Source organism: Benincasa hispida, chromosome 10 (assembly GCF_009727055.1).
Source record: "Benincasa hispida cultivar B227 chromosome 10, ASM972705v1, whole genome shotgun sequence".
NCBI lineage: Eukaryota > Viridiplantae > Streptophyta > Magnoliopsida > Cucurbitales > Cucurbitaceae > Benincasa > Benincasa hispida.
Genome location: NC_052358.1, coordinates 12934739 through 13006827, shown reverse-complemented (window position 1 = coordinate 13006827; position 72089 = coordinate 12934739). Strand labels below are relative to the sequence as shown.

Here is a 72089-nt window from a genome sequence, read left to right as displayed (position 1 = left end):
CTGTTGGGATTTCCTTGGCAATTCAACAATAATGGAGATGGAAATTACGTGGGTGAGCTTGATGCTGGAAGAGAGAGCTGGAATTTTAATGGAAATGGAATAGCTTCATCTTGGCATGGACTTGTCAACAGCCCTCTAATGTAAGGACTTGGAGTGGATTTATGGTTTTTGACAGAGAACTAAACAAAGTACTTGAATTTCCCTGTAATATTTTGATCATACCAAAACTATGATCTAGTTATCAGTGTTCTGGTTAGAGAAAGCAAAGTCAAACTTAGATAAGCTCTTTTTTCACTTGTTTATCTGTTCATTCTAATGTGAATTTTTGGAGATCTTGATTACCTGATAAGTCAAGAACATTTCAAACTTTTCTAATGCGTTTCCAACTAATACAGTTTCACACCGCCCATGGGTTTAGTTACATTGTTTATAAGAAACGCATTTTATTCAAAAAAAAAAAAAAAAACGTTTTACTAGAATTTAGTGACCCTTACAAACAAACAAAAAACCTTCCGTGAGTGTTAGGTACAGATAAACGGATATGAGATTAATTTTAAAATCTCACTTTTATATAATTCTAATATATAAACAGAGTCATTTCCAATTTACTCCAATACAATTCGTTTCCACGACATTCTCTTCTGTTTATAACAATCTCATTTTTAAATAAATCTAAAAATTTAGGATCATGAGTTAAAATAAATTTAATATTATATTATTAAATTAAATATAAATTTAATGTTAATCTAAGAGAAATTTAAGTTAAACAGGAAAAAAAAAAAAGCAATAATTAAAATGTCTTGAAACTATGTCCAAACTGAAGATGACATTTCATAGTCTGGGTAGTAGTCTGAACACTGGGTAAGTACTAAAAGGGTGGCTGCTACAGAACTTTGCATTTTTAATAAGTGATGTTTTCAAGATATTCCGCCATGATTGCTTCTATAGTTTATCTCTATATTCCCTCAAATCAAACCCCAATATTAAAACCAGCCTAGGAGCACTATTATTTTATAATAATTCACGAGGGAGATCAAGGGAGGAGTTGGGGTCTATTTTCGATCCAAATGGGTTAGAATTTCAGTAAGAATAAGCGCCGATTTCGGGGTAGATATTTTCTCCAAGATTGCAGACAAATCCAAGGGAGAAGATTTGAGGTTTAGAGAATAGTCAACAGTTGGGGATTTGAAAATTAAATACGCGTGCATGAAAATGTTATGTATTCTCGATGGGGGCATTTTGTCAAACAGATTGTGTGCAATATTAAAAACAATGACTTACAGAGATGTTCGGCGGACAGTGACATAGCCATTGGAGAAGGGCTGCTGCTATTGCTGTACAAAGACAAATTACGGAATCTTCCAAGTTCCAAGTGAGGCTGAGGCTGAGGCTTTTTTAGCCTATTCAGATTGAACCGAGAAAGGATCTGCTGAGTCTATACAGCCCTATTTTAACGCTAATAAAATGACAAAGTTTTCGAGAATTGTATTCACATGAAAGCAAGCTGATTCCGTTCAATGCCCCGTTCTGATATCGGGTTTCGCATTTTTTATTTTTACCAGTTAAATTAGTAAGAAATTTTGTAACCATTTATGAATGTTCTAATGGATAACATTTCGTTTTTTTTTAAAAAAAAAAAATTAAGCGTATTTTTTCTCTTATTTTTTATGATTTGAATCTTTCTTAAGTTTAATGGTGAAATTTTTAGTCGAATTCCAAAAACAAAAATTAAATTTTAGGAAATTTGTATCAAATAATATAAATGGGAAAAAAATCTGATCATATATACCACATTTTAAATATTTGCTAATATAGCAAATATTGACCGGTGAAACTATTATTTTTTCCAGAATTCCAAATTTACTCTCTCTTTTCCTTTATTAACTTTCCTTTTTCACATTGCCATTCGTGAATGCTTTCCTTTTTCTTTGTGAAACATCGATGAATCAGTCTCCATGAAATCCCATTCGTGAAACTCTTTGATACATCGATCAATTCCAATTCGTGAAGCTCCGTGATACTTTGATCAATTTCAATTTGTGGGTTCGTTTTTCTTTTTTCGATTTCATCTTTGATTGGGAGTTTTTTTTTTTCTTTTAGCGTTCTTGTTTTTTTTATTCTGTTTTTCAAATTTTTCCTCGATTTCTTCAGGTCCTTTTCTTTCTCTCTTTCTCGAGAACCTAATGATATTTTGAGTTTTGATTGATTAATTAAGTTAGAGCTTGCATTCTTTACTGTTTCATTTGATACTTTATATTCTTTCTATAAACATATCAGTGTATTTTGATGTTTGATATTTTTAGGTTTGATATTACAGTTACCTTGAATTTTTGTTTGTCATTTATGATTTTTTGCTATAATGTATTAACTTAGGGTTTAGAAGCTACTGTCATCAATTGGAAGATATCGGTGGCTATCATTGATAATGTCTATCACTGATAGAATATATGTGATTGCTATCATTTTTTATTTGTTCATTATTTTTTATTGATATCCATTGAAAGACATGCCTAGTTTTAGATTGGTATCAATGATATTGATAGATTTATATTTGCTTTTGATAGCTATTAGAACCTATTGATATTGTTATTCAAGAGTTTTTGTTTTTTACAAATCTACTAGAGATTTATTAGATTTTGTTATGAATGAGGTTCAAAATATAGTTCAAATTCGTGAAGGTAAGGATATAGCTTGGTTTTTGGCTTTAGTTAAGGAACACAATACACAACATCCTTTGGTTGCTCATGCCAGTAGTTCATGTTTGGAAGTGTCTTCTAATGTTGTTTCTAGTGGAGTTGAGAATTATTTGTCTACTGTTCCTTCTTCTAAATCTATGATTGATGATGGTGATTTCCAAGTGATTATGGATACACATATTGCTCGTGATTTGAAAGAAAAAGATGTGTTTACTAGTAAAGAGATTTTATCAAATTGTTTTTACTTGATAGTGGTTAAGAAGAATTTTGAATTTAAGACTATAACGTCAAATTCAAGAGCAATTGTGTCTCGATGTGTTCAACATGGTTGTCAGTGGTATGTGAGGGCATCCTGTTACAAGCGGAGTGTTTTGTGGATGCTTAGGAAGTTTATTGATATTCATGTTTGTTCTATAAAAAATATTCAAACTTGTCATAGGCAAGCTTCTTCGTCCTTAATAGCTGAATGTTTGAGAAATGATTTTAGATTTAGTTCTTCTCATACTTCAACTCCTAGTGATATTGTGAATAAAGTCCGTAAGGAATTTGGAGTAACGATTAGCTATTATAAAGCACGGAGGGCAAAAGAGCAAATAATGAAGTCTTTGAAAGGCGATGCACGCGAATCATATGCTTTGATTCCAAAGTTTTTGATGAAGTTAGAAGAAAAGAATCCAGGTTTCTTGTTTCTGACTTATTATATGATCTATCAATGATAGCTCCTATTACTGATTGGAGTCTATCACTGATATCTTCTATCATTGATAACATGAAAATAATGGAAGCTATTAGTAATGGACTGCAACTAATGATTGAAGCTATTGGTGGTAGGCATCAATTAATTATATACCTTAATTTGTAATCTGGCTTAATTGTTTATTTTCTTCTTTTAGGTACATACACTGCCTATGAAGCTCACATAAATGGGCATTTTAAGTATTTTTATATAGCTATTTGAGCATCAATTGAGGGTTGGAAGCATTGTAGGCCTAATATATCAGTTGATGGGACGTTCTTGAAATGTAAATACACTGGGATTCTTTTGACGGCTTCAACAATTGACAGTAACAATCAAATTTTTCCTCTTGCTTTTAATATTGTTGACTCTGAAAATGATAGCATCATGGAGATGATTTTTTGAGAATTTAAAGAAAAATTTGGTGAACGAGAAGGATTAGTCATTATTTCTTATCAGCATTTTAGCATTCCGAAAGGTGTTATGAATGTTTTTCCAAATGTTGAGTATTGTATTTGTCTACGACATCTTTTGCAAAATATGAAGTTGATTTATAAGGATTCTTTAATTGACGGGATATATTATAGTTGTGCAAAAGCTTATACAATTGATAAGTTCAAGTTTTATATGTAATGGATTGGATCAATATATCCTACAATTCGAGAATATCTCAGTAAAGTTGGTTTTGAGAAGTGGTCACGTGCACATTCTAGGAGAAGAAGGTATAATATGATGACTACTAATATTTCAGAGTGCTTGAATAATATTTTGAAAGAGCTTAGGGAGTTCCCCGTTGCATCATTACTTGATTATATTAGAGAAATACTTCAAAATTGGTTTTGTGAAAAAGGTCAATCAACATTATCTATGAAGACTGTTTTGACTAGCTGGGCGGAGTCTGAGTTGCGAGAGCAACACAGCCAATCAAGAAGCTTCAAGGTACAACTACCTTAACTATTAGAAAATATCATTAATAACATGTTATTAGTGATAGAAACTGATAGTTTTTGTTTTCACTCATATTTTTTGTTTTCAATAATAGCTTGAAAATATTTAATCAGGTAGGGTAGTATCACTTACATTTTCGTTTATTTTTTAGTTTTCATTGACATTCCATTAGTTCACCTAGTTGATTATATTTCATTGACTGTTTTATTTTTCAGGTTGATCCTATTAACAATGAAGAATATAAAGTAGTTGATGGAGACAATCACTTTTTGGTAAATTTGGCCAATAAATCGTGCAGTTGTCGTGTTTGGGATTTGGTGGAGATTCCATGTGCTCATGCTTGTGCTGTTATTCGTGGGCTAAATTTAGATATATATACTTTTGTGTCAGACTACTATTTTTCTAATACATTGTTATGAACCTATAAAGGATCAGTTTATCCTATAGGAAATCATTCTGATTGGAGATCTGTTGATGTTGGTGTGAATGTATTACCTCCAATAGTTAAACTTCCAGCTGAACGACCATGTAAACAAAGAATATTATCAATTGGTGAAAAGAAAAGGAGCTCGAAGTATAGTCGATGTCATCACCGTGGCCATAATTGTAGGACATGCAAATTACCACCAGTTGTTTAATGAAGAAGCTTGATTTGTAATTGATGTTTGTAATGAAGAAGCTTGTTTTGTAATTGATGTTTGTCATCAATTTATCAATGATAGTGAGACAGCCGATGTTTTTTTTTACCAATTTATCAATTAGATTGTAGTTTTTGCTTGTTGTCATCAATTTAACCATTAGATAGTAAAACAATTTGTTATTGATGTTTGTCATAAATATATTAGAGACCTTGTTACTAATGTTTTGTTAGTGGAAAAGACTTTGTTTGTTGATATATCCATTCTTTAGTCAATATGATACTTTTATTTATGAAGCTTTCGTTTTTCTTTAGCCATAACAATTGAAAGAAATAATATCAAGCTATCTGTAATAGCTTCTGTCAGCAATTAATGCAATGAATTCAAAAGCATCAAAACTTCTTTTGTTAAATAACTATACTGAAAGATAAACATTTTTGCAGATAATCCATCAATGATAAATTATATCACTGATAGCATGTCTATTACTGATATCATACTATCAGTGATAGAAGTTGTGCAGCTTGTGTTTAAAGTTTGATCAACCCAACATCCTGTTGTTAAATAGCTCCAAAATAGCTTCTGTCAGCAATTAATGCAATGAATTCAAAAGCATCAAAACTTTTTTTGTTAAATAACTATACTAAAAGATAAACATTTTTGCAGAAAATCCATTAATGATAGATTCTACCACTGATAGCATGTCTATTATTGATACAATACTATTAGTGATAGAAGCTATGCAGCTTGTGTTTAAAGTTTGATCAGCACAATAACCTGTTGAAGAACACTAAGGGACCGTTTGGATTATGGTTTTCTCAATGCCTGAAAATTATATATCTGGGAATAAAATTACTGGGAATCAAGGATGACTATATTTGGTTGTGCATGGAAAAACATTGCATGGGAATAGTATGTGTGGGAATTAAAGATAATTATATTTGGTTGTATAAGAAATGTGTTTGGTGTTGCATGGGAATTAGGGGTGTTCAAAAAAATCGAAATCCCGAAAAAATCGAGCAACCCAACCTAACCCAACTGGTTTGGGTTGGTTAAAAAAAATTGGTTTAGGTTGGGTTTTTTTTTTTTCCTTAAATGAACCCAAAGTAGGTCGGTTCGGTTCTCGGGTTCGTAGGAAAAACCGTTCAGTTCGAACCGAACCGACCCAGAGACTAAACGATCGCTTAACAAGTCCAAACGATTGTTCACAAAACTATACGATCGCTTAAATTATCTACACGATTGCTGAATAACAAAATGCTATACGATCGCCTACCCAATACTAGACGATCGCATACAAAATGTTACACGATCGCTGAGCTCGACTATATGATCGCTTAGCTCTGCTATACGAACGCTGAGTAACAAAATACTATACGATCGCCTACCAAATACTATACTATCGTCTACCAAATGCTACACGATCATTGAGCTCGGCTACATGATCACTTAGCTCTACTATACGATTGTTGAGTAACAAAATGCTATACGATCGCCTACCCAATGCTATACGATTGTCTATCAAATGCTACACGATCGCTGAGTAACTAGGAATTGGGCGGCACTCAAAGTAGAGAGATGAGTTTTCACGGTTGGAAGGAAGGAAAATGGTGGTAAGAAGGGAATAAGAAATGAAAACCCGCACTTCTCAATAGGTATACAATTCCTTCATTTGTGTGGGTAAAAGATACCTAGGAATTGCCTTTTCCAAGATAAATAAACAAAGCCCACCAACCAAACATGGGCTTTGTAAGCTCATTCCCATTCCCACCCTCTTTTCCCTCCAACAAAACAACCCCTAAAATAAATTGAAAGTTGCAACTATATCAATCACATTTATGAAGGATTCATATTGATTTAATCTAACTATCATTGATCTTGTAAAATAACAATGTAATTTCCAAAATCATAACAATCACTGTCTATTATCCAAAATAATTTCCAATCTAATTTCGAATCTAACTATCACTGATCTTGTAAAATAACATTCTAATTTTCAAAAGCATAACAATTAGTCTCTAACTATCACAGAAGCCTATCTATTGTAAAAAAACAACAATCATCATCATCAAACAGAAGTCTATCTATTTTCAATAAACAAGTCTATCTATTGTCAATCATAGTTGTGATATTTTTAAATCAAAGCTTGGAGCGTCGTCATTCCATCTTGAAGAATGCCTTGTAACTTTGCTTGGAGACACCTTGGTAGATACATTTAGAGAGACCTTCTTTTTGTCTTTCTTTTGTTTTTTTGTGTTCTCTAAAATTTTCTTGGTTGGTTCTGCTTGCCTTTTTGGTCTCTTGTTGTCCTCCATATTTTCGACGACAACCTTTGGTTTATATTATTTTGGACTATTTTTAAGAGTCTTTTCAATAACCTGAAATCATAGAATCAAGTATAACATGACATCTATCAATGTGCTATTAGTATCAGTCAAGTAAATAAAGTTTCCTATTATTTATACTATCATTGATAGCTTGTCATCACTCATAGTTGGTTATTAGTGATTTCAGATATCACCGATAGCATGCTAATCTTATAATTAAGATAATCAATCACTCAATAGTTACATTTTTTTTTTCGTCATATCTTCTTTATCTACATTCTCTTCCTCTTCTTTATCTTTATCCCCTTTTTCTTCTTGATCTTCCTCTTCATCTTCAGGATCATCTTGCAATTGTTCTTACTGGTCATTCTCTTGAACACCCTTTTCTTGAGCCTCCTTGTCCTTAGCAGTTTCAACTTTAGTCTACATGCATATATCATTTATGTTATTGTACTTCTTTACAGAAAAAGAAAATCACAAGTTTTACCTCTAGAACTTCCAAACTTGCATCTAAAAGCTCCAAACTAGATGATGGCGCTTTGTTCTTCTCAAGAGATTCTTGAGATTGCTTTTCACCATCTTCTTCTTTTTGTGGAAGTTTATCACTGATAGCTTCTTTTATGTAATCCAATATATCAAGAATCTCCTTGTGCTTTTCATTGATGCCCTTCTTAATATCTTCTTGTCCTTTTTTTAATTCTTCAATTCCTTCTTGTAATGATGCAATTCTTCTTCCGGTTGACATTTGTTTTCCTTCTTTTTCTTTTTCAATATCCATTTCCCTAGTTTCCAGCTCTGCAAAAAGGGCATAATAGTTTGATTGCAATTCTTGTTCAGTTGGAACCAATGAAGCAATAGTAAACTATAAAAGTTAATAAAGATGTTAATGATACAACTAATTTATAGAAATAATCACTAATTTCAAGCTATCACTGATTGCTTCTATGTACAATAACATGCTATCAATGATAGAAGATATCACAATAGTTCCAAATGACTGATAGAAACTATCACTGATAGTGGTATCTTCTATGTCATAAAAGTTGAAACATCAGTTATAGTTTCTATCATTTGATAGCATGCTAATAATATATATAAATAAAGGAAATAACAGTGATAAAAGACTTACACCAGTTGCTTTGAAAATATTGTTGTTGATATGTTGCCAATCATTAGGTTATTGAGATTCCCATTGAGTAAGTCTAGGTCCATCACTTTTTATTCTTCGTGCAAATCTAATAGTTAGTTCAAAGGAAATCCTTGGAGGAAAATGGAAGATGACTTATTGATGACAACCTTCTTAAAAAACTCTACAGTTAGTTCAAAGGAATCCTTGCCCCATGGATAAGATCTAAACTTTTCTTCATCATCCAATATTTTTAGATGCTTCCAACTTACTGTGTTATGTCCTTGTGTAGGAATTAAGAAGCTTTCTAAAAAATACAAGTGTGCAAATTTGACCTTTATATCAATGAGTATATTGGCATCAGAACCTAACAAATTAAAAGTAGGTTGGAGCTCTCTTCTTATAATTTTCGTATTTGTCTTGAAAAAGAAATTCCTAATTATGTTGTCCATTGATTCCTGTTCACTATAGATACCATCTACAGAGTAATCATCACAATTTAAACATGTTACTAAACAAAAATCCTTGAGGCCAAATTCTGAAATATGTCATTCTAAATTAAAGACCAAGATATTTTGTTTGGTAGTTGTGCATTGCCTTCTAAGGTGTGATATGAGTTGGTTGGGCACCCTTTTCATTTTCATATTTAAGAAGTGCCCAAAAGAACATTCTCTAAATAGTTGGAGTGATTGCTCATCTCATTTTTCTATGTTAGACAGGACTTCTAAACTTAGGAAGGAGCTGACTTTTAATGGGTTTGTCCATTCACTTTATGGAACAATTAATACATTTTCCTGTATATATAACAATAACCTAAATGTAAGAAAAAAGCAACCACAAATCTATATAAATTTATAAAATATCATTAGATTGTGGACCTTGATCTTCTTCTGTTTTTTTTTTTTCCCCAAATGTTGATCTTTCCAATGTTTTTCTATTTCCTTTCTCTATTTATCCTAAAAAGAACATGTGGAACCATTACATTCATATCAATGATAATACCCTATTAGAGATATCACTTAAAGATGCTATCAATTACATTCTCGTAATGTTGTACTCTAGTGAAACTATCAGTGATAGATACTATTAGTGATAGAAATAAAAGAGTATCACTGATAGCAATAATAGTGATAGATAATTTTCCTATAAATAAACAATCATCAAATCACAGTACAGGAAACTAAATTAGCATCAATGATAGCATCAGTGATAATTTGTTGATAGATAAATCCATCAACAAACTATCAATGAACTATCAACATATTCCCTGAAGCATCAGTGATAACTTCTATCACTAATAAATAACTAAATTAGCATAATATTCATTGAAACATCAACAAATCAAAATCAAATGTAGTATAATAAACTTCACATAATTAGCAATCAAACACAGCCAACAATAAACTATCAATATATTCACTGAAAAATTAGCAAATCTTAATCAGCATATCAACAAATATCAAGAAATAAACTTCCCATTCTATCAACAAACTATCAACGAATTATCAACATATTCCTTGAAGCATCAGTGGTAACTTCTATCACTAATAAATAATTAAATTAGCATAATATTCACTGAAACATCAGCAAATTACAACGAAACACAATACAATAATCTTCACATAATTAGCAATCAAACATAGTCAACAATAAACTATCAACATATTCCTCGAAAAATCAGCAAATCACAATCTATATTACAAATAATCTTCACATAATCAACATTTTGATGACTATTAGTCTATGATGACTAAGCTGTGATGACCAAAATGCATAATAAAATACTGAATGAAACACCTAAAAAAGATGGAGAATGCATGTAGTCCTAATTTGAAATAACTATTTATCTTCTTCTATAAACTGTCAATGGAAGAAGAACGAAGCCCTACGTTTTCGAATTTTTTCTATCACTGATGAAGAGATGAAGAAAGGAAAAAGAAGAAACGAAGAAGAACAACGTACCTTTTGAAGTTTGGAGCGAAATCGATGGGGAAGAAGATGACACTGTCAGAATGGAAGAAGACGACACTGTCAAAATCGAAAGAAGACGACATTGTCGGAGCTCGAAATAAGGTTGGAAGCGTTTTCCAGAAAGAAGTGTTTTTCGCAGTTTTTCACTGAAGAAGAAGAAGGGTCGAAAAAAGATGGGTCAAACGGTTTTACATGGGTCATGTCCATTTTAGTCTTTTCCTTTTTCTGGGCCTAAATCATTAATATAAAAAATATATATTTGCAAATACTTTTATCTTCCTACATAAATTCCAATATTTATTGTAAAATAAATATTCATGCAACTCCCCCTAATTAGTTTATTGGTTTACCTGGACAAAAACTCCCATTAAATTTTAGGGACAGTTGCAAATATAGACATTAGACCGAAAGTATTAGCAGATATAATATAATGTAAAAAAATTGTAAATATGACCAAATTTAAATAGTCTATCATTGATAGACCATATTATTACTAAGAGTCTATGAGTGATAGACCATATCACTTGTAAGAGTCTATCAACGATAGAAGACTTGTCTATATTTGCAATTTTTTTAATTGATATCATACACTTGGTTATTATTCTTAAAAATGCTACCAATTACAATTACCCAATTAATTATGGACTGAATAGGATTATGAGCTACCATGTCTAAAGTGTTGATTGTTAAATAATAAAAAGTAACATTTAATTTTGATGAAAATTCTTATAATGAGAATTAAATTGTTAAAAATTTCAAAATACAAGAACTAAATTATAACATACTAAAGTTTATAGATTAAATTGTTAGTTTCATAAAAATCTGGATTAAATTGTTATATAAATCAAGGTTGAGAGGCTAAATTGTTACTTCTATAAAAATTTAGGACCAACAATATTTTTAACCTAAAATTTACAATTTAATTCATGAAATTTCATTTTAAATAATTTAAGTTCTGCATTTTAAATTTAATTTGTGAATTTTAGAATGCAATAATTTAAATTTTGTACTTCAAAATCTGAAACAATTTGGTCTTCACCCTTAAAAAGTTCATCAAAAGTAAATCTCTCTTTTTATCAAGTGTTTGTAGTTTATAAATTCTTTTTTTGTCCTTAATATATCGGTCATTTATTTATATATATGTAAGAAATTCCATTAATTTTTATTATTTTTCACGTGTTATACTAAATTATTACAAAGAGTAAAGTACACAAATAAAAGTATAACAAAATTAAGAGGTTGAAGCTAAAATTATTACAAACTAAAATTTAAAGACTAAATTGTTAGTTTCATAGAATATTTAACCTAGAAAAACTTTATACTACTTTTTAATATTGTTTTATTCTAATTTTTTTCTTGAATGAATTTTATTTTAATTTTGGTTAAAAAATACTTTTGACCCTTAACTTTCATGTAAGTAACAATTTAGTCATTGAATTTTGGTTTATATCGATTGAGTTCATATACTTTCAATTTTGTAACAATTTAGTCCCTGAACTTTAGTATGCTACAAGTTAGTCCTCGTACTTTCTAAATTATAATAATTTAGTCCCTAACCTTAAAAAACCATCAAAATTAGAAGTCAATTTTTCATACTTTATGATGTAATTTTTGTAAAATATTAAGTCTCTAATTAGTTTAACGGTTTATTTATGCATGAAATTTCATTAAACCTTAACACTAATTTTTACAATAGAAACTAAATTGTTACAAATTTTAAAGTTCGGGGACTAGATTATTATATAGTAAAGTTCAAGAACTAAATTGTTACAAAATTAAAAGTATAAGGACTAAATCGTTATGAAACAAAGTTCAGGAACTCAATTGTTACTTATATAAAAGAATATGGACTAAAAGTGATATTTAACCTTCAAATACATACGTAGTGTTTGTTGTCTAAATCAAATGAAACTACAAAACCTTGAACTTAACTGCCTAAGATACTATATCTTTAATTATAGTTCGAATTCCTATCTCAAAGAAAACCATAGTTTGAATCTCCATTGAAACATGTTGTTCAACTAAAAAAATAATATTTTTTTTATTTTAAAAAAATAATGGTGTCAATCAAAGCATAGTCTAGAACCAAAATGAACATAGTTCAACTAGCATAGTGTTGATATTATCAACCTCGAGGTCAAATATTTATTTCTCTCACCCTTTGTATTAATCAATACCTTCGGAAAGGAAAAAAAAGCAAGTATAAAAAAGAAATCAGCTAGTTCCTTACTTAAGAACAAATTATAATTAAGGATCAAACATAAATTAATCATGGTCGCCAAAAATTAAATCAATACATTATTTAAAAGAAATACTGCCGAACAGAAAAGTAAATCAAATATTTCCTAACACAAGAACAAACCCCAAAAATAAATGTTAGGATTATTAGAGCTCTTTTGTGAGACATCGTAAAATAGTCTTTTGAATCAATTTGCACAAAACTCGTGATTTCAAAGTGAAGAACTTAACTAAAAGAAATCGAGGGATAACATTTTAGGGGCCGTTTGTTTTTTTGTTTAAATATAGATAATCTAAATCTTTAGATGACGGTAAGCTGTAATTATAGATAGTGTCAAAGATCCTTAGATAATAATTGAGAATATTTGGAAATGTTCTTAAATTTACACAATGTTTCAAGAATATCATTACCTCTATTCACTAATTCATAATCAATTTAATAAAACTTGAACTTATATATCATATTTATTTTTATTAATTTGAATTTCTTGTTAAATTAATATAAATTTTTTTAGGTAAATTTAATATAGTTTATACTATTTGTATATGTTTTTTTTTTCTCAACAATATAATACGTATTGATTTAAGTTTTTTTTTAATTAAATAAACGTTAATTAAAATTTTAATTTGAATATCTTCCTAAAAAACAAAAACAACTATGTTTTAACAAAAACAGAGCAATATATAGTTAACAATATTTCTTTCAATTACAAAATGTAAATAAAGAATAGTGAAATGAAGAGGGTAAAAAAAAAAAAAAAAAACAAAACAAAACAAAAAAATCCTCAGTTATCCATAAAATATATGTTTTAAGAATGTCTTACATTAACACAAAGTGAACATGATCATATATATGACTATGTTCATTTTTAAAAATCTTGGATTCCGACGAAACAAACAACTCCAAAATTTTAACATAAATGTTAGGAATATATCGGTACATTTTATTTTTATTTAGATGCTTAAGTTTCAATACAACACTTTTTTACCCATTGAGTTTTAGTTTTTAAATATATATGTTTACCTCTTGTTAGGATCATCTGTGTTAATTTTCTATTAATTAATGTAAAATAATTATGATGCGTATTTTTCAATGTTATAACATTGACTAAATTTTTTTTTTTCAAAAAAAAAAATCAATTATAAGTAAATTGAATAATTTAAATTAATTATTTAAAAGTAAATGTAAATGACTAAAAGTTTGACATTAGTTAAAGTTCAAGGGTAAATGTAAGAATCTTGCAGCCTACGGATCAAATAAAATCTAAATTCAAAAATCAAAAGTAAAAATGTTAGGTTTCGTTGGATAACTATTTTGTTTTTTTATTTTTTTTAAATTAAGTCTATGAACACTACTTCCATCTCCAAATTTCTTTTTTTGTCATCTACTTTTTACCAATGGTTTAAAAAACGAAGCCAAATTTTCAAAATTAAAAAAGTAGCTTTCAAAATTTGTTTTTGTTTTTTAATTTTGGCAAAAAATTCAACCATTATACTTAAGAAATATGCAAATTATTTTAAGAAATGTGGATGAAATATGCTTAATTTTCAAAAAACAAAAATAAAAACCAAAAGGTTACCAAATAGAGCCTTAGTTTTTTGTTTTTTATTTTTGAAAATTAAGCCTATTTTACTACCGCCTCCAAATTTCTTTTTTTATTGTCTACTTTTTACCAAAGATTTAAAAAAACAAGCCAAATGTTGAAAACTAAAAAAAGTTAGCTTTTAAACGCTTATTTTAAAAACTTCTTTTTCTTTTTGAAATTTAGCAAAAAAAATCAACCATTATACTTAAGAAATATGCAAATGATGGTAAGAAAATTGGAGGAAATAAGCTTAATTATCAAAAATCAAATACCAAAAACAAAATGATTACTAAATGGGAGGCCTTAGTTTTTGATTTTTTGTTTTTGAAATTAAACCTATAGACATTACTTCCACCTCTAAATTTCTTCTTTTGTTATCTACTTTTTACCAATAATTTAAAAGAACCAAGCTGATTTTTAAAAACACAAAAAAAAAAAAAAAAAAAATTAAAAGCTTGTTTCTGTTTTTGAAATTTGACTAAAAATTCAATTATTGTACCTAAGAATGTAAATCCTTATAAGAAATAGAGATAAAATATGCTTAGTTTTCACAAATCAAAAACAAAAAATAAATAGTTACCAAATAGGATCATAACATTTTGAAATCTATAGACATAATCAAAACTAAACTTAAAATTCATGAACAAGTTCTAACATTTTAGAGCCTAGGATCAAAATAAAAAGAAGACCAAGAAGATGATACTTACACCTAAATATTATAAATATAGTTTTACTAAAATATTTATTCTAGAAGAATGGAAAATATAATTCAAATATGCTCTCAATTAATCCTTTTACTTTTATTCATCCTATAATTCCCAACTGCGTAGGGTTGGCAACCAAACTTCTTGTCCATTGAAGAATGGGAGAAAGAGATGGCTAATAAAGGAAAATAATAATAATAATAATAATGTTGGGATTTGAATATATACATTGGTATCCAAATAATGTTTTCTCTAAAATCCATAACCAGTTCTCTTGTGGCTACTACTTTCTTTGGATTCGGTTTTGATTCAAAACTTCGTCCCCTTGGGCCTGGCTGCGTTTCATTCAAACATGATGGTGACAGTTTACCATATTCCTAAATCCTAACAAAAAAAATGTCCTATCTCCATCATTCCTATTTGGTCATCTTCTCTTTTTTTTTCCTTTGTTTTTTTATTAGAGGTAATACAACAAACTATCACAACTTTCAAGAAATTTGATATTCTCTGTTTCTCAGTTAGATAACTAAGGAGATAAGGATCGAATCTACTATCTTTACGGAATGAGAGAAAACTATGTTAATTACTATTGAGCTAAGCTCATTTTAAACTCATTTTTCTCTAAACCTTTTTAATACAACTGTGGAGATAGGACATCGATCGAATCTACGATCTTTACGAAAAGAGAGAAAATCATATCAATTACCATTGAGTTAAACTCATTTTAAGTTTATTTTTCTCTGAACTTTTTCTCGTACAACTAAGATAAGGGATCGAACCTACGATATCTTTAGAGGAGAGAAAATCATGTTAATTATCCTTGAGCTAAATTCATTTTGGTTCTCAAAACTTTGTTTGATCCAGCTTAATACTGTTTCAAACAAATATAATTTATAATAAGATAGTAAAAACCATATCAATTACCATTGAACAAAATTCATTTCGACTCTCAAAGCTTTATTGATCCAATGATCCTACTGAATACTATGACTAGCAGAAACCCTTGATTTATAACAAGAGTTTACATGTATTAAGAATGGAAATCTTAAAAGGGATGACCATAGCTTTTTAACCAAAATAAATGCTTTTTTTTTCTCTATAACGAAATCGAACTATTACAACATACTTAACCAAAAGAAATGCTTTTTTTTTTCCCTATGAAGAAATCGAACTATTACAACATGCTTAAAATCATCATATTGGAGGAAGGAATGGTAATTGAATGAATACCTTATGAAGGGGTTGTATTCTTGAGCAAGCAACCATAATATATCTGTAGATCAGACAAGACAAGAACAATACAAGACAGCAATGATTGATTGATAATATTCTTAATGATCCATTTGATAATCTCCGCAAATCAAAGAAGAATCGATAGCATATAATAGTTCTTAAAGGTTTTCAAGAATCCTTACTGAAAATTGAACATGGTAGAGAAAAAGCTAGCCATTCACACTAAAATCAACAGAATCATTCCAAAACAAAATTTCCTGACATTTGGACGTGAAAGGGAAGGGGATGTATTACACTCAAATTGACCATAACAAAACCTGTTCTGATTACAAAGAAAATTATGCTTTATCAAGTCTCAACAAAAGGTTGCGTGCATAGGTTTCTATCAGCCGACCGAGTAATCTAAATTAACTAGTGACAAAGGGGAAGAGCGAGCCTCAATTGCTCATTAACTGCCTCACGCCAGAATTGAAGAAAATAGAGACATAATTTATCTTGGAAAACCGAGAAGCTTAAGACCTTGGCTTCTCCTTCTTTTCCTTGAAGAGAGCCAGCAGAGATACACCTGACACCTTCACCACCTTAAATCTGACTCCAGGAATATCACCAACAGCATGTCCTTTTCGACCAAATCCAGCAATGAGAACCTCGTCCTATTCATGCAAATACATACATTATGAACGAATGTCGACAAGAGTAACCAAAATCCCTGTGATAAAATCCCAAGCTTCCTTCAAATACTTACATTTTCTTCAATGTAGTTAAGACAACCATCATTTGGGACGAATGCAGCAATCTTCTTCCCGTTCTTAATAAGTTGAACTCTAGCACACTTTCTAATAGCAGAGTTAGGCTGCTTAGCCTCAATACCACTGCACAATACACCAGAAAATTATTAATTACATAAGATTTTTGCTAAGTAGGCCTTACAAAGCACACACAAATAAAATCATCTTACATCTTTTCTAGAACAATGCCTTTTGCATGGGAAGATCCAGCAAACGGTTTCTTCCACTCGTTTCCAAGATGGGATTTCTTGTATGCTTTGTCAGCCCACCTTTGTCTTCTGCGGTGGGACTTCAACTTGCGACCCGCTCCCATTCCCCTTGTCTTCCTGTAAGATATAACTACTACTTAACAAAGAGAATACTGATTGACTATAAATAAATAAATGAGATTTAGTTGCAATAATGTTAAACATTCCCCCACCCTACCAATTATAATTATAAGTTAAACCTGATTTATTAATAATACTGATTTATTTGGATGAATAATGTAACAAACTAGGTAAGGCAGATCTTTTCTGTTAGGTACTTAAGCATCTTGGAGAACCACACACCAAAAGTCAACTATTGAGGTGAGAGAGCCAAGCTACTTAAGTACCACATTGGTCATTCTAACCAATGTGAGACAAAGGTAGCCAATACTACCTTGATTCCTAACATTTTCATAACAACTAATTCTTAAAAAGTATTTACTAAATTCTCAATAATAACTTTTGAAAGACTTATTTAATTATAATAATTCTTAATAAACCTAATGAAAAGTTATCTACATTAAATCCAATGAAATGAAAAGTTATTAAGAATTCTTAATCAGTATAGAAAAGTTTCTAAGAATTATTCAAATTTAATATTTCATAAAACTCCTAATAATACTGACATTTTGAAAGACTTGAGAATTATTTATTAATAATACTTATTTATTTGGTGACATTTCTTTACATTTTTCTGTAATAAATTATACCACTCTTTAGTTGGCCTACCAATTACATTTGTAAGTTGAGCTTTGTTATGTTATAATTATAACAATACTGATTTATAAGTTAAACCTTCTCATTTTTTAAAATACTTTTTCTCTAGATTTAAAGCTATTAACTAATAAAACATTTGGCAGTAAGAGAAGTATTGATATCTAAAACATCACAATTAAACCTGTGACATCCAAAAGCAACCTAGAATCAGACCGATCGTATTTTCTCTCTGTCATAAGGATACTCATACCATCAGGGATCTTTGTACTGAGCAAACTTCCAGTGGTAAAGAAACAAAGTCAATTGTTTGAGTCAAACAACAAACAAAATCCAATTATTGTTGTAAAAAATCGTTAAATCAAACTAGAATCATAGCCACCAACTTGCTCACATCAATATTAGGTGCCCGGCCATATCTTACACCTTAATCAGCTACAACGACTGTTATTCCTATATCTAGGAACGATATTAACAAAACCATAAGGAAATTTGAGTGAAAAAAAACGATATATATCGACGATTATCTAACACAAAAATTATCAAAAGATCGCGTTGTTGAAATAATCAAAGACAATAACAGAATACAATACACTTCGGATTGAGAGTACAGCAACTAGACAGCGCATCATCCTTCTTAACCATTGCTATGGCGTTCTATATTTTTTATCATCAAGAAGAAGCTAATATAAATCATTCCCGTCTGTAAAGTAACTACTGGTTTCTCGACCTTTCAAATCCGTATGATCCAGTTAAGCCATGCGAATCTCGACTACATTGTATACTTCCTTCCCTAGAACATTCATCAATTGAGAGCAAGAAAATAGAAAAGTGGATGAAGTGCATACCCCATGGTGAGTGTGAGAAGTGGATCTCCAAGTGCGAGATTGAAGTAGCAGAGCTCCGGAACCCGGCAGAGACGAAGCTAATTCGGATAACGCCGCCGCACCTTGTGTAAATGAAACCCTAGACTCCTTGCCCCCTTTATATACTGTAGGGTTCTTTGCTAAGCCAAACTCGCTGAAATACTACTGATTTGCCACGTCGGCAACGCTCTATTTCAAAAATTACTTATTTTATTATTTTTTTTTTTTTAAATTGAGTCGGATTGCAAGTTTTTAATTTAGGTTAATTGAAAATTAGATCCTATGATTTGAAAAAAAAAATAGAAAATTTGATTTTATATTTTATAATTTTGACCTTTTAAGTTTTGTCAAATCAAGTATAATTCAATTCAAATCTTCTATTTCAATTGTATTTCAAAAAATATTTGATAGATAATTCAGTTTTATCATGTTTGACAAACAACCCAAGTTCTATTTTTAAAAACTAGTTTCAAATTTTTTATTCAAACCGTGTAAATTATGGAATAATTTTATATTTCTAATCGTATTTTAATAATTATTTAAATTAGAATTCAATTTATGAATTTGCTACAAATCATATGTCTAAAAAAATATGAAATATAACTTTATTTTCATTAAACCCCTTGTTTTTAAATTTCTGATTTGAGATTTTCTATTAAATAGATCTTTTAAGAGTCCAAAAGCAACTCACCTAGAAAGAAAAGAAAAGAAAAAACTAACAAACAACCAACCCAGGGCACATATTAGTAGCTAGTAAGTCTTTTAAAATTTTAATCAGATTTAATTATGACTTTGTAAGTTTAAGAACTAATATAGATATTAAGGTTGGTAATAGGACCGGGACTAGGCAGGAAGGGTTTCCCGTTCCCGTCTCCATTGGGAGATTTTACCCATCCCTACCACTTGAAGGCGGAGATTCCCGTCGAGGAAACGGATCCGAACCCATTTCCCTTCTCAATCCCCAATCAAATAGGGATTTCCTACTCCCGATCAGGACAAGGTCCGTGGAAAATTTTGCCAATCTTAACCGATATAGAAGTAAGCGACATATACATATCCTAGAGAAATCAAACTCTATTGGTGATGCTCAATGTTGGATCGAGGAAATCAGAAGGCTCTCCAATTGCTTTGAAAATAAGCACATTCTAATCAGCTTATTTGTGAGTGGCCGGACACGTTTCCTATTTGAATTTGTACCTCGATCTCTAAGGATCTTCAAATTTCTCCTGCCCTGTGGCGTAATAAAATTCTCTTTATTAATATATATATATATATATATAAACTAAGCAAGTATAAAATGTATCCCTCTCAAAATACAAGAGTTTCAATATGGTGATGGAACAGTATTACAGTGTTCCATTACTAGTGATGACTGTGATCTTGAAAGGAATTCGAATGGTTTCAACTATAAATCACCCAGGCTCTTCGATTGTTGAATAGAGAGTTCAATAATTTTACAACTCTAAGTCCATACTGAGTGAGGTTCTTTGTTTATCTCCTCTTATACCACAGTTGTCAACATATCCTCAGATTTCAAAATGATGTTGCTAATAGAATTGTAAGATTGGGCAAAATCAAAGCTTAGATCACAAATTTAGGTAATAAATTTTCCCTATTGGTTCCACCTGTGCTTGTTCATCAAGATAAGAAGTTTTAGTTTGCTTTTGTGAGTGAATGTTTTTCTTTTTTAAAAAAGAAATAAATGGATAGCTCAAGAAACAATCTTCCCCAAAGAGTCCCTAAGAGGCCATGTTTAAATCCTAACATTGTGATTGTCCTGTTGTACTCATCCATCAAATCCTCAATGAACGTACTCATACATAATTCTTCACATGTTTAAGAAAAAAATGGCATCTCACCTCATAAATAAACAATATAAACTGACTATGCTTCGTTCGAGTGCCCAAGAAATATTGTTGGTTAGCATTGATAATACGACAATTTTCTTCTTCTTGAGTTCACCCCAACATTTGGATTGAAAGATTCGAACCATTAGGTGGTAGAAACATTGATAATACAACAATGGAGGTGATCATCCTCCTAGCCATATTTATTCCTCACGTGGTCTTCCTTCCATGACAATATGGCATAGCGGTAATAGCCTCCACTAAAACGGACAACAACATTTCTCAGTAGTACCTGGTGTTGCAGCGTTTGATATGTTAAACTAGACCTCTGCCTCCTAATCTTGCTTCGTCTACATTCTTTTAAAAAATCTTGTCCATTTCTGCACACAATCCTTCTTCTACATAAGAGGTTACCTTGACTGCTGTATATAAAGCATTAGCAATAGTAAGAGGCCTATTTCAAAAGATTATCAACTTGCAGAGTTATCATTCTTTCAAGTACATCCACCATTCTACGCAATACTTTTCCAGTCATTCAATTAGTGTACGCTCCTAAGTAAAAGAGAATGATAATACTTGCAAGTCAAATTCTTTTGCAAGAACTTTGAGTAACGGCCTGATCATGTACAGAATATAAGTGCTTTCTGTTATCTAATATTTTCAATCTGGGTTTGTTTAGTTTAGGACATAATCAATCCGGTATAAATTGATTTTGATTAAAGACAAGTTTCAGAGTTATTTTGGATATTGCAAAGTGAATTTAAAGATTTTAAAACCACTCCTAAACATGTCCTTAATCTTTGACAGCAGATTCCGTCAAGAGAGTGGGAGATGCTAAGTCTATTTAATGAGATATTTTGAACTGGGAGTTAGCCAATCCGCCAAATGAAGCAATTTCCGGGAGAAACTCTGTTATGGCTACAAGTCTTGTATAGGTGGTCCAAGGAGGGCAGGAGGAACATGTCTCTGACAAATAACATTGTCTTAATCATTATATAGTTTGTTTATGACATTCCAATTGGAACATGAAGGAAAACCTAGAAATCAATAGAGATGAATTCTTCAAGGGGAAAGAACATAGAGAGCTGACAACCCTGCTACATAGTTATTCAAATGTTAAGAATATAAATAAAAAATTCAACACACTCCACCTAGAGTAAACTTTTGACTTTAGCAATAAGTTAACATGCAAATTTCAAACTCCTACCGTTGGTAGTCACTTCTAGAATCTAATTCTAATATTTGCTCTTTGCATTTGCCATTCTCTAACATCAACGAATCTTTTATCTGGAACATGTGATTATCAGTGTATATACTTCGAGAGGATCTTTACATTCAACATTGTTTAGTTGTGTAATTCTAGTTATTCCTGAAAGATATGTGTATTTAAGCAATTCCTTACCCCCAAAGCATTCAAGTTTGAAGTAATTGGAAGAACATGATAGTGATACCATATCATCTTCAAAACCCATCTGAAACTAGATTTGTTATGTAGCCTTAGATAATTGTTTTTCAATGTACATGAAGAACAATCAGAAATTATCCAGAGAAACCAAATAAAGAGTGTACATTATATCTTACTTCGTATATTTTACACTTTTGCAGGATTTTCACGGCATTGTTCTGGACTCCACCTTGTAACTGTGCGTTCTTCAATGGAGTAACTGTCCAAACACGAAGGAGAAACAAAACCGCTTCCATTATCATTGACAGTAAGAACTAGCAGCGTTTTTGCAACGCTTCCACAAAGCCGAATTGTGCATAGAAAATCAGACCAAACCCTCAATCGCCCATTCTCATTACTGCCTCCTCCTTCGGACAACACAAGAACAGCATATTCAGAGTGCACAAGAGCTGGATGGTGACGATAAGCCACAAAATCAACCCCGTATTGAGATCCAGGTCTCACAACCCAATTCTTCAATCGAAGATGTTGATAAGCGATGTAAAACTCGGGGAATGTAGGCTTTTGAGACTTCATATCCTGCCAAAGCTCTTGAACATTCTTTTCACAGTCTTGTCCATCGACAATTTTGAGGCAATTCAAATGATAGAGCAAGTAAAAAGCCTCTTCCATGCCGAATTGAAACCATTGCTTGTCCTTCTCGGCGGTAAGAATTGGTCGACCGAAACAAGCGCGATTAAGAAGATCGGTTTGTTCTTCATCGGCTTGATAAAGTACAGCAGAACCAGATAATAATCCTTGAGCGTTCGACTGTGTCAGAGAAGATTGAAGCTGAAGTACGATATTGGACATGGGATCTGCTAGAGCTTTGGCTTCTGAACCCTTCCCTTTCCATCTCGGCGCCATTCAAGTCGGCGGTGAAACAGTGAAGAGCAAGTTACAGGACTCCAGGGTTAAGTTAAGGTCAACACCGGTGCATACGGGAAAGAATTGCTAAAATAACCGTATCTTTTAACGAGAAAATTGCACAGAGGCCCTTTCTAGGGGCTCAAATGAAAATTAACCTCGATTTTATCAATGTCTTGTAAATTTTAATTTTTACAAAAAAAAAAAAAAAAAAAGTATATATACCCACGCCCAAAACGTTGCTCGTTCCCTCTCTTGTCTCCTTCTTGCAAGGTGAGTTAGGTGACTGGCGAGGGAAGACGGACAACATGGAGTGAATCAATGGTTTGGTGTGAATCTTTCGACGTAGAACGAGTAGATCTAATGTGGGGTGAACAGATCCACGCATCTTCTAGCGCGGGATGATTTTTCCAGTATGGGGCGAGAAGATCTGATGCGGGGTAATTTTTCCGACATGGGACAAGCAGATCCAACATGGGACAAATCAACGAGTTGGGATTCTGGATGGTCACGGTCAACGACGATATGTAGGGTGTTCTTGTTATATATATATATATATATACTGTCATATGGTGATTTTTCTTTTTCGATATATATGGGGGAATTTGTACGGATGACCCAAAAATTGGGTTGAAAATATCAAATGAATCAATTTTTTTAAAAAAAATGTCAAATGACCATTTGCTGATATCAAATTCAGGTGAAATTACCAAAATACACTCGCGCACACACAGAAAAGTATCTCGCTCTTGCTTGGTCTTGCTTTTTTTCTTTCTTTCTCTTTCTTTCTCTCTTTCTCACTATCTCTCTCTTTCTCGCTCTCTCTCGTCCCAATTCTCTCGCTCTCTCCCTTTCTCTCTTTCTCACACTCTCTCTCTCTTTCTCTCTTTCCCGCTTTCTGTCTCTTTCTCGCGCTCTCTCTCTCTTTCTTTCTCACTCTTTGTCTCTTTCTCTCTCTCGCGTTATCTCCCTTTCTCTCTCCCCCTCTATCTCCCTTTCTCTCTCTCGCTCTTGGTCTTGGTCTCGCTCTCTCTCAGTCTCAGTCTCGGTCTCGATCTCGCTCTTTTTCGGTCTCGGTCTCTCTCTCTTTCTTTAGTTTTATCAACTTTGGTTTTGCTGAAGTTGTTCAGAGAAGAAGTCGTAAACATCATAAGCAAAACAAGAATAAAGAATAAAAGATTTTCATCGAGTTCGTCTACTGGAAAAGAAGAAGAGGAAGTAAAAAGGAAAGAAAAAAAAGGTCGAAGGTCACGCTAGAGAAGAAGAAAAGAGCAAGAGAAAAATAAATCTAGATGACAAATTTGTAACTTCACTCATCTATGACATCAGCAGAAGGTCATTTGACAATTTTTTAAAATTTTTTGGGTCATTTTTTTAAAACAAATATTCTATATATACGGTGATTTTTTTATATGTACTATGATATACATATATATTTGTTTTTGTTATATTCTGTGATATATAAATTCAATTTTTTATTGAGATTTTATGTTTTATGATATATATATTGATATATGTTAAACTTTAAGTTCATTTGTGATTTATATGCTGTGGCAGATAGCTTCGTTTGTTTGGAAAGCATGAGATTTTAAATTGAATTTGAATTGGTCATATTAATTGATAATTAGCGATTTCCATTAGGGAGTTTCCATTAAATTTATGTAAATAGGATTTAATGTTCTAACGTTTATGTAAGAATAACCATGAATCTAAAATATGGTATATATGAGATAATAACGCAAAATATAAACACACTCAAAATAAACAATGAACTATAATAGACAAACTCAAATAAGTCAAACCATTATATAAAAATTGCATTATAATGGCATATGTATCAAACATTGGGAAATATATTATAGACACACAAACAATACCTAATTAGAAAGACATATATATCGGAATACTTTGGACATATATATCAGAATACTTTGGACATATGCCAAATATACAATGGAATATATTACATGGAAACAAACAGTACTCAAAACAAACAATAAAATATATCACATAATATAAAAAATCAAATGTTAAATGTATTTTCTCTCTTCAATTAAAATGGAAAAAAATATATTAAATACATTTTCTCTCCCCATTTGAAAATGAAAAAAAATTATATTAAATGCATTTTCTATCTCAATAATAAATGCAATTTCTATCTCTATCGTTAAGGAAACTTCGTAAATATGAAAATATATATAAATAAATCATAAAAATAATAATAAAAAGGTTAAATTTGTCAAAAAAAAATAATACTATTTTTTTTTTTGGAAAAAATTCAAATTTAAAGACATTTTTTTTTAAATATATGGACTATAGAGGATATTATATGTAAAAATCTATTTTTAGAAAGGGATAGTTGCATAAATAGAATTCAAGCCCAAAATAATAGAATGCATAGTACAAGGATAAAATAATTGTATATATAGATCAAAAATTGTAAAAGACTAAAAAATCCATGTATAGCCACCATTTTGTTTGCTTCTTCCCAGTTTTCTCAAATTAAAAGCTATCATTGATAGCAGCTATCAGTGATAACCACTGATGGCAGCTATCACTGGTAGCTTCTATCAATTGCTATAGATGATAGATGCTATCAGCGATAGCTTTCAATTTGAGAAAAATTAATACAATCTTGAAATATTAGCTTTCAATCTTGAAATTTTAGCTTTTAATTTGTTATCAATTATTAGTAGCTATCATTGATTCACTTTCATCAATTGGAATCAATGTTGAAATATTACTACTTAAGGCTATCAGTGGCTATCAATGATAGATTTATAAATAGTGATCAACTTTGAAAGAAGACCAACAACTTTGATTACCATAGTAGTTATCACTAATAATTTTTTATCATGGCTATCACGGATAACAACTATCAGTCATTATCACTTATAAACTTTCATCAATTAGAATCAACCTTGAAATATTAACACTTAAAGCTATCAATGATAGACTTCTATAATTGGTTATCACCTTTGAAAGAAACTCGATATATAAATATCACCTAAGTTTTATCACTGATATCACTAACATTGCTCATATTGTGGTTATCAATGATAGCTTCTTTCACTAATAACATCACTAATAAGATGCTATCAATGATCTCACTGATATCATGCTATCAATGATAGTTCTCTATCACCGATAACGTGTTATCAGTGGTAGCTTCTATCACCGATAACGTGCTATCAGGTAGCTTCTATCATCAATAACATGCTATTAGTATTAGCTTCTATCGTTGGTAACATGCTATCAGTAGTAGTTTCTATCAATCATAGCCACTGAATACCTTTTTGCCCCCTTTTTTGTCATTCTTAAACATTTATAAGTCACTTTTCTTTTCGATGATAGCTTCTATCACTGATAAACATGCTATTAGTGATAACTTATAGGCATTTCACTTACATTTTAGCTCGAGATTCAACTTTATTAATTAAATTCACTAAATTGACTATCAATGATAGATTTCTATAAGTGGCTATTAACTACGAAAATATGATCAAAGATTAAGCTATCAATGATAGAAAATATTAGTGACTATCACTGATAGACTTTCATTTTCTATTTATATTTATTATTTGTTATAATAATCAAACTTGATGATTGGCTTGTTGGTGTTAAGTCACTTATGATTGAGTACTTTCAAGTCCTGCGTATGGACTCAACTTCATAATTCTTGTGAAAAAAAAAGGGGGAAGAAGAAAAAATTCAAATAAAGGAAAGAAAAATTTTAAAAATAAGAGAAAGAGAATAAACAAAAACTGAAAAAAGGAAAGAAAATTAAATAGAAAAAAAAGGAAGTAAAAACCGGACAAATGAAAGAAAAACTAAAAAAAGAAAAAGAAAGGGAAGAAGTAAAAAGTCGGAGAAAGAAAATAAAATAAAATAATAAAAAAAAATAAGGGAAGAAGCAAAAATCGGAGAAAGGGAAAAAAATGATAATAAAAAAAGAATAAACAAGAACCAAAGAAAGAAAATAAAAATAAATAAAAGAATAAATAAAAACCGAAGAAAGAAAAGAAAAATAAAAAAGAAAGAAAGAAAGGAAACAGGAGGGAAATGAAAGGAAAGAAAAAGTAAGGGAAAAAGAAGGAAATAAAAGAAAATAAAAGAATAAAAGAAAGAAACATAAATCGGATTAAGGAAAGAATAAAATAACAAAAAAAAAAAAGAGGAAGAAGCAAAAACTGAGAAAGAAAATAAAATGAAAAAATTGAGGGAAAAAGAAAAAATCGAAGAAGAGAAAGAAAATAAAAAAAAAACTACAAAAAAAGGTGTAAAAAAATAAGACAAGGAATGACGAAATTTGAAATTTAAAAAAAAATCAAAGTTCGACTAGTCAACTCATCTATATTTACAAATATTTTAAAGATGTAATATATTTTTAGATTTTTTTTCTTATTCTACTATGTATTACAAATATCCTTTTAAAAACCAATGAAATTTGGCTCTGGCATGAAATGACCACTTTAACCCAAAATCATCTTCTTCCTTTTTTCTTCTACTGTTCTAGTTTTGTGCATTTATCTTTTTTTTTTTTTTTTCTTCTTTCTTTCTTTTTTTTTCTGCATTTTTCTTTTTCTTCTCCTTCCTCCTTTTTTTTCTCGACATTTCTATTCTTATTTTTTCCTTTTTTCTGTGACATATACCATCATATTGTAGTTTTTTTATATACAGTATCATATAGTGATTTTTCGTTTTCGATATATCTAGTGGTTTTTTTATATATTCATTTTCGATATTTATGGTGATTTTTCGATATATATTGTGATATATACCTTCAATGTTTTATTGAGACTTTCTGTTTTATGATATATACACCAATATATATATATATATATTGAACTTTAGGTTAATTTGTGATTCATATGTTGTGGTAGATAGCTTTGTTTATTTGAAAATCATGAGGTTTTAAATCGAATTTGCATATTATTTGAGAATTAGTAATGTCTGCTAAGAAACTTATGTTAAATTTACTTAAATGAGATTTAATGTTCTAACGTATATTTAAGAATAACCATGAATCTAGAATTTGGTATATATGAGATGATAACGTAAAATATAAACACGCTCGAAATAAACAATGAACTATAATAGACAAACTCAAATAAGTCAGACCATCAGATAAAAATTGCATTAGAATGACATATATATCAGACATATCAGGGAATACATTATAGACACACGAGCGATACCTCATTAGAAGAACATACATATCTGAATACCTTGGACATTTACCAAATAAACAATGGAATATATTACATACAAATAATACTCAAAACAAACAATAAAATATATCACATAATATAAAAATCAAACGTTAAATGCATTTTCTCTCTTCAATTGAAATGAACAAATATACATTAAATGCATTTTTGCTCCCCATTTGAAAATAGGAAAAAAATTATATTAAATATATTTTCTCTCCCCATAATAAATACAATTTATTTCTCTATCATTACGAAAATTTCGTAAATATGGAAAAATATATAAAAATCATAAAAATAATTTTAAAAAATGGTAAATTTGTCCAAAAATAATACTAAAAGTCTTTCCTGAAAAAATTTTCAGTTCAAATTTAAAGACATTTCTATGTAAAAATCTCTTTTTAGAAACTAGTAAAATTTGGCTCTTGCATGAAATGACCACTTTAACCTCAAACCATCTTCTTCCTCCTTCTTTCTTCTACTGTTCCAATTATGTGCATCCTTCTTTTTCATTTTTTTCCTGTGTTTTTCTTCTTTCTTTCTTTCTTTCTGCATTTTTCTTGTTCTTCTCCTTCCTCATTTTTTTCCGACGTTTCTGTTCTTACTTTTGCCTTATTTTTTATGTGTTTTTCTTCTTTTTTTTCTTCTTTTATGCGTTCTCTTCTTTTCCTTTCTTTTTTTCTGCATTTTCCTTCTTCTTTCTTCTTTCTGTGTTTTTCTGTGTTTTTTTTCTTTCTTTCCCCCATTTTTCTTCATTTTATACTTCCTTTGCATTTTTTTCTTCTTCCGCCCTCTTCTTATAAGGAGCGAGATTGAGAATCAAGAATCGAGATTCGGAGGAAAACGTTGATGACTGAACAAATTGAAGAAGCGAGAAGCAAGATCCATAAGCAAGAGACGAGATCGAGAAGTAAGAAGCTAGATCAAGAAGCGAGATTAAGTTTGCTCTCAATATGCAGGTTGAATCGGTAATTTCATAGCGCTTACATCAACAAAAGACAAATTTCATTCACGCCCTGGAAAAAGGACCATCCATCTGGCAGACCCATCTTTTAAGGAAGAATTGCACAATCGACCTATTTTAAAGGCCCAAGATGAAAAGTGCCCCATTTTTTTTTTTAATGTTAACCGATCTTTTGCTGATGTCACGGATGAGTGAAGTTAGGAATTCACTCTTTCTTTATCCTCCTAACCTTCTTCTCTGGCGTATTTTCCTTCTTCTTGTCTGGCGTAGTTTTCAACTCTGACCAACAACCAACACCTTCTACTGATGTTCAACACGACCTTGCAGCTGAAGGAACTCTTTTTCAAGAGTACCTACGCACGGAAGCAGATATTTCCAATTCATTGTGACAGAATTACTGCATATACATTCAAAACATACTAATATACATTCATCATGCTAAAAAGATCAAGAAATTATACCACATGAGGATTTCTCCTTCACAGCGAGTCTGAAGTCCAACTGTCTACCTCAAACAACCACCAATCGAACAAAAGGAAATGGAGAAGACAATACAACTCAGAGCCCTCAGTATTCTTAGAGTGAGAATCCAAAGTGTGGGCTTTGTTCGGATTTGGTAGAGAGAAGGAGGAAGAGAGACCGTACACAACGATCAAGCAAGTGGGAGAAGAGGTCGTCTATCACATAGACAAGATGCTTGATCGTTTAGGTGATGTATACGATCGTGTAGGAAAGTAAGCGATCGTCTAAACGATCGTGTAGGAAAAGGTCAGCGATCATATAAACGATCATGTAGGAAAAGGGTGAGCAATCGTCTGAACAATCGCGTAGGAAAAATTAAGCGATCGTTTATATGATCGTTTAGTAAATACTGGGAGCTAAACGATCGCTTAGGAAAAAGGTAAACGATCGTTTAGATAATAGCGCGTGACGGTGTAATCGTTATGCGATCGCTTAGCAATATCGTATATGTAAGCGATCGTGCAGTCATTATCGTATAGGTACTAATTTTAAACGATGACACTATCTTTTCACAATGTCCGCGCACGCTTGTCTCCTGTATATCATCAGCTATTTATAATGCACTCATCCGTTATTTAGAACAGAAGAAGTGCCTTCCTATTTCCTTTGTAACCGTCCAATGAATGTGATCTTATCATATTCATAACATATAATTAATATCATATATTAATCATATTTATATCCATTTTCCTTCAAATTAATGTATCTCATACATAAAGTTAATTATATCATATTTAATTAACTCATTCAATTATATCATATATAATCGAACTCCCTCTTGTCAATTTGAACATTTCAAATTGATCCAAAAACTGACTCTCAACTTGTATTCAAGCTACCAACGGGACCTTATGGACCTATGGCTCGAAGCTCCAATAGTATGTGAATAGCTAACTAAACTCTTTAGTCATAATATCCACCATTCGTTAACTGTCAGGCATTCCACTAAAGACCGGCAGTTGAACTTTTCTTACCATAGATATATTTCTGTTGGGGTTGATGCCCTAAAGTCTCGTGTCCTATAGTTTGTAAACAGTTTGTACGAATGTTTGTGTTGTATAATATATGATATTTACTTCACATATTGTATTTTGCTTAGTTGCTTGTTTTATTTGCTTTACCACAAACCAATAAACACAAAATCTCTGGTTATCTGTATGTGACTCAAGCATGTATGTGGTGACATACAAATGGATCATGTCTTGAGTGATAACCAAAATGGTCTGTAGTATATGGATACAGGAGGAAAACCTTATCCTGGTAACGCTACAGATGCGACCCGCTTTGTGGAATGGTCACAAGTGTTGTGACTTGTCACAGATGGTCTGATCCTGATCATTCGTGTTAGGGACATCCGAGCGGGGGCATCTTATACAAAGAGTTTGTATAAGACCTGACCACGAAGTGTTAACGTCTCGTTATATAACACTGTTCATGACAGAGACTTCACTTCACTAGGATAACCATAGTTAACATGACCTCAATCCTGAGTGAGTTGGGAAGTTCTGCCATTGAGGGCGGTCCTTTGATTTGTATGGGTGTGAGTGGCCAGGTCGCCGATTCAAACCTACCATTTTGGGGATTTTTCTGATTTGGGAGCTGGGAACTTAGCTACACAAGATGGAATTCACTCCTTCCCCGAGACAAGGGTAAGTAGATAAATAGTTCCCTTAAGGGCTGATTCCGGGGCTTGGACGATGTTGCGCCATATACTTTCTCTTGGCCCGAGAGGTGTTCACACATAGTTGGACTATGTTGTATTGTTCATTAGAGGAATCAGTGGTACTTAAGGAGTGAGATGTAACAACAGAGACAAAATGGTAATTTGGCCTAGCTGTACTTACGAGCATCTGTGAAGGGTCATCGTACTCATGATTGGTTATATCCGATGGACACAAAAATATATCTGTGGTAAGAAGAGTTCAGCTATTTGTCTTTAGTGGAATGCCTGACAGTTAACAGATGGTGGATCTTATGGCTAAAGAGTTTAGCCAGCTATTCACGGACCGTTGAAGCTTTGATCCACAAGTCTATTAGGTCCCCTGGGTAGCTCAGATAAAGTCAAGAACTAGTATTTGGGTTAATTTGAAATGTTCAAATTGACAAAATGAAGTTCGATTATATATAATATAATTGGACTGGTAAATTATATATGATATAATTGGCTAAATTATAAGATACATTATTTTAGAGGAAATTAGATATAAATATGATTTATATCAAGTAGAGGAGAAAATACTATAGTAGATATGTGATATCAAACTATAGGATAAAAATATAATACGATTATATTTATTAATATTTTAATTGGTTAATTATATGATAATTAAGCAAAAAAAATTCACGTTTAGATGTGGGTTAGTGGGAATGATTCGGTTATTGTAACCGATGAAATAAAAATGAAATTGTTTCATTTTGAATCGTATGTTCAAGCGTTTAATCGTTGTCCAAAAGAAAAACAGAGAGCACGCATTGGTGATATCGTAAACGATCGCTTAAGCATTTTGAGAGCCTTTATGATAGTCCTTCTTCGTCTAGATGATCGTCTACCTCGCGCCTAAACGATCGCACATTTGTTCTTACACGATCGGATAGCTTATCTAAACGATCGTATAGTGTGCCGATTTTACTAAACGATCGTATACTATTTCCTAAACGGTCGTTCAGTAAAACCTACATGATCGTGTAGTTTCTCCTAAATGATAAGCATTTTGCTATGCGATAACGTCTTTTTTCCTCTCACTTGCTTATCGCCTACACGAATCGTGTTTCTTCCTTCCTCTACCAAATCACCAAGGACCACGCTTTGGGTTCTCATTCCGAGAATACCTGGGGCTCTTTTCTGGTAATGTTGTCCCCGCGACGTTCGTGTTCGTGTTGTTGTTGTTGACGCTGCTGCTGGGCGTTGGTAGATCGTGTGGAGAGTTCCGCTGCGTTGAGTTCCAAAGTTTGAAGACTGTCTTCAACTGGTATGGCAACTCATTCCTTGTTATTTTGTTGTGCATAGCATGCCGTTAATTAAGATTGTTTTGCATAACTGTGTGTATGAATGTATAATATGTATTTCGGTCACAGTGAGATCGGAGCGATCCAAACGTGCTCATGGAACTCTTCGGTAAGAGATCCTTCAATTTCTATATCCATTGGATATAACCAATCATCAGTACAATAACCCTTCACAGATGTTTGTAATTACAGCAGACCAAATCATTTTGCCTTTGTAATTACATCTTCCTCTTTAAGTACCACTGATCCCTCTAATGAACATCACAACATAGTCCTACTATGTGTGAACAGCTCTCGGGTTATGAGAAGGTGCGTGGAGCCACATCGTTCAAGCCATGGAATCAGCCCTTAAGGGAGCTATCTATTTACTTACCCCTGCCTCGGGGAATGAGTAAATTTCATCTTATGTAGCTAAGTTTCCAGCTCCCAAATCAGACGAATCCCCAAAATGGTAGATTTGAGTCGGAGTTCTGGCACTTGCACTCATGCAAATCAAAGGACCGCCTCAATGGGAAGAGTTCCCCAACTCACTCAGGATTTGAGGTCATGTTTACTATGGTCATTCCTAGTGAAGTGAAGTCTCAGTTATGAACGGTGGTATATAACGAGATGTTAACACTCGTGGTCAGGTCTTATAAAACTTTTTGTATAGGACGCCCCCGCTCGCATGTCCTTACACGATATGATCAGGTCAAACCATTTGTGACAAGTCACACCACTTTGTTAACTAGAGATGTCTTACGGGGCGGGCCAGAGGGGGGATGCCATTCCCCATCCCCATCCCGTTCCCCATTTCATTATCCATCCCGTGAAAATTCTCCACGAGGATTGGTGGGGATCGGTTCCCCATGGGGAATTTTTCCCCATTACTATTTTTTTTTTTAAAAAGCCAATTGAATTAAATCATTAATGTGAGAAAATTTAATTAAATAATTAACTTTATCACTAAGTTATTTATTTGGGTTAGTTTTATATGACAATTGAATTTAAATATAAATACTCAATTTTGGCCAAAAAAAAACTAATTAATTTTTTTAGTAGAAAGAAATAAATATAAATCAAATTATCACATAATATAATCTAAATTTAAACATATTCATTATCTTCTCAATAAATAATCAAATTTGAAATTTAAATGTAATATTTATATAAAATAATAATAAATAACATTAAATAACTATACTAAATAAATATGTAAAAGCTAATCGAGGTGGGGGACGGGGAACGGGGTGGGGGGGCATGGGGCCGGGGACGGGGACGGGGAAGTCTGTTGAAAATTTTTCCCCCACTCCCTTCCCCATTCTCCCGCCTAATCGGGAATCCCCGAGGAGCCTCGTCCTTTTAGGGAAATTGGACATTTCTACTTGTGACCATTCCACAAAGCTAGCGTTACCAGGATAAGATTTCCCTCTTATATCCATATACTACATACCATTTTGGTTATCATTCAAGACATGATCCATTGTATGTCACCACATAATGCTTAAGTTATGTACAGATAACCAGGGATATTAAGTTTTTGGTTTGTGGTAAAATGAAATCTAAATGTGCAAAGTTCAAGTAGTGAAGTAAATATCATTTATATTTATACATCACAAGTGTTCATTACAAAGTTGTTTACAAACTACTGGACACGAGACTTTAGGGCACAAACCCCAAAGCGGCTCAGACCAATGGTGACCCTCTGCTGATGTCTGACGTGACCAACTCTGAGTGCAAGAGAACGAAAGTTGCGAGAGTGACTTTCGGTAAAACCAGAGAGCAAAAGCAACTTTTAGCGATTTCCTTCTTATTCTCCGGCAAAACCAGAGAGTAGAGATGTCCAATTTCCCCACAAGGACGAGGCCTCCGAATGAGGCGGGGATTCCCCGATTAGCCGGGGAATGGAGGAAAAAAATTTTCCGTGAGCTAAACGGAGATGAGGACGGGGTACGGGGCATTCCCCGTCCCCGCCCCCGCCCTCGTCCCCTCCCGATTAGTTTCTACATATTTATTTAGTATAGTTATCTAATGTTATGTTATTGTTATTATTATATAAATATTACACTTAAATTTCAAATTTGATTATTTATTACGAAATATAATGAATAGGTTTAAATTGAATATTTAAATTTAGATTATATATGTGAATATTGTGATTTATATTTTCTTTCTACTAAAAAAATTTAATTAGCTTTTTTAGGCCAAAATTTGAGTAATTTATCCTTAAATTCAAATTGTCATGTAAAACAAACCATAATAACCAATTTAGTGATAAAGTTAATTATTTAATTACAATTTGCTTATATTAGTGATTTAAATTAATTGATTTTTTAAAAAAAGAAAAAAAAGTAATAGGGAAAAATTTCCCGCGAGGAACCTGATCCCGCGAATTCCCCGCACGGAATCCCCACCCCGATCCCCGTGGAAAATTTCACGGGGATGTGGAATGAAATAGGGAGCGGGAATGGGGATGGGGAATGGCATCCTCGGCCCCGTCCTGTAAACATCTCTACCAAAGAGCGAGAGTGAGAGAGGAAGTAATGTGAGTGATGAAAGGAAGAGAGCAAGAGCGAAAACGAATTTATTTTGGTAATTTCACCCAAATATGACGTTGGCAAAGGGTAAAAAAACCTTGTTTTTAAAAAGTGAGACAATTTTCATTTTTCTCCCAAAACTTAGGTCATCCTTAAAAATTTCTTGTGGAAAATCTTGATGTAGTTGGAATGAGATGAAAGAAGAGAAGAATAGGTGGAGTATGAAAACAAAAGAGTAAAATAAAATTGATTTTGTTAGCTTCTATATGTATAAAATATAAAATTTTTGTTCGAACAAATATTACAAGGTAAAAGGGTAAAACGACATTTCATTTCCCGTTGGTATCTGTAGGATTGATATGACAACCGGGGTGAATAGTGCTTAATCAAACTAATTAATTTTTTTACTAATATGATTCTAATTAAACAAATTAACAAACTTTTTGCTAACAAGTAGTTTAAATAATAAATTTATACAAAAAATTTTACTTTGAATTAAACAAGAAATTAGCCATCACACTTTAAAGCGCAATTTTTAAATATAATAAAATGATTGTTAAATGGTATATAAATTTAAGAACTATCAATCAAAATAAACATATATGAGCAATTACATTTAAGAACAAAAATTGCAAATAATTTCAAGCAATAAAATTTAAGAATAAATTAATTGCAAAACTAAATAGTTGAGGGATAAAGAAATTGACACCGAGAATTTTATAGTGGTTCGACACAACCGGCCTACATCCACTTCTCAAGCTCCTTTTGGGTTTGTCACTCAAACTTGACTATTTCCACAGCTTAGAGTCGAACCGTTACAACGTTCTTTTTTCGGACGCAAGAACAAACCCGATTATTTCCACGGTTGATGATCAAACTGTTACAACTCCTTTTCCACGATCAAGAACAATCCTTACAATGGATTTGAAATGAAGCACAATATGAGGAAAACTCTCTCAAATAGTAGGTTTACAAATTAAAGTTCTTAATGAATCAATCCTCACAACTTAAAATATCCCTCTCAAGAAGAAGATGAAAAGAATAAAATTGAAACTTGAAGAGAGCAACAATGGAAGCTTTGTATCTTTGGAGAGGATTGAAAATTATGAAAATTGTTCTAAATATTTGGAGAAGAATACGAGTTTAAATAAAGAGAAAAAATTGTTGAAATCCACATTTAATTTGGATCATTGGATATTGGAAAATAAAATTGAATGATGGAGATTCAAACCCAACTAAATGCTAGACATAAACATAATATATATAAAAATCATTTTCTTTTAAAACCCAACAAATGTAAAAGTTCATTGTCCAGCTAGCCGTTAGATATAAACATAAAATAATATTAAATTCATTTTTATTTTAAAACCAATCCAAAAATCAAAAGTCCACCATTTGTCATTTCTCCCATGCTCCAAGCGGAATGTCACGTCATCAGCTCAAGATTTTTCTGTTAAGCTTGCTTCACCTATATCTTTTTCATTTGAGCTCCGATTTGGCGATTCAAATTGTGTTGGAATCGTTGTTCCGAGCTCTACACAATAGACACTTTGAAACATTCAAATTTCAATAAATAAAAGCAAGTTTGTTATCATCAAAATATTAATTAATAATTAATTAATTTGAGGTTAAGGGCCAAAAAGCCAACAGTTCCAAACAAAAAATTGGTTTCAAATGCAAATACTAATTTGAAATCATTTCTGTACAAATTCTGATGCCAAAAGAGCACTAGAATTTCAATGAAAAATCAAGACTTAAACTACATGACAATGACCTAAAATGATTTGGTGGTCTAAATTTTCATTGTAAATCAATCCACAATATTTTGTCTCATTTCCATTTCAAAGATAAAGAATTTCTATTCCAATGATATTTTTGATTCAAAGATAATATTATTGTTACTTTTAAAAGTATAGGGGCATTTTTTAAAGAAATGTCAAAATTCATAGACATTTTTTAATAATTTAACCAAGAAATAATACTTGGAATGGTTGGTTAGTAGAAGTTGGGGGCTCCTTGGGCAGAATGTCACAACTTAACAAAAATCTTTGTTTAGCTCCTTGCTCACAAATTTTATTTATTATTGAATAACTTTGCCAATACTCACAAATTTCAATAACAAAAATAGCACTACTGTCATTTCTTTTATGTTATCAAATATATACAATATATATTGAAAATAACTCCAAAGCACATGAGAAAATTTTCATACAAAAACTTATCCAAGAATAAAAATTGCAAGTTTAAGGTCAAATTGCAATATTATCTACGTAAATAAGAATGAATTTTTTCCCCTAATTTTTTAATCCAACAACATAATTACTTGATTGAAGCTTCCCTAAACAATTGAAATCAACAACGGACCAATTATGATGAATCTAAATCCAGCTTTTGGCAATCTGTTTTTGATCTCCTTTTCACTTGAAAGTCATTTCCATTGCTTTGGAATCATTTGTTAGAGAAGGGTGCCCTGAAGATTTCCTAAATGTTCATGTCAGTTCAACTAAAAACAGTTAAAAGAAAGGAAAAGCTTACAAATTGTTTAATTACATGTTCTGATGAATGCAAAGAGCAAAGAGAGTGCATCAACTGTTACCATATAAGTTATTAATAGCATTCTGAATTCTCAAATTTGGAAGAGAGCTCTCTACAAAAAGGAAGAAAATTACATCAATGGCCGTGGTGAAAACATAACAACTACAAAGCCTACAATCCCATTTCTATTTCTGCGGTTTCTTCCAAAGCACCCCTATCTTTCTTAGTACATTCACATTTTTCTTTTTCAGTAAATCATCATCTGAATCTTCTGTATACAGCGGACCAATCTTACCGGTAATGGCGTTGTAGTTGCTGTCCATTGATCCCGTTCTGCCTACGAATTCCCCGTTGCTTCCAGCGGAAATCATGGCTGCAGCTGCCTCTGCCGCTTTCCTCCATTGCTCCGACTGCACCTTCAGCGTTCTCAATTCCATCTCCATTTCTGCATTGGCTGCTTGTGCTGCTTCTAGTTCGGCCACCCCTATGGATTTCCTGCTGGTATTTCGATCTGTTTCTTCCGCTATGATCCCAAGTTTAACTTGGGTGTCTCTCTCTATTGTTGCAGATGTAGCCAGTTCGATTGTCGTTTCGTCCTTCACTTTCGTCTTGATTGTGTCCCTTTTACTGATTTCAGATATCAGCATTTCATTCTCCTCTGATACACTCTGGAATTCTGTCTCTTTGTCTAAGAGATTGGCCTTTAAATCTGCAATGCAGTTCTTCAAGTCCTCGAGTTCTTTCTCTAGTTCGTATACTCGGTGGCTCGATAGGCTCTTCTCGAGCTTACAACTCAACTCCAAGTTCTCTTCCGTGATACTCCTTAATTCTGTTTCCCTGTTGAGTAATTTCGCCTTGAACTCGTCAATTTCAACTCTTGATTTCTCTAATTCCTTCTTGAGTTCAAGCTCTCTCAGGTTTGCATCAGATTTCACATGTTTAGCATCTGTTGATGATTTCAATTCAAGGGTACTCTGACCTTGTTCCCCCTCGTATGCTGCCTTGGCAGCCACTGGAGCTGATTTCAGTTGCTCGACCTCAGACTGCAGAGAGCGAAAATCTGCTTCTAACAGTTCTGACTCCCTTGTCTCGCCTTCTGGTGTTTCCTGCTCTCGATTCTTGCCAACTGCAAACATCTCAGAAGCTTTCCAGCTAGCATTTGCAAGGGCAGGTTCCAGTTTATGAACAAGTGTTTCCAGTATGTTTACATGTTCCCGAGACTCGTCCAACTCCGAAGTAACTGAATTCCAATCTTCAAAAGCTTTAGTAGAATCAGATCCAAGCAACTCCACCATTTCTTTTGCAGTTTCCACTTGTGCTGTAGTTTCACTTATAAGTGCTTGAACCTGAGTTTCAGATACTTCACAATCTTGCAGTTGGTTTTTCATGCTTCCCATGAGGGAGAGAATTTCTGACAGTAATTTTTTCAATTTACTGTGCTTTTCACTTGCAGATCCCGCATGCTTCATCTGAAAAGCTTTGGATTCATCTACTACCTGAAGTTTGAGTTTAAGCTGCTGTGTTACATTCACCATTGCTAAGGCAACAGAGTCGACAGATTCTGATTTCTCAGTGACCTCAGATGCAGAGTGCAGAGATTGTTCATCTTCTTGTGCTCGCTTCTGAAGCTCTTTGGGATGACCTTGCTCGGAAGAAGATAGTCTATGCTCCTTGGCATTTGGTGGCGCACTGGACACCTCAGCATCTACTCGGGCTCGGTCCTTCCGCAACTTGGACGAGTGCAGTTGCTCCTTTGCCTTTTTAAGATCCTTCTGAAGGATAGAAATCTGAGATTCCAACTCGGATATTTTGTTTTGGCACTTCTTCTGAAAAAGAGAGAAAACAGATCAGACATTACATTAGTTCAACTCGTGAGTTCAGTACAATCACTAAATAAAATCTTGAAATCCTCTCCCTTTTTCTTTTTTTATAATAGATCACAAGATCCTATAGGAAAATAGGTTTTCCTAAAAAATAATAATAATAAGAGTACAAGAACACGGTCGACAAAGCACAACTAATTATTTGCTAATAAAATAACCAAGTTGATAGGATACATGTTTAATTATTCACTAGAGAGAACAGATCATACATAACATTACTGCAACTTGTGAGTTCATGGACAACCACTAAAGAAAACTTCAAGCCTTTTTTTTTTTAAGTCACATTTTTATAATAAATCACAAATCCTGTGGAAAATGAGTTATTTTAAGAGTCATAAAACTCGATCGACAAAGCATGACTAATTATTTGATAATGTAACAACCAAGTCGATCGTATTGACCTTTACTTACTCACATCAGAGTACATAATTCATGAAATATCATAATATTTGAACTGTTATTTCTGAAGAGAAGGCAAATTCGAGCACGTACGAGTTCACTTGGGAAATCTCACATACCCTGGGTTTCTACATTCACAAATCTATATTGAATGGGAGGATATATCGAGAAAAGACAGTTGAAACAATATGAATATTTTTGGAGAATAATATGTGCAAATTGTGCTCCCATGTTCTTCCTAAAAACTACATGTGGGTGGTCTCAAGAAAGTCCAAACATTAAAGTGTCAAAATAGGTACATACAGTGATGCTTTATCTCCCTCCCTTCATTGTATTCATTATTTTGTAATACAAAGCCAGCTCTTCTTCCTCTTCTTCTTTTTTCTTTTTGATTAAAAACCAGAAACATAATACAAAGCCAATTTTTGGCTATAAAGAAATTAACTTGAAGAAAATCTACTTCCAAGTTCCAAAGCTTAATTCAAACAGAAGAGTTTAGGAAGCTTTTGTATGGGTTGTTAAATTATAGTTTGATTACTTCTAACCAAAAGTATGTTTCCTTAATTTACTTGCTCCTTAAAATTTATCCATAAAATAGTGTACCTCTGATAGTGGAGTCCTGGACGACCTGCCAATAATTTTAGGGCTTCTCTCTTTAGATATCCTTCCTGTTTGATTGGAAGAAGATGATGAATCACACTTCAATGCTGCGGGCTTAACTTGACGAGCAGCTTTTAAAGAGACCTTTTTGGGTGCCTCCAATGAACTTCTGTAATCAAAATACATCAAAACAGGTTCAGGTAGGAGTAAGAAGCTTTGGGAGTACTTTTTCCTATTACATGTTGTTATGACAACCTAAGAAGCACAGATACGGATAAGAGACGCAGATACGACACAATATGACAATGACATGTTTATCAAAATATACATTTTTAAAAGAAAATTCATAGTATTTGGGTTGATACATTTATATGCTTAAAAAAACTTAGTTTGATGTATTTCACACTCAAAAGTTATTATTGTTATCATATATGTGTCTTTTTAGTCTACTCAATAAGTGTTCTATACAATAAAGTGAGCTTGGCTCAATGGTATTGGCATAACCTTCAACCTAGGTTCAATCCCCTACCCTGCAGTCATTGTTGTACTAAAAAAAAGGTGTTCTATGCATGTCTAATACATTTGTTGCACTAACAAGTGTTCAAAATATGTCCAAAAAGTGTCGGAGTGTCCGACTCGTGTTTCTTAGAAGGCAACCAATTTGTAACAGTCAACAAAGATGAGACTATAAGAAGACGGGGAACATTAGGAATACTGCAGGTGTAAATCAGAAATTAGCCGATACGTTGTTACGAAATGGTGGTTGAAAAATAATGTGGGTTAGAAGATGTTAAGGATAAGTATATATTGATATAATTAAGAATTGAGATTCTTGAATGATTCTTTCATTAGTGTGGCAATAAATTTCAGCCCCATTTTCTTGATTTCCTTTACATATCCAAATAGTTCTCCCCAAGAACTGCAAGAAGGGGTGTATCGTGGCTGTCACAATCACAAGTTACAACTGAGAAATTCGGAATCAAATCAACTAAGAAGAAAGTCTCTTTTCTAATACAAATTGAACTTCTAGTGCTGGTAGTCAACAACGATCTATAGAGTGAGGACCCATCTGGTAAAAGTCAACAGTGATAAGTTGTCAAAAAATGAAGTGGAGATCCAATTGGCAGCTTGGTGGAAGTCATAGGCACTCTTTCGAAAAGAAGAAAAGACACCAGGTCATCAAGTTAAAACCATTTCCAGCAGAGCAAAGGCAAAACTCCCATCGCTCATTGAATGCAAATTTGGTATACAAACATATCCTTGCAAAGACTAGTCGTAGGAAAGGAACCTTCTTCCACAAAGCATGAAAGGAGATGGTTCTCTCACCATATGATATGCTTGGAAGTGATTTTGAAATGGAAAAAGAAGCTCCAAAACGTACCTCTAACTATTCAAAACCATTTTACTGTTCGATTTTACACTTTTAAAGGTAATTTCCATACAATCGAAATCGGATGATTGAAGAACAAGTTTTTAAGTGATTTGATTTTTAACCATTTCAAAAATACTCCCAAACAAGATTTTAGTTCTCAAATGTTGATAAAAGTATGAAAAAAAGGCCATGTTTCATCATAAATAATCGTCTTCACTTGCTGTTCGATGGTGGAAGGTCCCGGGCCTCTTGGCTTAACTAGTGTTAGGTACAACATTAAGCATCTTCAAACATACTCAACAAACTCGAACAAAAAGAATGAAATGCTTGAAATCGTCAAAAAAAGAACAACCGAACCATTAACTGCACCACTTTAGTTCATTCCTACATCCTACCAATGGATCAAACGTACATTCAACTTCAAACAGTAACACCCATTTCCAGAAAATGACCAAGAAACATGAAAGAAAGCTTTTGGGAAGAAAAAGCAGTAAATAAAAGCACTTAAAATTACCTGGATTTTGAAGTCTGCATCACTTCCTTTCTCTGAAAACAAAGTGTCAACACAATGGATTTGATTAAAGCTACTTGACAGTTCCCTCACCCACAAAAAACAAGCAAGTCTGCAACAGATAGGGTTCATAGAGGAACCAAGAGGATCAAAGCTAGTTCATAGTGAGTCAGTGACCAATGTGAAGTAAAGTTCACAAAAATGGGGGAAACCCCTTTTGATATTACAACTAAAAAAGAAAGAAAACTCTGAAGAATATGAAAGATTGGAGAAAAGAGGGATGAACCAAACAGAAGGAGGTAAATAAGTAAATAGTTCAGTCAGCTTTCGAGAACACTTCTTTAATACTCAGGCCCTCTATAATGGTCTTAAGGGCCTACAAGAGAGTGACAGATAAAGAGAATGTAAAGTTCCAGAAATAACCCTTTTCCACAAATGAGAAAAATCGTGAACTACTTAATACTTAGTAACTCCCCACCTGTAAATTCCTTGCTATAGAGGTGCATTTTGGTAAATTTTCATTGAAGTTCCCTCCCAGTTTGGCCGTGAAAGAAGGAGAAGGATATGAATAAATAAATGTTAAGAGGGTTTGAAATTTGAAAACACCGCATGAAAAGAAGAGTTTTTTAATGAGGTGGGAAAAGAAAAGAAACAGACAAACAAAAGAAACTGCCCTAAACTTCTTGTTTTGTCCATTCTCCACTAAATACAGAACAACCCCAAAATTTCCCCACACAAAGTAACTGCAAATATTAAGAGAAAAATGAAAACCCTAAAATGTAGCTTCAAAATCAAGAGGAATATCCCATTAAACAGTTCAAAGCAATTTGCAGTAACATCAAAAGAGTAAAAGTTAGGTTTAAAGAGCAGAAGAAAAATGGGCAAACCTGGAGGAAATGGAAATTTTAAGCAGCCATTTTTGTAGATGAAGAAGAAGAAGGAGAAATGGAAGGGAATTTGGATACTTTATTAAAGTGTTGAAAAGACCAAAAGCCTGCTACTTTCAAGCTCTCGAAGTTCAAGGCAGAGCAGAGATACGGTTTATTAATATTTTAATATGAATTAGTGCATTTAAATGGATCGAAGATCGAACAAACATCGGCAAGATTTTAATTTAAGTATTAATGAAATCAAACCAGAGTCACATAGAGATTAGAGAGAGATGGGGGAGAAAGATGAAGCATTAGGCCATTTTAGCTATGGTTGTTTATAGAACCTTCTTGGAATGTTCATTGAATATGTTCTTTTCACTCTAAGTTGGGGTTCGGAATTCAAACCACAAATTTATTGGTATATCAATGATAGTCGAGCAACATTTTTTGAATTTTCGATTGGTTTTGTAGAGGGTCTAGCTTTAATTTTTTTCTTTTTTAATCTTTTTTTCATTTTCATTTTTTTCCAGTTTAGTTTGGTAATGGTTTCGTTTTCATGTTTCCCTTCTTTAAATCTATTTTTGTTTCTCTCAATTAAAAAATGGAAATTGCTATTTCTTTTAATTTTTAAAAATTAGCTTTTTAAAGAAATATTGATAAAAAGTACACGACCAACTATTTAAAATTATGGGCGAAAGTATTTATGAGCTAAATTTTAAAAATAAAAAACTAATTATTTATCAAATGGGATTGAAATTTGAGGATTACACAAATGTGTTAATTAGAATTTTTAATTTTCATTGAAAAAACTTATGATGGTTTAATGTGTCAAATATGTAAAGACTTTAATAAACACAGAAATCAAACATCAATTTCAAGTTAATGAAAAAAATGAAGCATCCATCTATCTCCAAAATAATATGATACAAGGAAAATTCTTATAAATAAAAAATTTTCAAAAAATATTTACATTTTATAGCAAAACATTTTTGTGTAAATATTTTTAAATACTTTTTATATTTAAAAATGCCCCACGATACTATCAACTTAAAAATGTAACTTATTGTCAATTAATTAATAGACTTTGTAAATTGTGACAAGGACAATGAAACGCTTTACAACAATATGATATTGTTAAGTTTGGGAATGAGATGATTTTGACTTTTGAATCTCGAAATAATTCATGCCAATAGAAATAATTGTCATCACGTATGTACTCACGATGATTGGTCAATAAAAATTTGTGTTTGTATTTATAACTCTAATAAATCATCTCATGAACAATACGACCTATGAGACTATATAATAGTTTCACTAAGAATGCATGATGGAGATCAAGTCAACCACCATTGAATTACTATTCACACATCTTATATTACCTAAATAATTTTAAATTTAAAAGTGTCTAGACTCGGGAATCTACGATTTATAAAAGCAATATTTTGATGCATTTCTTATTATTGTACATCCCACTCTATTCGGAATATTTTTTTTCTTCTACAAATGTACTAGATTACTAAAAAGAGAATTGGATAGGTCAATGTACAAACAAAACCACCTGTCCAACCGAACGGACATCAGTGACACGCGCATGTGGGAAAAGTTTATACTTCCACCACATTCACAATTTACAAGCTGACTTGCATACCTTTACATATACATCTATTCGACAATGCAAAATCTTTTAATGTTAGACAAATTTCTTCATCTCCCTCAAAATTAACTTTTATTTTTTTTACTTTGAGTTTTGGCTCAAAACCGTTTCCAACATTGGGCCCCCTCAATAATAATCTCAAGCCAATTAGAATAACGAAAGAAAATATCAAAGGATTGTCACTCATAAAATATGATTGTACAATAGAGTGAGACGGAGATGAGTCCAATATATTATGCATCTACATATTTTTTTTAATTTATAATTAGCCTCAATTGTATTTTTTTTTTTTTTTTGAAAAAAAAAACTATTTTATAAGCTTTGTTTGTTCTTAATATAAAATCGGAAAGTAAGAAAATGTATAATAATTAAACATAATTTAAAAAAAGACAGAACCCATTGATATCCAACGTTAATACAAATTTGATTTTGGTACTGGCATGGGTATGTCTATCTGTCTGAACTCTGAAACAATGCAGATTTTAAATCTGAACAACTTACAAGTGGACAGCTGTAAAATCGTATCTTATTTTAAAATTATTATTGAAATTATATTACATTGCGTTCAAACAAAACATTGGACAAATTGTTTTTGAAAATGCACAGAAAAGTCGATGGTTGTTGTTAAGTCTTTTTCGTCACTCACAAGCATCGAAATATCGGTAATGTTTGATTTTCTACAAATATTTTGTCCAAATTGTACATTGGCTTGGGCGTAAGTGTTAAGCCATTCAATCATTGCCACGGATTTTATATTTTTTTTTTTGCATTTTTCTACCCAAAAAATTGGTTTGCACGTGTATATAATGTCCTCGAACAACCAATAATTTTGAACGTTCTATTAAAGTGAGCATAACTCAATTGATAAATGAATGTGTTAGTGATTAAGATGTTTGTGATTTGAGTTCTCTTGTATTACTAAGAAAAAAAAAGCTTGAATAATCCATACAAAAGGTTAAAAAAATAAATATAGCCTATTGATATAGAAATTGTGAAGAAACAAACATAAATTTTTGGTTTTATAGTCCTATGACAGAAATGAGGTATCTAACAAAAAAAAAAAAAAAAACTATAGTTATCTAATGTAATCTATTATTGGTTTTTGTTTTTAGATTTTGACTATAAATTCAAGTGTTTCATTAAAATAGGTGAAAACCATACATTATGAGGAAACAAACATAATTTTTTTTAAAACATAGAGGTAAAAACAAATATGTTATTAGACCGGATCTTGGTTTTTAATTTTTAGCTTTTGAAAATTATACTTGTTTTCTCTTAATCACGGTTTTTATATTTCATAAGTAAACAATTGAATTTTGAGCTAAGTTATTAAAAAAAAAAAAGAATTAATTTTTAATAATATATTTTTTTTCTATTTTTAAAATTTGACTTGGAGTTTGAAAACACTCCTAATATGTAGATAACAAAACAAATAAATTAGCAAATGCAAGTAGTGTTTGACGTTATTTTCAAAAATCAAATGCCATGAATCAAACTTTTTAAAAGTATCTAATAATTTCATGAACTTTTGATTTTGAATTCAATAAGTCATTGACTTTTGAAAATGTTGCTCCAAAACTCAATGGAGATAACTTAGTTAAAGAAATTAAATCTACAACAAAAACGATTGAACACCTGTTATTTTGATTTTGTTTCAGAATTAAGTATAAAAAAGAAGAAAAAAAGCTGCATAATGCCAAGTATAAAGGTTAAGCATGAATATAGAGAAAAGAAAAGAAAAACATTACTTAAGAACACCCTTCTTCAAATTTTCTCGAGGTCTTCATCATTTTCTGCAATTAATCTTCCACGTACAGGAACATCTCCAAAATTTCTTCTTTGTTATTTTCTGGTAAGGAATCAGTTTGTGGGAACCTCCTTTTAAAAGAGAAAAAAGAATTGTTGTATGAAGATCAATCTTAGAAAGAAAATTTTTTCTCTGTGTTTTCTTGAGGGAAATCATTAAAAAAAAAAAAAAAAAAAAAAGAGAGAGAGAGAGAGAGAGAAAAATACCTTAAAAACTTTTCACCTCCTTTTAATTTGAAGGTGGGATTGATTTTTACAAACACAAAACCACCAATCTCACCCATTTATTAATTTAATTTAATTTAATTAACTTAATTATTAATTACAATAACCGATAACTAACTTAAATTAATTGATTTATAAAATTAAATATCTACTATTTAATTAAATATTTGAATATTATTCAAATATCTCTCTCATAAACTATATTTTTTTTTTATATATAAATCTCATTCATATTAACTTTTATTCTATAGTTTTAATATGAATCTAATTCCATTTTATTTTAATATACATCTAATTTATACTAATCATTATTTGAATCTTATTCGATTACAATAAATCTTCTTTTATTATATAATTTAATTTTGAATCTTATTCAAGAATAACTTTATATTACAATTCATCTATATACATTATATTAATTATGTCATATACAATTAATATTATTCCCTTAGTTAATTTGAACAATTCAAATTCTTTAAGAAAACATTGGTCTTTGTTTACCCGTTGTGAGCTAGTAGGGGACCTAATGAACCTACAGATTATAAGCTCCAATTATCTGAGGTTAATTAATTAAACTCTTTAATTAAATTAACCAACATTCATTAACTATGGATCACTCCACTAAAGACCTATTGTTGCATTATTAGCATCGTAGAACGTATTGCGTCCATGGATTTGACCATTACAAGTAAGTTGATCCTTCGCAAGTTGTTTGTAATTACAATTAAGTCAGATTATTGTATTACCTCTGTAATTACCTCTTACTTCTTAAGCACCAATGATCCATTTAATGAACAATCTGTTTATGGCCTTACCATAAACTAAGTCCCTCTCGGGCTAATAAGAGGGCAAGTACCATTTGTTCAAGACTCGAAATCAACACTTAACGGAACTACTCATCTACTTACCTTAAAGGTGGGAACAAGTGAATTTCATCTCGTGTAATTATGTTCCCAACTCCTCACACGATCTTGTCCCAAAATGTTAGGCTTATTGAGTCGGTGACTCGGATCACTCTCACCCATACAAATCAAATGATAAGCCCTTGCAAGTAAGAGTTCATAACTCACTTGGAATTATTGAGATCAAGTTACATATGGTTATCCTATGAAATATTAATCTATTCAGTCAACGTTACAATCCCCTCCCACATTACCTCTTTAACCTAGAAGGAGATGTAAAAACGGTAAATATCAATCCTTTTGTGATACTTACTATGTACACGAACTTGCTTTACTTGACAATTCCTCTTAACTATTACACAACAACATAATTTAAATTATTATTTACTCAACAACCAACTTTAATATTCATACAAGTCATTTTTCATAAGTCCCAAAACCAATGAGATACAAATTGAACCTTAAGATATTGAAACTATGTAAGAAGACCAATCATCTGGTAGATCTCAACTTCAAGTGGCAACCGAAACTCTTTCGCTACTTGGGAGGAAGGGGAAACAAGACAAAAAAGAATAAGTTGGGAAATCTAGTGAGTGGTGCTTTAATATAAACATAGGGTATTGAGACATCCAACCAAGTTTTAAAACAAGATCATCATCAGAATAAACATATCAAAACAATATAATGGCATGATCATAAGTTTCCTCGAACATATTAGAGATAAAGTCCACATAGATCACATCAAGTCCCGAAAAGCAGACCAAACTTTGTACTCACGTGCTCATTACCTCGTTGCTATCTACATACTCAGCGCAAGACAATCTATCTAATGTGCACACATGGATATATCTCGCCATACATACTCGAGGCACGCTGACAATCCCAACCAAACGTATGCGAAGTATACTTGACAATCTCAACCAGATGCACATGAGGTATGCTAACATTTCCCGAGTATATAATCCAGTGATTTGAAATCTTTTTTCGATCAACCACATAATCTTATTTTTACCAAATCCACCAACACATGATATTCCACCTAATCAAAACCAAACTCAGAGATTCAAAACAAAACAAGTTATTTTCATGGAACTCATATGGAAAGAGTAAATAAAATCCATCATAATACCCTTGTAAACCATATATAAAATGTATTTATCCAAACTAAATAGTTCAAACTTGCAGAAAACATATTTGATCATGCTCAGTTTATCACAAATCATACTTATAATACCATATATATAGAATATATGGCAAAACATTTGAAAATAAACCACTCACAGTTTAACTAACTATTCTTTAAATCACTTGCTCCTCCTTCCAATTTGACCTGAAACATAATCCATGTGCAGGAAATGATCCTAAGCTGAAGCAAATGATCGCCTTGTATCAATGATTTCATTTTGGACAGAACTCAAAATTAGAGAAAACGTACTGAAGGATAAACTTAAACATATAGCCTATAAGCATGCGATTAAAAAATTACAGAGAAGAATGAAAGGTTTTCACTTACTCTTGTTGAAAACCCTTCTTCATGTTTTCCTCTTCCATGAGTCACAAACACTGCATTCACCACATCTTCTATACATACAAATACCACCATAAGGAAACCTCGCTATTCTCCCACAAGGGATGAAGTTATGGAACTTCTTTAGAGATTTTGGTAAAAGGGAAAGGCAAATTTTTTTTTTTGGGAATTGAGAGAGATTTCTTCTTCTTGGGGAGTTCTCTGTGTAACAATCACGTATATATTATGTCTTTGTTCACATAGATAATTAGAGAGAAGGGGAAGAGATTTACAATAACTCCCTTCCATATGTATAGAAATAACTCTCATATAATAGAAGTTCACTACAAGAAAATTGATTTTCAGTAACACACAAAACGTGTTGCTAAAGGTCAAAAGGTGCCACTACAAATATTAGCAGCGTGGAGACCCACATCACTAAGAATGCTGTTGTAGTAGCATAGTTGAAGGTTTTAGTGACGTATTCATTGTGCGCCACTAAAAGCTACTTTTACTAACACACACGTGTTACTAAATGGGTACTTTTAGCAATACATTATTTGTCACTATTTCTTTTATACAATGATGTTGAAAAATGCGTCAAAGAAAGTTAACTTTTAGCAACATATAAGTGTCACTATAAATTTGAAGCTGTTTCTTTTAACTACAATTTACTGACGTTATAGAAAATGTCGATAAAAGTATTTTATTAATTAAAAAAATAATATTCGATTTAATATAAACATGTTACAAAATTTAAAATATAATAATCTTTTGAACAAATTAAGAATCAACTAATCATTTTATATTCTAAAAAAAATTACGAGTGAAGATACACATTTCTAACACTATTATTGAAACAAAATGAAATAATACCAACTTGGTCACAAGTTTACATGACAAGTTATATCAACAAACTTCAATAATTTTCTAATAAGTGAGTTTGAGTAATATCAACCTAAGATATAAATATCAAGTTACATCAAGTAAACGATGAACACAATTAGTACCAAACACTAGATAACACTAGTTTGCATAACAAAAGTTCCTACAAAAGGTCTTTAAAGCATAAAATGTCAGTTTGAAACAAAAGTATAAATACCAATCCAAGCTCTTTCCATTTCCATCCAAATTCAACATCAAAATCTTGTATTGAAGACCACCGAGACATCAAATCTGACAAATAAAGAAGTGAAATATGTAGGCTCATGAGGATAAATAATTGACAAAACCAATCAAAGTAACTCAAATATAGCAAAACAAAACTAATCAAGAAAACTCATCCAAGTAACTCAAACACAAAACCTTGAGCAACTATTTCTTAAGTCCATACTAAAGGGACCGTCAAAGACCTATCCCTTAATGATGATGTTGGGTGGGGGGGGGATGAATAGCAGAACCATCCTGTTGAACAAACACCAAAACCATGCTCGACATTTCAAATTCAAGAAAATTCATCAGCATAGTAATGACCTCAAAGAACTATCCTAAATACAATTGGAGGGGGGGGGGGGGGGGGGGGGTTCAAAAGCACAATCCACAGTAGGCCTCTCAAAACTAATAACAGAGACTAATAGAACCCAAATTCATTTGGCAAAATGGCTAAACATAAACATATAGACACATATAACTCAATGGAAACTATAAATAAAATTGTAACCTAAGCAAGTAAGCCTATCAAAACTAAGAAGAAAAACTAATAAAACTAAATTCACTTGGAAAATGCATAGACATAAAAAAAGAAAGAGAAAAAGAACTTATAACAATGAAACAAAAACAACTCAAATTATTTAAAAAAAAATAAAAACAAGATATTGAAACTCATGAACTAAGATGAACTATTCAATAAACACCTTAAACAACTCATCAGAACTAAAAGAAAAACGAATAGCAACTATTTTCATTTGGCAAGATATATAAACATAAACCGAAAAACTTATAAATGCATACAACTTAAAGGAAACCATAAACAAATTATCAACAAATTCACTTGGAAAAGACTACCATAATTGCAGGATAGTCAGAGCACTCTAACACATATTCTAATCTAACACTTTAGAAAAAACTAGAGTTTTAAGAAGAATGTCTTAAGATATTACTGTTGGATTTGGTGTCCTAAATCTCATATATCTGTTAGTTTGTAAAAAAAAATTATATATTTAATAAAATAAAAGGTATTTTATTAACATTTAAACTGCATTAATTGAATCTAATAAACTAAGATCTAAGATTATTTTATGAAACTTAAAACATATACGTGGTTGATGTACAGGTGGATCATGTTTAAGTAATAACCTAAATGATTTGTAGTAAATGGATAAGGTTGGGTACCTTATCCTAGTGACACTACGAATACGACCCGCTTTATAGTTACTACAATTGTTGTAAAGTGCTATAAATGATTTGATCATGATAATTCATGTAGAGACATGTGAGTGAGGGTATTTTATACAAAGAGTTTATATAAGACCGAACCACGAAATGAATAGTCTCTCTATATAACACCGTTACTAGAAGAGACTTACATTTCATCAAGATGATCATAAGTGACTTAACCTTAATCCTAATTGAGCTGTGAACTCCTGTTTATGAGGACAATCCTTTGATCGGTATGGGTGAGAGTGGCTATGTTAGCCGATTCAACAAGCCTACCTTTTTGGGGATTTGTCCGAGTAGGGAGCTAGGAACACAACTACACAATATGGAAATCATTCATTCCCCATTTTAGGGAAAGTAGATAAATTGCTCTTTTAATAGTTGATTCTGGGTCTTGAACAATGGATTTAAGTTGAGAATCAGTTTTTGGGTTAATTTGAAATGTTCAAATTAATAAAAGGGAATTTGATTATATATGATATAATTAAATTAATTCAATTATATATGATATAATTGATATAATGTATTTCATACATTATATGATTCAAATATATTTTTTATGAATAAGATTCATAGTTATTAAATTTAATATAAATATGATTTATATTAAATGCCATAAAATAGAGAAAAAGAACTATGGTTTATATATTGTATATGATGCAGTATTAAAACTATAGATTATCAATATAATATGATAAGTTTGTTATCATATTTATTTATATTTATTAATTATTTGATAATTAACTTCTTTTTCTCCATAACCACCCTTAGTGGGTAGTTATTTGGTTTTATGGAAAGAGTGGGATAAAAGAAAATGGTTTTCTAATTATTCCTTGAGAGACATCAGATATACTATCTAGTTACTACAAGATAGCTTGAGAGACTATATGATAGCTTCAATATCTAAACAATCGAGTAACTTGTCTATGCGATAGACTTTTTCATCTACACGACTGTGTTGTTATCTACTTGATTGTCTTCCTCCTCAATCTTTAAACCTTCCCTCTAACCAAATTAGCCAGAGTCCACCACTTTTGGATTCTCACACTAAGAATACCAAGGTATCTAAGTGGTAGTGTTCGGTTGGTTCGAGGATCTACTAGCTGCTTGATCGAGATTGTTTGAGTTTCGCAGCGTTCGTGAACAAATTTGATTGAGAAATTTATTTGAAGAAGGGTTCTTCAAAGGTATAATCTCTTATCCTTTGTTTTTATTTCAGAAACATGCTATAATTTAAGTTTTGTGCATGAATGTTTTATATGACTGTAAATGTATACGTTCAATCACAATGGGATTTGGACGATTCGTTTTCGCTCAAAGGTCCTCTATAAACGGAGTTCCTTTAGCCTACCCCTTGGAGCAGTAAGTTGTGGGTTAGCAGGTGCCTTTCCCCTTACCACCCTTCTTCTTCTTCTTCCACTTTCTGGTGTCGTAAGAAGAAGATGCAGACTGAAGGATCTCATAATGAAGAGTTCCATGAGCGCGTTCGGATCGTTCCAATTTCACAGTGACCGAAATACATAATATACATTCAAACACACAATTATGCAAACAAACAGTAATTAACGTCATGCTTTGAACAAAAAATAATAAGGGAGAGAGTTCTCATACCAGTTGAAGACGCTCTTCAAACTATAGAACTCAACGCAGCGGAAGACCTCTACCCGATCAACCAACGCCCAACAGATGCATCGACTACAGCAACACGAAAAACCACAAACCAACAAATGCAGTGGGGACAACACCACCAGAAAGGAGCCTTAGGTATTATCGGAGTGAGAACCCAAAGCATGGTCTTCGGTGAATTTGGTAGAGGTAGGAGAAGAACTGATCGTGTAGGCGATAAGCAAGTGGGAGAGAATATGAAGCTATCGCATAGCAAGCTATTTATCGCTTAGAAGAAACTACATAATCGTGTAGATTTTACTAAACGATTGTTTAGAAAACAATAGACGATCATTTAGCAAACACGAAACACTATACGATCGTTTAGAACTTATTGTGTGATCGTTTAGGTGCTAGGTAGACGATCATGTAGGCGCGAGGTATGCAATCGTTTAGGCGCTGAACGACTATCATATAGGCTATCGAATTTAAGCGATCGATTACGTTTTCACACCAACGCCAATCTTTCGATCTTTTTCCGAACTCTTCAAAATGAAACGAATTTCATTTTTATTCATCGGTTACAATAACCGACGCTGTTTCCCACTAACGCACGTCCGAGAGAGATTTTAGGTTAATTATCATATAATTAACCAATTAAATAATTAATAAAGATAATCATATTGTATTTTTACCTTATAGTTTAATATCACATATCTACTATAGTAATTTCTCCTTTACTTGATATAAATCATATTTATATCTAATTTCCTCCAAAATAATGTATCTCATACATTTAGCCAATTATATCATATATGATTAACCACTCCAATTACATCATATATAATTGAACTTCCTCTTGTCTATTTGAACATTTCAAATTAACCCAAACACTGATTTTCGACTTTATCTAAGCTACCCAGAGAACTGATGCGTTGGAAATATGATTTGATTATGGTGTATATTTGCGGTGATGAGTTATGCGTTGCACATAAAAGTTTTCCTAGTAAAACCCAAGTATAAATCTCACTAGGTTTCCTGGTAAGTCCAAGGTCGAACACAGGGACTACTGAGTTACTATGCGACAGTAAATCTGATTCCTTTACGGTGGCAAAAACAAATAAGTTGGATGGTGTTTTGTTTAAGTATATTTCCTATGTGACGGATTCGAGTAAAGAGTTAATGAAATCGAGAATCATAATGAGTATGCGATGAACGGGTTGAGAAGGGATTTAGCTAACACTTCCTAAGATTGCGTTCAAGTTATGCGATCGTGCTACATACACACAACAGCATGTCATCTCTCAATGCAAATGCCATAGTTCCTATTTCTAAGACGCATGCGATGTATATGATAATGTCGATAGGACTTATGTCTAAGCCTCTATTCTTGTCTATGCGATGATGAATGATACACACATACACAAGGTGACCACATACTATCATATCCTATTTCTAGGGTGCATGCGATGCATAATAGCAAACAGAACTTATGTCTAAGTTTCTATCTCTTGCTTATGCGGTTCTAATCTGACTTTCTCAAGCCTAGATTCTAACTTGACTATCTCATGTCTAGATTATTTCTTTATACTACTCTCTCAAGTATATCTAAAGGGTGACTGGCGTATACATAAGACAAGATGATCGCATAAAGTGTAAATTTTAGGTCATGCTAGCTAAGTACTTCTCGACCCATTAGGAAATTTAGCTACTCATGCAAAGTATGGAGAGATTGAACATAAGTTGAAATGAGATTTCCATTGTCTATAGATTAAATGCAGAATACAGAATAACAATAGAATGTAGAGATAAGAAGCCCGGTAGTAATGTCTTGCTTCTCATGGCCTTTTATACTTTCTTTTCACTCCAACTCTGCCCAGAAGAATATCCTTGCTTTCGCAAGTGTTGGCCCTCTCTCCGTTTGTAGCACTTCCCGGTAGTCTTTCGAGCTGTCTGGGAATGATTTCTCGACTTCTTCTTTTTTTCGCTCGTTTCCGTCTTCTAAGTATGACTATGAATAGACTAACGGCTAACTATCTTGTATATGATATCTATTCTATATGACAAACTCCTTTAACAATGATGGCCTTCGGTATTTATAGAGCTCAAGGGGAAGAAGCTTTTCTCTCTAATGATTGCAATGATGGACGGTCATTAAATCTCCTACTCTGATGCGCCGATTATTGGTCACCAAAAATTGAGTGTACTTGCTACAGTGTGTCGTTAATGGCTTGTCAACTAAATTCGGATTTGACCGTCATTAGCTTTCCGTCCCATCGTGATTTATTATGCTATCACCTTGATACGCAGTCTTTATGTGGCCACTTTCTTGAGCAACTTCTCGCTAGCGCATACGATCACATGAATTTGCGATCACAATCTTTCAATGCGCGCGGATGCCTAATTCCTTGGATCGCAATTTAACTTGCATCAATGCATTTTTCCTGCACAAAATAAGTAAACTAGCTACTTTTATGCGATGGGCGCATGCGATCACAATTTTCTCAGTTTAACGCTTTTGGACATGATTTTGTATATTTTTACCGTCACATTCCCTTATTTTTTTTACTTATTTGCGCTGTAATAACGTGTATTTCTACCCGTTATTAGGGACCTAATGGACATGTGGCTCGAAGCTCCAACAGTCCGTGAATAGCTGACTAAACTCTTTAGCCACGAGATCCATCATCCGTTAACTGTCAAGCATTCCACTAAAGACCAACAGCTGAACTCTTCTTACCACAGATATATTTCTGTGTCCATCAGATATAACCAATTATGAGTACAATGACCATTTACAGATGCTCATAAGTACAGCTGGGCCAAAGTACCGTTTTTCCCCTATAGTTATATCTCACTCCTTAAGTACCACTGATTNCCCTATAGTTATATCTCACTCCTTAAGTACCACTGATTCCTCTAATGAACAATACAACATAGTCCAACTATGTGTGAACACCACTCGGGCCAAGAGAAGGTGTGTAGCGCCACATCGTTCAAGCCCTGGAATCAGCCCTTAAGAAAGCTATCTATCTACTTACCCTTGCTTTGGGGAAGGACTGAATTCCATCTTGTGTAGCTGAGTTCCCAAATCCTAAATCACACGAATCTCCAAAATAGTAGGTTTGAATCGGGGACCTGGCCACTCACACCCATACAAATCAAAGAACCGCCCTCAATGACAAGAGTTCCCAACTCACTTAGAATTGAGGTCATGTTACCTATGGTCATCCTAGTGAAGTGAAGTCTCTATCATGAACGGTGTTATATAACGAGACGTTAACACTTCGTGGTCAGGTCTTATATAAACTCTTTGTATAGGACGCTCCCGTTTGTATGTCCTCAACACGAATGATCAGGATCAGACCATCTATGACAAGTCACAACACTTGTGACCATTCCACAAAGCGGGCCACATCCGTAGCATTACCAGGATAAGATTTTCCTCTTATATCCTTATACTACAGAACATTTTGGTTATCACTCAAGACATGATCCACTTGTATGTCACAACATTCATGCTTGATTTACATATAGATAACCAAGTATTTTAAGTTTATTGGTTTGTGGTAAAGCAAATAAAACATGCAACTGAGCAAAATACAAGATGTGAATTAAAATATCATATATTATACAACACAAATGTTCGTACAAACTACAAACATGAGACTTTAGGGAATCAACCTCAACACAGACTTAGTTCCAAAGGTCGAATATTTAAGGAACTTTTTGGAAGATGAAGCAACATTTGCCTCACCAACCTTATTCTCCTTGCTTTTCAGCAAAGATTGGAAATTCTGCAACTCATTGAGTAAAGTTGTAAGGTTGTAGTCAACCCTGTTCAGAACAACGTTGCTTACACAATGAAGGAAGCTTTCTGGTAACGACTCCATAATAACGCTAACCTGGTTGGCCTCATCGATGCTCGACCCGTTCATCTCCGCCATGTTGAAGTGAACCATCATGTTGAGAACACGTTCCCTAACAAATGTTCCCTCTTTTATGCGTGAGTTGAAGATGTACTTAAGAGCGTCGTGCCTGAGTTGTGCAGACGGTTGTTCGAACATTCCCCTCAGGGACTCCATGATCTCACGTGCAGTGGCCAAAACGTCATTAAGGCTGGCCTAGATATATGCTTGAGCCTTTTCGTGTTCAAGGCTCATACGTGTCTCGAACGTTTTGGGCAACGGTAGAAGGTGGAATAGAAGGACACTCCTCCGTAAGGACGAACCTTAGATCATTGATGATCAAAATCGTATTAATAGTATTTTTCCAACTAGCGTAATTCTGGCCAGTTAGTTTATCGGTGGCAAGTAAAGACAATGTAGTAGTAGCCATAATAAAATTGTTCAAAAATGAACAAACTTAATAAGTCTACTTGCATTAAACCACTTTTAGAACCAATTTAGTTTTAGCAAAATAGTTCTAGTGTACCCTAAGTGACATCTACTTTGTAATGATGCTCCAGTGAGGCAGGATAAAAGTCACCGTAGGGTGATCAAGTGCCCCTTCACTGGAATGAGACAATCCCAACCATTAGACAGAAACAACTCCTTGTAACTGAATTTAACAATCACCATTGTTAACATTCTTAACAAATTTTGTGTAAGTGTAACCCCTCATTTTAGGTCCTAGAGTCCCACCCTAATGAGCCAACCTTAGGAAAAAGTCGATTAGGACAAGAGACTAAAGAAACCCTATCCATTTCTTGAGATCAAATAAAGAGTTATGCAGAACTACCATCCTTTAGGGGGACACTCCCAAGGTGCCACAAGGCGATGCACAAAACTTTATCCAACCTAATGACAGAGAGCGAAGGATATGTTGTCACACGTCCACTCCCACTTACTATGAACATTTTTTTCATTCACCTTGTTATTGACCTACCCAAATGCCACCTGTAGCGGGACTCTCTAGTGGAGCCTCGAGGCCGAGGATAGATCTCACGGTGTGAACTTTTAGGGAGAAACATGTAGAAGTAAAGTGAAGTATAATATACCCCATTTACCTCCCACTGAATGTTCTACCTAAGGTTCATTAACTTAGAAAATCCGACTACCGATTTTAAGTAAGTGATTTGTTTAATTTGCTAAAAAACAACACTTTCTTTTGATGATTAAACAAGTTTGATTCAAGTCTTATTAAACACTTTAACAGACTTTCATCAAATTTGCATGCATGTGACAAATCTATCTAATTCACCTTTCCAGGTAGGTTCCCAGGTTGGGGTGCGACTTTCCCATCGACTTAAGTACCTCAGCCTAGCCAGAACCAGCCTTAGCCAAAAGATCCCTTATAGATACATTTGTTACATATTTAATCTTTTATTAATCAATTTAATCCTATTAAACCAAATTAAAAGATTAAACTTAGATTTCTAATCTCATTAGAAAGGTGATCTTAGGTCTATCTCAATCAAATTTTAAAATACTTTTAGAAAATGATTAAAGTCTAAGGTTTGCATGCAACTCTTTATTGTTGATTTTAATTCTAATTTCATTAATTTTAACCCTTATAGCAAATGAAACAATTAAAATCATTCCACATGGCTTAGCTAGACATACATAAGCTATTTATAACATTTATAAATAAATCTAAGTGTCATGCTTCATGCAATATTCATTCATTACTAATATATAACTTCTATATAAATAAGTAATGAACTAAGCATACATTCCATGCTAACATTTAACCTTATATTATAACATTTATAATATAAATGATGCATGGATATGCTATAATAGATGCATATAGTATAACTCTTATATTATATGATGCATGAGCATACTTTAAGTAATTTAATCATGCATATTAATATATTATTGGGTTAACCATACACTTCACATGTTTCTAGCGATTCACATGGCATTATCAAATGATACAAGTATTGGATAAGAATCTACAACGCACTAGAACACCCTTATTGATGATCCTTTACTCCGACAGCATCTAGGGTTCCTCGAACAATGTGATAAACTAATGTAAAAACATAATAATGATCGTTAGAATAAAATACTCAGAACATGATATAAAATGATGTATGAAAGAAAAATGCATAACCTATGATGGGTTTTAAAACTATATGACATATGATGTGGCATATAATATAAACATACATCACATGCATATTTAATAAAAGTTTATGGATCGGAATAGTATATCTCAAAATCGAAAAAGAAATGCTAATCTATTACAAAAGTTTGAGTCAACTGGGTCTTGAACCGTCTGCATTGAATCCCCTTCACTTGATCGTGTAACAAACCTTCTGATTGTCGAGCAACGAGCGTCGAGTGGAAATGATCGTGAAGCAACAATCGTGTAGCTTAAGACTATGCGACGAGCATTAAAGTCCATGCGATCGTGCAATGCGCTTCAAGTAACACATGCCATGCGATCATGTAGCTAACGGCTATACGATGAGCATGATAGTCTACACGATCGAGTACCAAGCGTTGAGTATCGTATACTATGCGATTGTGTAGCTACTGACTATGCGATGAGCATGATAGCTTAACGATCGTTTAGTGTGCATGCCTTGCATCGAGTATCAAATACCGCACGATCATTTACTCCTCGAGCCCCTACATGATCATGGAGCCAATGCAACACGATCGAGTAAACACTTTACACGATCGCGTAGCATTAGCTATGTGATCATTTAGAAAATGCTACACGATCGAGTAGAACAATTCAACATGAACGCATAGCCAAATCTAACCGCTCGTCTAGTTTAAGCTGCACGATGCGACCACCGTTTCATCTTCTCCTGCAACTCTTGCGTCTAAAGCTTTTTCACGAATGACTCAAAAACTCTAAATGAATACAGACTCGATTGTAAGAAACAATGCCAAAAAACGCAGGGGCCTTTACAATTAACTTTTGTAAACTTAAAGAAAAACCATAAAAGAGACAACTATCCCAAAACATCCATCAACAACATCCACAGGCATTTAACAGTTAAACGCATTGTAGAAACTTATAACCCACCAAACTATAAACGAAATTCAGCACAACAAATGGAATTTGGAAATCAGAACACAACCTGGCTCTGGTACCAATTGAAGGATCTCTTTTGACAGAGAACCTTTGAGTGGAAGCGGATCCTCCAAACCCCATTTCGATTGAACACACATTTACAGTCAAGTAAACAAATTATGCATAAAAGATAAATTACAACATGCTCTCTCATAAAAAACAAAGGTTTAAGAGACTATACCTTCGAAGAACCTTTCTTCAAGTAAATCTCATAAGTGTTCACGAATGCATCGACAACACAAACTCCCTCGAGCAGCAGCAAGAAACAACACAAACTCAAACCAAAAGGAGGACACTACCACTTGTTAAGCTTGGTACTCTCAGTGTAAGAATCCAGGAGTGGTGGGCTCTGGCTAATTTGGGTTAGAGGGGAAGTTTGGAGTTGGAGGAGGAAGACGATCAAGGAAGAACTAACACTATCATATAGAGTTTTGTTCTATCGTGTAGGCAATCAAGTCTATCGCATAGACTTTCTTACTTGATCGTATAGTCTCTCAAGGAATATTGTGTAATCACTCAAATCGTGTAACACTTAACTCATGAAAATAAAATAAAATTTTATTTTATTCCATTTTGTCATAAAACTGAATCATTCCCCACTAAGGGTGGTTAGAGAGAAAAAAGGTCTAATTATCAAATAATTAATAATTATATATAAATATGATAACCAACTTATCATATTATATTTATAACCTATAGTTTTAATATTGCATCATATACAATATATAAACCATAGTTCTTTTTCTCTATTTTATGACATTTAATATAAATCATATTTATATTAAATTTAACGACTATGAATCTTATCCATAGAAAATATATTTGAATCATATTCAAATATTTATTCCTCCAATTAATCAATAATATATCAAATACATTATGTCAATTATATCATATATAATTAAATTCCCTCTTATTAATTTGAACATTTCAAATTAACTCAAGAACTGATTCTCAACTAAATCCATTGAGCTACCAAGTGGACCTTATTGTAGCTTAAAGCTCCAACGGTACATGCATAACTGATTAAACTTTTTAATTACTTCATCCACTATCCATTAACTGTCGGGCACTCCATTAAAGACTAACAACTGCACTCTTCACACTACATATATATTTTTGTGTCCATTGGATATAACTAATCAACAGTACGATGACCCTTCACAAATTGCTCGTAAGTACAACTGGGCCAAATTACCGTTTTGCCCCTGTAGTTAAATCTAACTTCTTAAGTACCACTTATCCCTTTAATGAACAATAGATCATAGTCTCACTATGACTAAACCCCTCTCAGATCAAGAGTGGGTGTGGCACCACATTGTTCAAGACCTGAAATCAGCCCTTAAATGAGCAATTAATCTACTTACCCTACTTCGGGGAATGAGTGAATTCCATCTTGTGTAGCTGAGTTTCCAGCTCCCTAATCAGACGAATCCCCAAAATTGTAGGCTTGTTCAGTCGGTGATCTAGCCACTCTCACCCATGCAAATCAAAAGATCGCCCTCATAGGCATAAGTTCACAACTCACTTAGGATTAATGTCATGTTACCTATGGTCATCCTAGTGAAATGAAAGTCTCTATTATGAATGATGTTATATAATGAGACTAAACATTTCGTGGTCCGGTCTTATACAAACTTCTTTGTATAGAATATCCCCGCTCGCATGTCTAATACATGAATGATCAGGATCAGATCATCTGTAGCACTTTACAACATTTGTAACACCTACAAAGCGAGATATTCATAGTGTCACCAGGATAAGGTGTCCAACTTTATCCATATACTACAGAACATTTAGGTTATCACATAAACATGATCCACCTGTATGTTTCCACATACATGTTTAAATTACAACGATAACCTTGGATGTTAGTGTTGGATTTTATGTCCAAAAACTCGTGGTATGTAAACAATGGAACTTATTCTGAAAATTCAATAAAGGTGTTATTGAATAGATCTATTACTTGAATATAAATCCAATAAACCTAAAAGTCCCTTGACTATTGGATGAGTACTTCAACTTTATGTGGAGACATAAAGGTGGATCAGGTTCAAGTAAATAGTCAAAATGATCTATAGTATATAGATAAGATTGGGTACCTTATTCTGGTAACACTGCTGGATATGGCCTGCTCTGTAGTTGTTACAAGGAGTTGTAAAGTGCTACAAATGAAGTGATCTTAATTTGTTCATGTTGGACATGAGAACTGGGGGTGTCCTTGTGCAAAAGAGTTTGTACAAGATCGAACCACGAAATGAGTCACTCTTACTTTATAACGCTGTTTACATTTTAAGACTGACTATTTCAAAGCGATGACCTAAGTAACTTGACCTTAATCCTGAGCTAACTATGAACTCCTGTTTATTCGGGATTTCCCTTAGATTTGCATAGGTGGGGGTTGGCTCAACAGCGCCGGCTCAATAAGGCTCCCATTTCAGGGGTAAGACTGGATAGATAGCTGGGGACATAGGGTGCAAGAGGGAATTCACTCCTACTCGTTTTAGGGATAGTAGAGAGGTTGTTCCCTTAAGTGCTGATTCTGGGGCTTGAACAAGGGATCCCGTCCTCTCATTCGGTATGAAAGGGACTCGGTTTTGTTGATTGGATTACAAAATAATTGTTCATTAGGGGATCAGTGGGGACTTAAGAAACAAGAGGTAATTTCGAGGGTAAAACAGAGATTTGACCCAGTCGTTATTACTAACAACCTATGAAAGGTTAACTTACTAATCATGGTTATATCGAGTGGACATAATATATCTATAGTGAGGGGAGTTCAATTATGGGCTTTAGTGAAGTGAACCATTAGTTAACGAATCACTAGAAGAAATTCGGGCTTTAATGTCGATTGGAAAAAGTGAAATCGGATGTATAATGTCGGTTTTTTTTTTAAAAAATGGATCTTTAATGTCGATTGTAAATCGACATTGAAGATGGGCTTTAATGTTGGTTTAAAACTGACAATAAAGGAGTAATGTTTTTTTTCTTATTTTATTAAATAATATATCCGTAAATCACTAGCGCGCTCCTTCTCTTGCCCAAACCCTTCTCTGTCGCATCGTTACGAAACCTTACCTCGCCCAATCCCTAATCCTTTCCCTCGCCATCCGTCGATCATTTTCTTCCTTCGCCATCCGATGTAATGTTTAATATAACCTGATCCCAGCCTCTGTTCGGTCGTACGTGGTGGCCGGAATTAACCGCCTCTTCAACTTGCACTCTTCTCTCTTCACTCTCGTCATTGAAGAGACCACCGGCATATCCCCAAATCAAATCTTTGAAGCCGCCAAGATCTACTTGTCCACAAAAATCACCTCCGAAACCGGCCGCCTCTGCATGGTTTTTGCCTACTCATCGATCAGTCAAGGAAATTCTTCTGAGTTATTAGGTGATGCTGAGAGCTCTTGCACGATAGAGTTTTCTGGAAGCTTTTATAAACCGCAAGGAAGCTCAAGTTCTTTGATAGCTTCAAATTGTAGGAAGGAAAGCATAGATTTCAATGATATCAATCAAGTTGACTGGGTCTCCACAGAATCAATACTGAGTACGGACTATCCATCTTCCCGCGTTTCATCTATGAAAGTTATAAATGAGGGAGGTGGTGATGGTAGGCGATCAACTGCAACATTTCTTGACCCCGTGTCTGATTATACATAGAATGAAGAGTATAGTCAGGATGGGCCAGAAACATTGCGAATGAGAAGAGAACCACTAAGAAAAGGAAAGAGATGATCGTGTTATCGATGCTACAAGGGGAACTGGTATACTGAAAAGGAGGTCTGCATCGTGTGTGATGCCAAGTATTGTAGCAACTGTATACTTAGAGTTATGGGTTCAATGCCTGAAGGTTGCAAATGTGTTACTTGCATAGGTTTTCCTATTGATGAGTTTAAGTGAGGAAATCTGGGAAAATGTTCCAGAATGCTTAAGAGACTGCTGAATGTGTTGGAGATTCGACAGATTATGAAGGCTGAGAAGTGTTATGAGGCGAATCAACTGCCACTAGAGTATGTTTGTGTGAATAGGGAACCTTTATCTTTTGAGGAGCTTACACTGCTACAGATCTGCCCCCACCCACCAAAGAAGCTAGAACCAAGAAATTATTGGTATGACAAAGTTTCTGTTCTGTGGGGAAAAGTGAATCTTATTACCTTGAGTTTTCCTCCTTTTCTTTTATTTTCAAGATGTAATTCTTGGATATGCAATTAAACATTCTAATCTATTTGACAGGAAGGACAGAAACCTTCAAAGATAATTACTCCTTATCTTAACATCGGTGGGCCTATTAAGGCAGATGCTAGCAATGGAAATACAAAGATTTTTATAAATGGCCGAGAAATTACAAAAGTAGAGCTCCGGATGCTGCAGGTAAATTTTGTACCTGTAACCTTTGTCTCTAGCATAAACTTCTAAAGTTAAAAGGTAATATTTGATCGTTGTAGTTGGCTGGAGTTCAATGCGCTGGTAATCCACACTTTTGGGTCAATGAGGATGGATCGTACCAAGAGGAGGGTCAGAAGAACATCAAAGGGTACATATGGGGGAAGGTACTATCTTGTGCAAATAGACAGTTAATTTTGATTTTAGCTTACACATGTAGCTATAACTGGTCATATACTTGTTTTTAACTTCTTGATTACATTTTAGGCTGGAACGAAGCTTGTCTGTGCTTTGTTATCACCACCGGTTCCTTCTAAATCTTCAACTTGTTCTGGGGAACCAGACAGCAACCTTGTTTACAGAACTTTTCCTGACTACCTTACTCTTCAAAAGCTCCTTTTAGTTGGTTATGATGGATCTGGGACAAGTACTATATTCAAGCAGGTAGTCTCTAATTGGTCAATTGAGTATATGGTGCATCGTACCAATATCACTAAATTGTCTTTGGACAGTTCCATTGGTGGTTATATTATGAGAAATGATGCTCCATTTATTTTATCTCTGAGATAATGTGTGTACTCTGTAGATTTCTTTAGTAATCTCAATTTTGTCTGCATTGCACTCCTTGATTGCAAATCTTTAGTAGTCCAATTAAGTTGGCAATCTCATTTTCTAAATGCTTTTGCACGCCAAAATTCTATATAAGGATGCACCTTTCTCTAAAGATGAACGTGAAATTATTAAGTTGAAGATCCAGAGCAATGTGTACGGATATCTTGGTATAATTCTTGAAGGCCGTGAGCGATTTAAGGAGGACAGTTTGGCTGAAATAAGGAAAAAACTATCTGATGAAGTTGACCCTACTGGTAGGAGTTATGATTCTTGCCTCAATATCTATTCAAGGCATTAGACAAAGTTACTGTTCATGTGCTTGCTAGTTACCTTGAACAACAATTTTGGATAATGACTTAGGCTTTTTAGATTTAGCATTCAATTGTCTGTCAAATGCACAATTAGTGTTGAATAGTGAGCTTAAATAAGGATAGTGAGCTACCATGACTACCTTGTCCTTCGAGATCGCTCCCAGTGATGGCTTCCAATCAGTGGCTAGTTTCGCCGCTGAAGGCAACAACGTGCTTTGTTTTCTCCGCCGATGATTTCTGGTGGTAATCAGAGTTAGATATCTCACCTCCTTGATGCCTGGGGCCTCCGTTTCCTCCGGATTCTCTATACGTGACATGTTCACCAGCACGCAGCAAGAAACAAACTCGAAAAGGAATTTCATCGGGAAATTAACCGCTCTAGTGAGTCTCTCGATGGAAGAAGAGTGGTCAGAACGAAACCAAAGCTCTGATCCGACTCCGTGGAAGAAGCGAGGTTGAAAGTACAAAATATTTACTATCGCTACCATTGACTGATACAGCAGGAGTCCATTTTCCGTTCCGTCGTCTGTCATAGAACTCCGGTAAATGTCCCTCCCCGTTCTTTGGAGAGTGCGAATGTGGTCAGAGAGGATTTACATGTCCAGAGGAGGTGAGCAGATTGAAGAGGTGATCAGAAGAAAGAAAGAGATGGAGTTGCAGCTGAGGTCAAGGATCGGAAGAACCTTTCAAGCTCTATTTTCAGCACCGTCGAAGCCAAGGTTTGTCTGATTCGTTCATGTTTTTCATTTCTCTCTTAGATCTGTCCATGAAATCCTCTCTCTTATACACATCTAGATGTGTATAAGAGACAGGTGCGAATGTGGTCAGAGAGGATTTACATGTCCAGAGGAGGTGAGCAGATTGAAGAGGTGATCAGAAGAAAGAAAGAGATGGAGTTGCAGCTGAGGTCAAGGATCGGAAGAACCGTTCAAGCTCTATTTTCAGCACTGTTGAAGCCAAGGTTTGTCTGATTCGTTCATGTTTTTCATCTCTCTCTTAGATTTGTCCATGAAATCCGCTCAAGCTCCGTGCCAATACATTTAAACATGTTTTTTAGGTCTGGTTTGTCTCGTTTGTCTGATTTGTTCATTGTTCAAGCTTCATTCTAGCTATTTTTTTTGTTTGTTCCAGTGTCGGCGTAGCTAAGGTCCGTTTAAAGTTTGTTTTAGGTCTTTCAAAGCAGCTATTTTTAATGGGTTGTTTGGATTTTAAGGAGTTTAGCTATATTGTTTAGATCTGAGTGGAAGCCTCTTAGGTTTACTCTCGTTTTCAATCTAAGTCATTTGTTATTCAAAAGGTGAAATATTCTTTTAATATTTATTTGACATTTAGTAATTTGAAGTTATTTCAATCTTTCAATTTTTATTTTAATGATTATGTTTCTTTTTGGTGAAATTATAAATTGGAAAATTTTTTTCTTCATGAAGAGTTGAACCATAAACTAAGGTTTTTTTTTATTCAGTTTCATTTTCATAAGGCACTGCATAGTCTTGTCACAGGGAAATTTATCTTCTTCTTCTTTTTTTTTTTTTTTAAAAATTATGAAGAAGATGACAATGATAAAGTTAGAAGGATAAAACTAGAAACTAACTTGGTCAATAACAAAAAGATGAAGTTATCAACAGTGAGAATTTTATCATTTTTTTATTTTCTACATAACTTCAACATATTTTTAGTTTATTTTCATTATCTACATTAATATTTTTTTTCATTTTCACCATCTGGAAGTCATTGAAGAAAAGGCTGGCAATCAACATAGGAAGATTGGGAGATTGAGGAAGTAGAGAGAGATTCCAATGTAAAGTCATCAAGAATTTCATGGATGTTGACATCTTCAAGCCATTGCTTCAGGTACTCCACACCACAATTCTTGTTGAGCCAGGGTATATATTTTGGTAGATAAAGGAAGTCCAAGATGAAAAAGGGGAAAAAGGGCAAAAGAGGAGTTTTGTTTAGAGTATAAATGGACAAAATCCTATTCAAAATCGTTTTAATTCAATGCAGCAATGTAACGAGTTGTTACATACAATTTCATCTTTTTAACATATTTCTCTCTTATTGTGCCTCTTTTGGTGGTTAGATCTCTACAGAAGACTATAATCACTGCAATGGTTGTTAATCAAGGAGGGTGTTATGGTGGTTGGAGGTATTATTTTACTGTATTGATTAAACATAGAATGGAAGTGTTGTTGGATATAAACAAGTTCATTCCCTAGTGCTTGTATGCAAAATTAAATTTGTTTGCCTATCGTTAGATTCTCTAAAACTTCCATCTTACTTATTGATAATGACACTCACATGCCTGTGGAAATGGCATGTGAGTGTCATTATCAATAAGTAATGCCATTGTGGAAAAAGAGGTAAGACTTTTATAATCTTCTTTTGTCTGCTTCCATAACTATGACACTCACATGCTTTGAGGGTACTTTCTTGAGAAATTCTCTCTGTCTATTTTCATATGACATCGTCACCGAGGTACATGTGAGAATTTGATTGAAGTATCAGTCTTGGAAGCTTAAGTCGTAGGATGTTATTTGGGCATTGCTATTATGACTTGCTTGCTGAGCTAAATGAGTACTGAGGACAGGACACCATAGTTGAAAATTAACAGCATTCCTCAGGAGGTCTTGCAATTTTCCATGTTTATAGGAGAATGGTGTTATGGTGTATTTTTCAGTGCTGATTATAGGTGAGAGTCATGTGTCATGATGGTGCACGATCTATGACAGTCGATATATTAGAAAAATATAGCAATCAATTATTATCTTCATCATCTTTCTTTGTGACTGAATTAACGGCTCTGATATGCTTTAGTGGATATAGACATTGTTGAACTACTCTAACAATGCCTATAAGATAGACACAATTTTTCTCGGTTCTTGGTAACTGACTAAACGATCTTTGGACTCTAACATCTTATACACCATCATTTTGTGTGATATTGACAATTTTATCTTCATCAATTATTATCTTCGTCATCTTTCTTTGTGTGTTTTTTTTTTTGTAAAAATCAACATGATCTTAAATTATTGCAGGCATTTGTTCTAGAGCTGGTATCATGTATACTTTAGATACCGGTGAGCCAGACCAAAAACTAAAATCCAATATGTTCTCCTTGAGTGAGGATGGTTTTTTAGATTTGTTTTCCCAAATGCGTTTTAGATTTGTTTTTGGTTTGATTTTCTTCTACTGGAAGGCAATAAATTAGAGTCTCAGATGCACTTCTAATATTTCGTAGCGTTTTCAGCGTTGTACGTTGTCGACAATGATCTTTGGGAGATGAGATTCTGGCATTTGCTTCCTTTATGATTCTTATGCATTCAGATTTTCCCACATTTTATATTCTCTTTTATTGTTTTTTTATTTGATTTTTCTTATTGATTTGTATGATGATTTGGTAATGAGTCTGTGATGATACATTTAAGGCTTGTTTCTCAAAACATTCGCAGTGGCCGCCTGAGAGCTTTCGCCTTCGCCAGGCTTGAGAGCTTCTACTGTTTTTATCCTTCCTTGGATGTCTGAGGCTTTATTTAAGAGTTTTACTTCTAGTTTCTCGACGATTTGATTTTTAAGTTTTTGTTTTATAATGCATGTTCGCTCTTCAAAACCCCCCAGCTACTATTGTTGGGCTTTAGACGAGTTATATATTACTGATCATTGCTGCTTGGAAAATCTTATATACAAGTACTATTGCTTTTATTTGAATTCTTGGTTTTATTTGTTTTTCACCTATCACTGAAGAATCATTTGAACTGTTGGTTCTGCTCTTAGCTTATATTTTAACCTCATTTGAACTGTTAGATCTGTTCAGGACTTGTTTGTAACTTCATTTCCGTTTGCCACTGGAAATCATTAAATATTTTCCTTCTGTTCTTAACTTATCTTAATACCCCATTTCCCCTACTTTTATTTCCCTTTTTTTGAGTGTCATCTGGTGGTATCTAAATGATTCTCCATGCTCTATGTTAGGTTTGATGTTTTGATATCAATGATGATATCTTGAAGGCTTGTTTCTCAAAACATTCGTTGTGGCCGCCTAAGAGTTTTCGCCTTTGCCAGGCTTGAGAGCTAGTACTGCTTTATCCTTCCTTGGATGTTTGAGTCTCTTTAACTCTTTTGGAAATACTTCTTAATTTTTTATATTTTTGTTGATGCCATTTTTCTAAGGGTTGCTTTTCCCAATATATGCTGCCATCTTGGAATGTCTGAAGCAGTTCTGAATCTATTTGCTTTGTCATTATTCAATCTTCATCTTTCCATGAATTTTTATCAAGCTAATGAAAAATATTTGATGGAGAAACTTTATAGCCTTTTGTTTGCAAAAATGGTGATAGGATTGAAGGAACCCCAGAAGAAGATTGGCAATAGGATGACTGTTTGTCAGTTAGCTTCGGTTGGGCCTATTCCACCGACTAGTGTGGTAGCAACTCCTCAAGCACCACCTGCTTTGGAATATACGCAGAGAAAGATTTATGTGAACAATGTTGGAGCTGATGTAAACCCCCAGAAGTTGCTAACTTTCTTTTCCCAGATTGGTGAAGTTGAGGAAGGACCTTTGCGGCTTGACAAGATGACGGGTAAGCCTAAAGGTTTCTGTTTATTTGTGTACAAGTCGCTAGAAAGTTCTAGGAAGGATAGAGAAGCCTCACAAGAACTTTGAAGGCCATGTCTTGCATTGTTAGAAGGCCACCGACGGTCCCAAGCCAGGGAAGGCTCAGCACTAGTATCATACACCAAATGCGCCGTTTCAAAGTAATAAGAATCCTAATTATGCAGATGGGGGGGCCTCTAGATCGGGGCACTTAATGGCATCTGCAGGGCCTGGTGTTGGTTATAACCAAGGACCTCCTTAAGCATTGAACCCAGCTCTTAGTCAAGCTCTGACTGCTTTGCTGGCGGGTCAGGGTGCTGGGTTGGGGCTCACTAATTTGTTAGGGACACTCGGATCTGCTGTAGGGCTGAATCCAGTAGTGTAAGGCGCGGGACCTGGAGTACAAAGTGGGTATAAGAGTCAAGCAAATATAAGCCCTGGGGTGATGGGATATGGTAGTCAAAGCGGTATGCAGGGTGGATATCCAGGAATCTGGTGAAAATGGTAGTTCTTTGCAGCTTTATGAGAAGCTTAGTTCTTCTTATCCGTCCCTCCTTCAACCTCTCATTCATGAACGAAATACTGTAAGTACAATCCTACAATGCATTTTCAGTTCTTACTTCTGCATTTATTTGTAATCACCATTTTTTCATTTCGACATTCACAGTTACAAAGTTCGTAATATAATTGCATTTGAAGTACGTTGCATAGTCTCTGAAGCATAACAAGGCAGTGAACAAGAGCAAGGGCACATGAAGGTGGAAAGGTTCAAGAAGAACATTTTGAAGAGAGGTTATGCCTGAGACTGCTACAAAGAAGGGACAGGACTACCCTGTCGGCCCTATTCTTATTGGATTCTTCATTTTTGTCGTCATTGAATCATGTGAGTTTAAGATTTTGAATGCTAATTTCCTTCTTTCCTCTTTCATATTCTTATGCTTGTGTTTTGGCATACTTTGAATGCTAATGTACCATTTATGTACATTCCCAATAAATACGGTTAGTTGAATATGAATTCTGATCATATTTTCACTTTCAATCCTTTGTCTTAAACCTTTATTGTTTGTGATCCTTTAAACAACAGTGGTCAGACAAAAATGCCTATAACCAGACACTGCTAAAGCTGGGGGGTCTGTTCAAGAAGAATTATGAAGGGATCCATACTTACCAAGTGGAGAGGGATGGTAAACCCATAATGTTTGTATTAATTGTAATTTGTGTTTTCAAGGCCTGAATTATTGTATGACCTTTTAAATTATAATTTTATACTAGAATTTGCGAATTAAATGTAATAGATTTATAATCCATACATGAATAATATGTCATAGCTACAACGTTCGATGATGATGTGTCATGTTATACTTTTTGACCGAAAAAATAGATTTGGCAACGAAATTTTTAAAAAAACGGACAATAATTGATAAAACGGACATTAAAGAGCTTTAATCACTAAAGACCTTCAATGTCGGTTGCAACCGACATTGAAGGTTGTGTTATTGGTGTTATTAAGCCCTTTAATGTCGGTTTAAAACCGACATTAAAACTCGAATTTCTTCTAGTGAATGGAGGTTATATCAGTCTAATGAGTTTAGCCGATTAATCTCAGATCGTTGGACCCCATTATCTGTAGGTTCATGAGGTCCCTGTTGGGTTTTATGTCCTAAAACTTGTGGTATGTAAACAATGGAACTTATTCTGAAAATTCAATAAAGGTG

The 72089-nt window shown here is 33.2% G+C and overlaps 4 protein-coding genes, 2 non-coding genes and 2 pseudogenes across 11 annotated transcripts in view; 5 read left to right on the top strand and 3 right to left on the bottom strand.

Moving 5' to 3' along the window:
- The window catches only part of LOC120087860 (dof zinc finger protein DOF5.3-like), a 1480-nt gene extending 1105 nt beyond the window's left edge, over positions 1–375 (top strand). The window contains exon 2 of the mRNA XM_039044825.1: positions 1–375. This exon is cut by the window's left edge and continues 633 nt beyond it. Coding sequence (XP_038900753.1) covers positions 1–144 — 144 coding nt within the window. The 3' untranslated portion in view covers positions 145–375.
- A 15955-nt stretch (positions 376–16330) lies between these two features.
- On the bottom strand, positions 16331–18958 carry LOC120087732 (40S ribosomal protein S23). The gene is made up of 4 exons (XM_039044615.1): positions 18802–18958; positions 17162–17317; positions 16949–17075; positions 16331–16856 (listed from the first exon to the last, which is right to left on the bottom strand). The coding sequence occupies exons 1-4, from the start codon at positions 18804–18806 to the stop codon at positions 16716–16718; spliced, it is 429 nt and encodes a 142-aa protein (XP_038900543.1). The 5' UTR covers positions 18807–18958; the 3' UTR covers positions 16331–16715.
- Positions 18959–20576: 1618 nt separating this feature from the next.
- On the bottom strand, positions 20577–23106 carry LOC120087735 (tRNA-splicing endonuclease subunit Sen2-1). 5 transcript variants are annotated; one of them, XM_039044621.1, is made up of 2 exons: positions 22248–23106; positions 20577–21046 (listed from the first exon to the last, which is right to left on the bottom strand). In XM_039044621.1, the coding sequence occupies exon 1, from the start codon at positions 22975–22977 to the stop codon at positions 22258–22260; it is 720 nt and encodes a 239-aa protein (XP_038900549.1). In that variant the 5' UTR covers positions 22978–23106; the 3' UTR covers positions 20577–21046; positions 22248–22257. The 5 variants fall into 5 exon arrangements, with proteins under 5 accessions (XP_038900549.1, XP_038900547.1, XP_038900548.1 ...); XM_039044619.1 differs by having other exon boundaries at positions 20577–21088; positions 22248–23105; XM_039044620.1 differs by having other exon boundaries at positions 20577–21085; positions 22248–23105.
- Positions 23107–37733: 14627 nt separating this feature from the next.
- On the bottom strand, positions 37734–43522 carry LOC120089291 (interactor of constitutive active ROPs 3-like). Of its 2 annotated transcripts, XM_039046717.1 has the most exons (4): positions 43383–43522; positions 42499–42607; positions 40616–40781; positions 37734–39556 (listed from the first exon to the last, which is right to left on the bottom strand). In XM_039046717.1, exons 2-4 carry the CDS (start codon positions 42516–42518, stop codon positions 37916–37918), a joined length of 1827 nt encoding a protein of 608 aa, XP_038902645.1. In that variant the 5' UTR covers positions 42519–42607; positions 43383–43522; the 3' UTR covers positions 37734–37915. The 2 variants fall into 2 exon arrangements, with proteins under 2 accessions (XP_038902645.1, XP_038902643.1); XM_039046715.1 differs by lacking the exon at positions 43383–43522 and having other exon boundaries at positions 42499–42836.
- Positions 43523–63816: 20294 nt separating this feature from the next.
- On the top strand, positions 63817–67017 carry LOC120088931 (annotated as a pseudogene).
- A 2169-nt stretch (positions 67018–69186) lies between these two features.
- LOC120089593 lies at positions 69187–69309 on the top strand. Its single transcript, XR_005485268.1, has one exon. It is a non-coding gene; the product is annotated as a small nucleolar RNA SNORD14 (small nucleolar RNA).
- A 457-nt stretch (positions 69310–69766) lies between these two features.
- On the top strand, positions 69767–69888 carry LOC120089596. Its single transcript, XR_005485271.1, has one exon. It is a non-coding gene; the product is annotated as a small nucleolar RNA SNORD14 (small nucleolar RNA).
- A 219-nt stretch (positions 69889–70107) lies between these two features.
- On the top strand, positions 70108–70873 carry LOC120088930 (annotated as a pseudogene).
- The last annotated feature ends 1216 nt before the right edge of the window (positions 70874–72089 follow it).

Bases quoted from the DNA above. Each gene is read 5' to 3' on its own strand.
- LOC120087735 (XM_039044621.1), bottom strand. From the start codon at position 22,977: ATGGCGCCGAGATGGAAAGGGAAGGGTTCAGAAGCCAAAGCTCTAGCA.
- LOC120089291 (XM_039046717.1), bottom strand. From the start codon at position 42,518: ATGCAGACTTCAAAATCCAG. The intron at 40,782-42,498 runs GTAATTTTAAGT...TTTTGATTACAG, and splicing joins ATGCAGACTTCAAAATCCAG to AAGTTCATTGGAGGCACCCA. The intron at 39,557-40,615 runs GTACACTATTTT...TCTCTTTTTCAG, and splicing joins CCAGGACTCCACTATCAGAG to AAGAAGTGCCAAAACAAAAT.
- LOC120087732 (XM_039044615.1), bottom strand. The intron at 17,076-17,161 runs GTAAGATGATTT...TGTATTGTGCAG, and splicing joins GGCATTGTTCTAGAAAAGAT to TGGTATTGAGGCTAAGCAGC. The intron at 16,857-16,948 runs GTAAGTATTTGA...TTGCATGAATAG, and splicing joins TTAACTACATTGAAGAAAAT to GACGAGGTTCTCATTGCTGG.